The sequence below is a fragment of the Dendrobates tinctorius genome, unplaced genomic scaffold (assembly GCF_039654945.1).
Source record: "Dendrobates tinctorius isolate UK_male_01 unplaced genomic scaffold, ASM3965494v1 ptg000377l, whole genome shotgun sequence".
Lineage (NCBI taxonomy): Eukaryota > Metazoa > Chordata > Amphibia > Anura > Dendrobatidae > Dendrobates > Dendrobates tinctorius.
The window spans coordinates 5,470,104-5,542,192 of NW_027362043.1; the positions used below are offsets into that span (position 1 = coordinate 5,470,104).

Here is a 72,089-nt window from a genome sequence, read left to right on the forward strand (position 1 = left end):
AGGAGTGGTGCTGTGCAGTGTATATATACAGGACAGGAGGAGTGGTGCTGTGCAGTGTATATATACAGGACAGGAGGAGTGGTACTGTGCAGTGTATATATACAGGACAGGAGAAGTGGTACTGTGCAGTGTATACATACAGGACAGGAGAAGTGTTACTGTGCAGTGTATATATACAGGACAGGAGAAGTGGTACTGTGCAGTGTATATATACAGGACAGGAGAAGTGGTACTGTGCAGTGTATATATACAGGACAGGAGGAGTTGTACTGTGCAGTGTATATATACAGGACAGGAGGAGTGGTGCTGTGCAGTGTGTATATACAGGACAGGAGGAGTGGTACTGTGCAGTGTATATATACTAGAGGAGTGGTACTGTGCAGTGTATATACAGGACAGGAGAAGTGGTACTGTGCAGTGTATATATACAGGACAGGAGAAGTGGTACTGTGCAGTGTATGTATACAGGACAGGAGAAGTGGTACTGTGCAGTGTATATACAGGACAGGAGGAGTGGTACTGTGCAGTGTATATACAGGACAGGAGGAGTGGTACTGTGCAGTGTATATATACAGGACAGGAGGAGTGGTACTGTGCAGTGTATATATACAGGACAGGAGGAGTGGTACTGTGCAGTGTATATATACAGGACAGGAGGAGTGGTACTGTGCAGTGTATATATACAGGACAGGAGGAGTGGTACTGTGCAGTGTATATATACAGGACAGGAGGAGTGGTACTGTGCAGTGTATATATACAGGACAGGAGGAGTGGTACTGTGCAGTGTATATATACAGGACAGGAGAAGTGGTACTGTGCAGTGTATATATACAGGACAGAAGTTGTACCGAGCAGACATTACTGTATTATATATGGCTCTCTAGGCCGTATGTTACAAGCTCGTGTACACTGTGGGAAGTTACAGAACCGGTCCTCCCGCTCCTTTGTTCCTCCTCGGGGTCATTAATGAATGGCGGTGGCGTCTGTATAAACAGCAACATTTCTGACATACTGGACAGACGGAGCTTCAGGCGTCGTGTATATCAGAGAAGTGAGTGTAGGCAGGGAGCTCGATCTCGTTCTTGTTACTCGCCTGTTTGATTGATACCATCTAGAGAGGAATTCTCACTTTTTACATCGGCCAGTCTTAGATTGTGAAGTGCTCCTTTTCGCACAAATTTTGAAGAAAAAAATGACAATAAAATTTCAACGTTTTAGACGCCAGAAAATTGCCTAAAAAACCTTGAACTCATCTGTATGAAGGAACACTGCCACCTAGAGGCCAAATGAGTGTAAAGCATAGCATAGAAAACTAGTGCTGCAAAAATGAGAAGAGCCAATATGGTGAAAAATGGGTGGAGCTAAAGATAGGGTGCACAGATCGCAAGCGTCCATGTGCGATAGTAGGCGTTGACCGGATGGGGCAGGCAGGGAGCTGGCAGGGGGCAGGGCTTAGCGGCGCCGTGCGCTGCGTGGAATAAACGCTAGTGTGAAACTAGCCTAAGGTGATGAGATTCCTCCTAGATGTGAAAGCTCTCCCCCACATCCTTAATGTAATCGAATTAGGTCAGGAAGCCACACCCAGTTGTCACTCTGCAAAGCATTGATGTGGCTTGTGTATGGTTTGGGATTTTTTCTTGCTGTCAGTGAATCCCACCAAGGACAACATCTGCAAGGAGTTTGTATGTTCTCCCCGTGTTTGCGTGGGTTTCCTCCGGGTACTCCGGTTTCCTCCCACATTCCAAAGACATACTGATAGGGAATCTAGATTATGAGCCCCATCAGGGACAGTGATGAAAATGTGTGCAAACTGTAAAGCGCTGCGGAATATGTTAGCGCTATATAAAAATAAAGATTATTATTAATATAAAATTCCTATTTAAGGCCAGTGCTGAAAACTGTTTTGTAAGACCCAGGGTTCCAGACTGGATACAATTGTAGCAAACCCTCAGCTGTGAGAAATATTGCATTTAAATCCTGCAAGCAGTGGTCTTGGAAATGGTGAGGAAGTGACTCATAAAGTTGCAGTCTGTTACTCATCAGTTCAAGCACTTTTTTTTTTTCCTCCAGGGGAGAGAGGAATGCAGAAATTGGGCAGGGTGCTGGCTGGCGGCCTCTGGGTGTGGCTCTCTGCTCACAGAGTCTGTTTTTCCCTGAGTCTTTCCTCCTCAGCAGCACAGGGGTCTCTGCTCTGTGACGTGTTCCTCCTCAGCAGCACAGTGGTCTCTGCTCTGTGACGTGTTCCTCCACAGCAGCACCATCATTAGGGTCTCTGTTCACCATGGTGAGTATATGGCTTCACAGTGGGGGAAATGTTTTAGGAAGTTTCACACCTCCTGTCAGGGATATGGGGGTAACCTTTTCCTGGGTAGTCCTTGTGGCCGGTTTTGTGTTGTGTAGCTGCACCTTTAATACTCTGCAGCAAACTTTCTGAGTATTTGGGCAGGCAAATGGGATCTCTGTGAAATTACGGCGTTGTTCTGTGGTCTACAACCTGCTCTTTTGCAAAACTACAACTCCCAGCATGTTCCAGCAGCCTCCCAATATCATCTTTTATTTTTAATCTCAATATGATGTACATGGATTATGTGCACTGTTACGTCATCATATCGTGTGTGATGTCATTAGTCAGCTCTGTGATGTAATCACACAGCCTCATTCAGGGGTCCTTCCGTCTCCTCTGATCTCAGCTGCTGTTATCGGTCATGGCTTCCACTCTTATCTGTCTTTGTGTACAATGGCGGGGAGGGGTGTGACTTCTAACGGTCACTATGGAATAATAACGCTAGTAGCGCTGTGGGGTGGGGCCGCTGATAACCTCTGGGTCATGTCTTTATTACTGGAGATAATATTTATTAGGGTTAAGTTATAAATAGTTTACTTAAATTATGTACTTTTGCTTGGGATCGTACAAGGGAATGAAGTCTATTGTCCCCTGTTATCAGCTATGCTAGATGACGTAGTGCCCACTATGCAGAAGAATCCATGTGTTGCAATATTCTAATCTTTGGGTTACTGGCCCTGTAATGCCTGGGGGTGCAGTATCTCAGAGAAACGGCCTAAAAACATCTCCTTTTTTTGATTTTCAAAGAAATATTTACTGGTTGTCATAGGGACACTTCCTGTGACTAATCCTTAGTGATCGCTCAAAACCGACAGTGATCAAGTAATTTCTGCATCACCGTAAAGTTACTGATGGATCTGTAATTGTCCCAACACTGGGCCAAGTGCCGTAATAATTGTGGTTGTTCTTTTCTGGGGGTAATCGAGGGAGATGATCCTAGGCTGAGACCATCTCAATAATCATATGGGACTCTTCTTGAAATCAAGTAAGGGTTTGGTCATCAGGTTCATCACCTGGGTAGGGCAAATACTCTTATAGGACTATTCTTGTGAGCTTGTGGTCATCATTTTCATCACTGCAATCCTTATCAGCCACTGTGAGCCCAAGACTATTCTATCGGTAGTTATCTTGGTCGAAGCCTCAATGGAAATCTCACAGGTCTCCGGGAGTGAGATACTGGTCACTGGCCTGGGGACAAGTCTCTTAGTTGAAGGATGAGGAACTTCTGGGGCCATATCTCCAGGCTTCTGTAAGCTGTAGTGAGCTTTGTCCAGTACGTGGGGGCCTTCTACGTCAAATCCAGGCAGGGGACGGAGCACTCTGTTTTTTAGACGGAGACTTCGCCCCTCCATGAATCTACTCTCTTCACTGGATGAAAGCCTGAGGTGCAGAAGAGCCCCTGTTGGGTACAATACTTTTATGGGACTCTTAAGCGCTAGTGAGGTTATGGTCATCAGGGTTATCACTGTAACCCTATCACAGCAAGACTTCAGAGTTTTCTGAGCTGAAAGCTCTGAAGAGATCTTAGGGGGGCCTACTAGAGTGAAATTTTGGTCACTGGCCTCGGCAGGACCTTCTAGGTTGAAAGATTAGGGAAAGTCTAGGACCACATTTTCAGGGTGCTTTAGCAACAAATTGTCCAGTTTGTTCAGGCCTGATATGGTGAGCCAGGCAGAGGGTCAGAACACACTGGTATTTAAAAAAAAAAAAAAAAAAAAAACTTTGCTCCTTCATATCTGTCAAGTATGAGGTTGGGCGTGTGTCTGCATGTCCCATGTCCTGACATTCCTGTGATTCACAGATCGTCAGTATGGAAGACAATGGGATGTAGCCACCACCCCATGGAACATGTACAAGATCAGACGGAAACAGCTAGTTGTCTCTGTAGACTGACACCACCTAAAAATGAAATTTCCAGTTTCAGAAGGTCGAGCAGCAAAATGACCACTGCCGCCTCTTAACGTGCAAACCTTCACACTAAGGGCAGAGACAGAGATCTAGTGGGTGTGCAGTTGTCAAACGTTAGTCCTGGGTAGATGTGTCCAGGAGCTTGGGCTATTCATCTGCATGATAAAGGGTAAAAAAAACCAAACCTCTGAAATCTGAATCACAACTGTGGCTGCCGCATTAAAATATATGTATGTGTATCAGCCACACCAACTCCTCATAGCAACCAATCACTAAGCATCTTTCATTTCACCAGAGCTGTTTAAAAGAAGCTAAGCTGTGTTTGGTTGCTATGAGCAACAGTTTTCCTTGTAGACAGTTGTGGTAACTGAGGCCTATTATTCTTATCATTTCTCTGGTGTTATCGTCCTTCTGTAAAGCTGGAAATAACACAATTTATTACCGTGCCAACACAGACCACCCTCTGACAGACTGCAGGGGGAGCCCAGTATTACACAGGATAGGATTAGATACACGGCTCAGCAGATAGTATCACACAGGATAAGATTCAGGGGCGCCACCTCTAATGAGTTCAGGTGGCAGGCAGATGCTGTGCACAGGGGGTGGCATTATGTGCTCTGCTACCCGCAGCACCTACAATTAGCCTCTGCACGTTGGAGCTGCAGTAGCTTGTAATTGATGAGGTCACATGAGGGAAGGAGTCAGGACCCCCTGATCATGTGACCCCCTGACCCCTCCCCTACTGTGACCTCATCACAGGTCCTGTGGCACAGCTCTCAGTGTGTGCAGGACAGTGCTGTGCTAGTTGCCATGGTGCTGGATGAGTAAGTTTGTGTGGGGTCAGGGGGGGTTTACAGGATGGATGTAGCGGAGCCATGTGTGTACGAGGAGTACGGAGTGGAGTCGCATGAGCGAGGTGTGCGGAGCGGAGTCACACTTGTATGGGGCGTACAAAATGTAGCCCCATACATGGAGCTGAGACAGTGCTGTGCTGGATGAGTAAGTTTGTGTGGGGTCAGGGGGGGGTTTACAGGATGGATGTAGCGGAGCCATGTGTGTACGAGGAGTACGGAGTGGAGTCGCATGTGCGAGGTGTGCGGCGCGGAGTCACATGTGTATGGGGCGTACAAAATGTAGCCCTGTGTACACTAAGTGTACAGAGCTGAGCCGTGGGTGCATGGAGCGGAACAGAGCCGAGCACCCCCTGGTGTATAATCATATGCCCCGAGCACCCCCATAAACTGGGCCAGCCCCAGACAACAAGGTACAAACAAATCACTATTACTATCAGTCCAAGTGGACAATTATATACGTAAAGTTAATGATTTCCCTGTGCCAAGCAGTTCGGAAGATCAGAATACACTGAGGAGACCAGAGCAGCGGGGTATGGGGAGAATTATATGGGGCCCATTATGCTGTATGAAGTAATATATGGGGCCCATTATACTGTATGCAGTAATATATGGTGCCTATTATTCTGTATGCAGTAATATATGGGGCCCATTATGCTGTATGCAGTAATATATGGGGCCCATTATGCTGTATGCAGTAATATATGGGGCCCATTATGCTGTATGCAGTAATATATGGGGCCCATTATGCTGTATGCAGTAATATATGGGGCCCATAATACTGTATGAACTAATATATGGGGCCCATTATGCTGTATGCAGTAACATATGGGGCCCATTATACTGTATGCAGTAATATGTGGCCCATTATGCTGTATGCAGTAATATATGGGGCCCATTATGCTGTATGCAGATATATATGGGGCCCATAATACTGTATGAACTAATATATGGGGCCCATTATTCTGTATGCAGTAACATATGGGGCCCATTATGCTGTATGCAGTAACATATGGGGCCCATTATACTGTATGAAGTAATATATGGGGCCCATTATACTGTATGGAACATTATATGGGGCCCATAATACTGTATGCAGTAATATATGGGGCCCATAATACTGTATGGCGCATTATGTGCAGATAGGGGATGACTTTGTTGTGGATCTGACCGCTGGGACCCCCATGATCCTGGGAAATGTAGCTTTGAAGAGCACCATGTAAATGGAGCTGTGGTCGATCGTACGCACTAGGGTGACCGGATCTCATATGGGGGGAAAAAAATGTTGGAATCTTGTCCGTCTGGACCCCACAAAACGATTCCCCTTTCCAGATATTGAGATAGCCAAAATTTGAGCTCGATCAAACGACGTTAACCCGTGCCGCTCGTCGCTCAAAGTTTGAAAAAATCCAAATTGAGGTATTTTAAGATTTAGGTATTTTGCATAGTCTGTTAGACTATAAAGAATGTGACAACAACATTGCAGAAATAGCCCTGACCAAATTTTCGAACCATTTGTGGTATTTGAATGCAGAGTTGGTGGGATTATCGTTTTTTGATCCCACCATTACAGACAATGAAAAGTTGTTAATGGCTAATAAATTGCTCAGTAGCACAGATGAACCATCAGAGCACGCTAACCTACATGAGTTGATAATTTTACATAGTTATCTAATCTATTCTAGAGCTTTTGTTAAAGTAGTTTTTGAAACGTCAGAATATAATGCTCGGCATTTGCTTACAACTTGCAGGACATATTGCTTTTGTTCTTCATCTTTTGTCAGAAGGTCGTTAAAGTCGGTTACTTCCTACCTCTTAATTTTTCTTTCCTAACTTTTGGATTTACAACCCTAGCGTGCTCTGATGGTTCATCTGTGCTACTGAGCAATTTATTAGCCATTAACAACTTTTCATTGTCTGTAATGGTGGGATCAAAAAACCATAATCCACCAACTCTGCATTCAAATACCACAAATGGTTCGAAAATTTGGTCAGGGCTATTTCTGCAATGTTGTTGTCACATTCTTTATAGTCTAACAGACTATGCAAAATACCTAAATCTTAAAAAACCTCAATTTGGATTTTTTCAAACTTTGAGCGACGAGCGGCACGGGTTAACGTCGTTTGATCGAGCTCAAATTTTGGCGCTCTCAATATCTGGAAAGGGGAATCGTTTTGTGGGGTCCAGACGGACAAAATTCCGACATCGATTTTTTTGCGGTCACCCTAGTACGCACTGTGGTATCAATCACATGTGGCTCTTCAAATAACTCCTATAAGAGAGTGATGAGGGGACGACAAAGTATAGCAAAAATTCACTGATCGGGGTGATGAGTGTTATAGTTTGTGGGCTGGTGGGATTTGTGTGGCAGGGCTGCTTTTTTGTCCCAGTCCGGCCCTGTGCCTGACCTACCATTGCCATTAATGGCCCTTGTTGTGGATACTTCTGTGTTGTTCTTGTATGTGCGTGTGATGGCGCTGACATCCTTGTGTTTGGACACCTTTTTTTTCTATTTATCTAAATCAAAATGGCCACTATTGTACTCAGTTTTACAGGATAGATATGAGAATTTACTTTGTGTGTGGGGGGGGGGCGTCATTTTGCTGTTCGCCTCAGGCAGCAGAGAGGCTAGGTTCACCCCTGATAGGATTAGATACGCGGCTCAGCAGACAGTATCACATAGGATAGGATTAGATACACAGCTCAGCAGACAGTAAAACATGATAGGATTAGATACACGGCTCAGCAGTCAGTATCACACAGGATAGGATTAGATACACGGCGCAGCAGACAGTAAAACATGATAGGATTAGATACACTGCTCAGCAGTCAGTATCACACAGGATAGGATTAGATACACGGCTCAGCAGACAGTATCACTCAGGATAGGATTAGATACACAGCCGAGTGTCACACAGGATAGGATTAGATACACGGCTCAGCAGACAGTATCACACAGAATAGGATTAGATACACAGCTGAGTGTCACACAGGATAGGATTAGATACACAGCTCAGTAGTCAGTATCACACAGGAGAGGATTTGATACACGGCTCAGCAGTCAGTATCACACAGGATAGGATTAGATACACGGGTCAGCAGTCAGTATCACGCAGGATAGGATTAGATACACGGCTCAGCAGTCAGTATCACACAGGATAGGATTAGATACATGGCTCAGCAGTCAGTATCACACAGGATAGGATTAGATAGACGGCTCAGCAGTCAGTATCACACAGGATAGGATTAGATAGACGGCTCAGCAGACAGTATCACACAGGATAGGATTAGATAGACGGCTCAGCAGTCATTAGAAAAAAATTCCAGCATCCAGATCCGTAATTAGATTAAAAAAATTTTTTATTCCAAAATTTAAAAAAATCATAAGATTCTCCATCATGATAAGAGACGCATCAGGACGTGTTGTTGGACGCGTTTCGGACAAAAAACCAGTCCTTATTCTAAGACAACACATAATACATCTGAACACATGCTTTTAAAGGGAAACATAGGAAGTCAAGGAACAATCAAGACTAAACATAGGCAGCTGATTAATAGGAGGTAGTAAGTCAAAATCACACTTACAAAACACTCAAAATCTCACTCCTAATATTCATACCCGTTGGAACTCTGCTTTGTAACAATAACATCCATTTTGCCTCTCAGCGTAATAATAAATCATTTAAATTTCCACCTACCCTCTTTGTCTGCACCTTCTCTATGGCATTAACCCTAAAGTTGCTAAGATCTCCTTTATGTACAGTGCCTACAAGTAGTATTCAACCCCCTGCAGATTTAGCAGGTTTGATAAGATGCAAATAAGTTAGAGCCTTCAAACTTCACACAAGAGCAGGATTTATTAACAGATGCATAAATCTTACAAACCAAAAAGTTATGTTGCTCAGTTAAATTTTAATAAATTTTAAACATACAAGTGTGGGTCAATTATTATTCAACCCCTAGGTTTAATATTTTGTGGAATAACCCTTGTTTGCAATTACAGCTAATAATCGTCTTTTATAAGACCTGATCAGGCCGGCACAGGTCTCTGGAGTTATCTTGGCCCACTCCTCCATGCAGATCTTCTCCAAGTTATCTCGGTTCTTTGGGTGTCTCATGTGGACTTTAATCTTGAGCTCCTTCCACAAGTTTTCAATTGGGTTAAGGTCAGGAGACTGACTAGGCCACTCCAACACCTTGATTTTTTGCCTCTTGAACCAGGCCTTGGTTTTCTTGGCTGTGTACTTTGGGTCATTGTCTTGTTGGAAGATGAAATGACGACCCATCTTAAGATCCTTGATGGAGGAGCGGAGGTTCTTGGCCAAAATCTCCAGGTAGGCCGTGCTATCCATCTTCCCATGGATGCGGACCAGATGGCCAGACCCCTTGGCTGAGAAACAGCCCCACAGCATGATGCTGCCACCACCATGCTTGACTGTAGGGATGGTATTCTTGGGGTCGTATGCAGTGCCATCCAGTCTCCAAACGTCACGTGTGTGGTTGGCACCAAAGATCTCGATCTTGGTCTCATCAGACCAGAGAACCTTGAACCAGTCTGTCTCAGAGTCCTCCAAGTGATCATGAGCAAACTGTAGACGAGCCTTGACATGACGCTTTGAAAGTAAAGGTACCTTACGGGCTCGTCTGGAACGGAGACCATTGCGGTGGAGTACGTTACTTATGGTATTGACTGAAACCAATGTCCCCACTGCCATGAGATCTTCCCAGAGCTCCTTCCTTGTTGTCCTTGGGTTAGCCTTGACTCTTTGGACAAGCCTGGCCTCGGCACGGGAGGAAACTTTCAAAGGCTGTCCAGGCCGTGGAAGGCTAACAGTAGTTCCATAAGCCTTCCACTTCCGGATGATGCTCCCAACAGTGGAGACAGGTAGGCCCAACTCCTTGGAAAGGGTTTTGTACCCCTTGCCAGCCTTGTGACCCTCCACAATCTTGTCTCTGATGGCCTTGGAATGCTCCTTTGTCTTTCCCATGTTGACCATGTATGAGTGCTGTTCACAAGTTTGGGGAGGGTCTTAAATAGTCAGAAAAGGCTGGAAAAAGAGATAATTAATCCAAACATGTGAAGCTCATTGTTCTTTGTGCCTGAAATACTTCTTAATACTTTAGGGGAACCAAACAGAATTCTGGTGGTTTGAGGGGTTGAATAATAAATGACCCTCTGAATAAACTTTTCACAATTTAAAAAAAAATTAAACAAAGAAATAACATTCTTTTTTGCTGCAGTGCATTTCACACTTCCAGGCTGATCTACAGTCCAAATGTCACAATGCCAATTTAATTCCGAATGTGTAAACCTGCTAAATCTGCAGGGGGTTGAATACTACTTGTAGGCACTGTATATGCAAAAAATGTCGAGAAGCAGCAGACAAACTGCGTGTGGTAGTGTGACCTACGTCATAAACGTGCTCGGAAATACGACGTCTCAAGGTGCGTGAAGTATTTCCCACATACTGAATATTACAATCCACGCATGTTATGACATAGATCACACCAGTAGAACCACAGTTCAAAAAAGATTTTATTTTAAATTCCTTTCCATTAACAGAAGATACTACTTTTTCTGTGTTCCACATAAACCTACATAGCCCACAGTTTTTCTGAGCACATTTAAAAGATCCACAAGTGGGTAACCAATTAGTTATACTTGCTGAACTGTCTGAAAAATATTTATTAGCATGTCTATTGGCAGTAGTATGATCACTTGGAGATACCTTATTAGCAATAGTTTTATTCCTCCTTGAAACAAATCTAATCCCATCCTTCAGTATATTCTTTAATGTATCATCAACATACAAAATAGGGAGGAATTTTGTAATAATATGAACAATCCTGTAGTAGTCAGTACTAAAATCAGTTGAAAAAACAATAGGTGACCGACCCTCCACAGGATTTGGTGTTTTTCTGCTTTCCTTCTGCAAATAATCCTCTCTACTTTTTTCATCCGTTCTATGCTTAGCTTTCTGAATGTCTACCTTAGTATAACCCCTCTTTATAAAACGTTTACCAATGATCTCACATTGTTTATCGTATAGATTAGGCGTAGTACATGTTCTTTTTGCTCTTACAAACTCCCCTGTAGGTATATTGGCTATAACATGCCGTGGATGGCAGCTAGATGCGTGTAACAGTGAATTACCTGCCGTAGGTTTTCTAAAAATATCACAATCAATCTTTCTTTCTTCCAAATTTGCCGACAAAAGAATATCCAAAAACGAAATTGTCTTGGCATCAAATTGATATGTGAAACGTATATTGCATGGATTATTATTAATATAGAACATGAAATTCTCAATATTAAATACATCACCATCCCACACAATTATAACATCAATAAATCTCAAAAAAAGAAAAAGATCAGAAGAAAAAGGATTTTTTTCGGAAAAAATGTACTCCTCCTCCCACCAGGCCATAAAAATGTTAGCAAGAGACGGGGAAAACTTGGAACCCATGGAACAACCTTGCACCTGTAAATAAAGATCATCCAAAAAAGAAAAAAAATTGTTTTTTAACAAAAAATAAGTCACTTCAATCAAATACATCAGTAAATCTTCTGAAAAATTACTGTATTTCTGTAAATAAGTAGTAAGAGCCAAAATAGCCAAATCGTGTGGGATGGAAGTGTACAAACTTTGTACATCACAAGTGAGCCAACAAAAGGAACTTCGCCATTCCACCTGAGAAAAAATACTGAGAACATGCTTGGAATCCCGCACATAGCTAGGTGAAATAGTGGCTAGAGGTTTTAATCTAGCGTCCAACCATTCCGACAAGTTTTCATTAAGAGATCCTATGCCCGATATGATAGGACGGAACAAAGGTGGAAAAACCTCCTTATGAACTTTTGGAAGTGCATGTAACAAAGGAACTCTGGGATATAAAGGACAGAAAAATTCACATTGTTTCTGATTAATAATTCCCAAACTAAAACCCCTATGTAACAGTTCCTGTAATTCCATTCTGATGTTATCTGTAGGGTTATAATTAATTCCCTTGTATACCTCACTATTAAAGAAGAGATAAAACTGATTACCAGAATAATCATATTTATGACTGGCATGATTATAGAAGAAAACGTAATAACATTCACCCTTCTATTCTCAAACACAGAGATAATAGGGTAAGCTTTTCCTCAACGGACATGGATAATACGGATGTTAATACTGACACTTCTGATACTGAGAATTTACCATCTAACAGTTCCACGTATGCACGGGATGTGGGGCAGCGGATTTCACAAAGCAGTAGTTTTCCAAAAAACGGTTCAGGAAAAAGAAAAAACGTCAAAGGAGATCAGGGAGGAAACACTCCCATCATAAGAGAATTCAGGAGATCACCACGGAACAAGCATGCTTAGATACAACTGATAATTTTACAGTCCTGAACCTTTCTGCATCGATTTTATCGAATGATCAAATTAATATCCTTGAAAGGGGTCTTAATTTTGTGCCTACAGCGAAAATGGACTTATTCAACACTATGCTTGATGTTAATCACTTTATGAGAAGATTGACTCTTAGGAGACATTTTTTTGCAGAAGATGTGGAACGTGAAAAAACTTCCAATATCAATGATGAATATGTTGACAAAGTTCCTGAGGAATTTATGCCTACTTCTTTCCAGGAGCAAGTTACCCTAAAGAATTTGAGGGACTTGTCTGAATCTGGTTCTAAGTTAATGTATTTAACTGATGTTAGTTTTTCCTCTAGAGTCCCTAATCCTAGATATTATCCTGAGCAGTCAAAATTGCAAGTTATGGATGATTTTCAATTTCTTGTTGAGGATGAACTCATGAAAATCTATAATGCTAATCAGAATGGTCGTTCTAACATTTGTCGTACTGAGAAACAGGCACTTGATTTGTTATCTGCTAATGTCAATATCGTGGTAAGAAATTCTGACAAGGGGGGATCTGTGACCATATTAGATACTGGGCTGTATGAAAGAGAGGTGAGGGCTATGCTTTTTAATAGTGAGGTATACAAGGGAATTAATTATAACCCTACAGATAACATCAGAATGGAATTACAGGAATTGTTACATAGGGGTTTTAGTTTGGGAATTATCAATCAAAAACATTGTGAATTTTTCTGTCCTTTATATCCCAGAGTTCCTTTGTTACATGCACTTCCAAAAGTTCATAAGGAGGTTTTTCTACCTTTGTTTCGTCCTATCATATCGGGCATAGGATCTCTCAATGAAAACTTGTCGGAATGGTTGGACGCTAGATTAAAACCTCTAGCCACTATTTCACCTAGCTATGTGCAGGATTCCAAGCATGTTCTTAGTATTTTTTCTCAGGTGGAATGGCGAAGTTCCTTTTGTTGGCTCACTTGTGATGTACAAAGTTTGTACACTTCCATCCCACACGATTTGGCTATTTTGGCTCTTACTACTTATTTACAGAAATACAGTAATTTTTCAGAAGATTTACAGATGTATTTGATTAAAGTGACTTATTTTTTGTTAAACAATTTTTTTTTTCTTTTTTGGATGATCTTTATTTACAGGTGCAAGGTTGTTCCATGGGTTCCAAGTTTTCCCCGTCTCTTGCTAACATTTTTATGGCCTGGTGGGAGGAGGAGTACATTTTTTCCGAAAAAAAAATCCTTTTTCTTCTGATCTTTTTCTTTTTTTGAGATTCATTGATGATGTTATAATTGTGTGGGATGGTGATGTATTTAATATTGAGAATTTCATGTTCTATATTAATAATAATCCATGCAATATACGTTTCACATATCAATTTGATGCCAAGACAATTTCGTTTTTGGATATTCTTTTGTCGGCAAATTTGGAAGAAAGAAAGATCGATTGTGATATTTTTAGAAAACCTACGGCAGGTAATTCACTGTTACACGCATCTAGCTGCCATCCACGTCATGTTATAGCCAATATACCTACAGGGGAGTTTGTAAGAGCAAAAAGAACATGTACCACGCCAAATTTATACGATAAACAATGTGAGATCATTGGTAAATGTTTTATAAAGAGGGGTTATATTAAGGTAGACATTCAGAAAGCTAAGCATAGAACGGATGAAAAAAGTAGAGAGGATTATTTGCAGAAGGAAAGCAGAAAAACACCAAATTCTGTGGAGGGTCGGTCACCTATTGTTTTTTCAACTAATTTTAGTACTGACTACTACAGGATTGTTCATATTATTAAAAAATTCCTCCCTATTTTGTATGTTGATGATACATTAAAGAATATACTGAAGGATGGGATTAGATTTGTTTCAAGGAGAAATAAAACTATTGCTAATAAGGTATCTCCAAGTGATCATACTAGTGTCAATAGACATGCTAATAGATATTTTTCAGACAGTTCAGCAAGTATAACTAATTGGTTACCCACTTGTGGATCTTTTAAGTGTGCTCAGAAAAACTGTGGGCTATGTAGGTTTATGTGGAACACAGAAAAAATAGTATCTTCTGTTAATGGAAAGGAATTTAAAATAAAATCTTTTTTGAACTGTGGTTCCACTGGTGTGATCTATGTCATAACATGCGTGGATTGTAATATTCAGTATGTGGGAAATACTTCACGCACCTTGAGACGTCGTATTTCCGAGCACGTTTATGACGTAGGTCACACTACCACACGCAGTTTGTCTGCTGCTTCTCGACATTTTTTGCATATACATAAAGGAGATCTTAGCAACTTTAGGGTTAATGCCATAGAGAAGGTGCAGACAAAGAGGGTAGGTGGAAATTTAAATGATTTATTATTACGCCGAGAGGCAAAATGGATGTTATTGTTACAAAGCAGAGTTCCAACGGGTATGAATATTAGGAGTGAGATTTTGAGTGTTTTGTAAGTGTGATTGTGACTTACTACCTCCTATTAATCAGCTGGCTATGTTTAGTCTTGATTGTTCCTTGACTTCCTATGTTTCCCTTTATAAGCATGTGTTCAGATGTATTATGTGTTGTCTCAGAATAAGGACTGTTTTTTGTCCGAAACGCGTCCAACTACACGTCCTGATGCGTCTCTCATCATGATGGAGAATCTTATGATTTTTTTAAATTTTGGAATAAAGGAATAAAATTTTTTTAATCTAATTACGGATCTGGATGCTGGAATTTTTTTCTTATCACGCTTTGCTGCAGAGGGATCCTGTTTCCACATTCCGTGCACCGATCGGACTTATAGCTGTCTCCTTGGGGTGAGCTGAAAAAATTTTCTTTTTTTATCTCACGGCTCAGCAGGCAGTATCACACAAGATAGGATTAGATGCACAGCTCAGCAGACGGTATCACACAGGATAGGATTAGATGCACAGCTCAGCAGACGGTATCACACAGGATAGGATTAGATACACGGCTCAGCAGACGGTATCACACAGGATAGGATTAGATACACGGCTCAGCAGGCAGTAACACAGGATAGGATTAGATACACGGCTCAGCAGACAGTATCACACAGGATAGGATTAGATACAGAGCTCAGCAGTCAGTACCACACAGGAGAGGATTTGATACACGGCTCAGCAGTCAGTATCACACAGGAGAGGATTAGATACACGGCTCAGCAGTCAGTATCACACAGGAGAGTATTAGATACACAGCTCAGCAGTCAGTATCACACAGGAGAGGATTAGATGCTCAGCAGGCAGTATCACACAGGATAGGATTAGATACACGGCTCAGCAGTCAGTATCACACAGGAGAGGATTAGATACACGGCTCAGCAGTCAGTATCACACAGGATAGGATTAGATACGCGGCTCAGCAGTCAGTATCACACAGGATAGGATTAGATACGCGGCTCAGCAGTCAGTATCACACAGAACAGGATTAGATACGCGGCTCAGCAGTCAGTACCACACAGGAGAGGATTTGATACACGGCTCAGCAGTCAGTATCACACAGGAGAGGATTAGATACACGGCTCAGCAGTCAGTATCACACAGGAGAGGATTAGATACACGGCTCAGCAGTCAGTATCACACAGGAGAGGATTAGATGCTCAGCAGGCAGTAACACACAGGAGAGGATTAGATACACGGCTCAGCAGTCAGTATCACACAGGATAGGATTAGATACGCGGCTCAGCAGTCAGTATCACACAGGATAGGATTAGATACGCGGCTCAGCAGTCAGTATCACACAGAACAGGATTAGATACGCGGCTCAGCAGTCAGTATCACACAGGATAGGATTAGATACACGGCTCAGCAGTCAGTATCACACAGAACAGGATTAGATACACAGCCGATTATCACACAGGATAGGATTAGATAAACTGCTCAGCAGACAGTTAAGGTACTGTCACACTTAGCGATGTACCAGCGATCCCGACGAGCGATATGACGCGGTCAGTATCGCTGGTACATCGCTAAGTGGTCACTAGTGAGCTGCCACACAGGCAGATCTCACCAGTGACATCGCTGAGGTCGGGGGTCGCTACTTACCTGTCACACTAGGCGATCCTGACGTCATCCCGTCCGGCTCCACGTTCGTCGCTCGTCGTCACAGCAGGAAGCGCCGCAGGAAGCAGACGACTAGAAACAGTCCTGGATGTTCTCGCGCGATCAGCGATAACCAGCAGGGGAGCCGGTCGTAGGTAAGTATCACACACAGCGATATCGCTTAGTGTGACAGTACCTTAACACAGGATAGGGTTAGATACACTGCTCAGCAGTCAGTATCACACAGGATAGGGTTAGATACACGGCTCAGCAGACAGTATCACACAGGATAGGATTAGATACATGGCTCAGCGGTCAGTATCACACAGGATTAGATACATGGCTCAGCAGTCAGTATCACACAGGACAGGATTAGAGGCTCAGCAGTCAGTATCACACAAGATAGGATTAGATACACGCCTCAGCAGACAGTATCACACAGGATAGGATTAGATACACGGCTCAGCAGACAGTATCACACAGGGTAGGATCAGATACACGGCTCAGCAGTCAGTATCACACAGGATAGGATTAGATGCACAGCTCAGCAGACGGTATCACACAGGATAGGATTAGATACACAGCTCAGCAGTCAGTATCACACAGGATAGGATAAGATACACGGCTCAGCAGTCAGTATCACACAGGATAGGATTAGATGCACAGCTCAGCAGACGGTATCACACAGGATAGGATTAGATACACGGCTCAGCAGACAGTATCACAGGATAGGATTAGATACACAGCTCAGCAGACAGTATCACACAGGATACGGTTAGATACACACCTCAGCAGACAGTAACACAGGTTAGGATTAGATACACGGCTCAGCAGACTGTATCACACAGGATAGGATTAGATACATGGCTCAGCAGACAGTATCACACAGGAGAGGATTAGATGCTCAGCAGTCAATATCAAACATGATAGGATTAGATACACGGTTCAGCAGACAGTATCACACAGGATACGGTTAGATACACACCTCAGCAGACAGTAACACAGGATAGGATTAGATACACGGCTCAGCAGACAGTAACACAGGATAGGATTAGATACACGGCTCAGCAGACTGTATCACACAGGATAGGATTAGATACATGGTTCAGCAGACTGTATCACACAGAACAGGATTAGATACACAGCCGATTATCTCACAGGATAGGATTAGATGCACAGCTCAGCAGACAGTAACACAGGATTAGTTACACAGCCGAGTATCACACAGGATAGGATTAGATACATGGCTCAGCAGACGGTTTCACACAGGATAGGATTAGATACACGGCTCAGCAGACGGTATCACACAGGATAGGATTAGATACACGGCTCAGCAGACGGTATCACACAGGATAGGATTAGATACACGGCTCAGCAGATGGTATCACAGGATAGGATTAGATACACTGCCCAGTTTCACACAGGATAGGATTAGATACACAGCTCAGCAGACTGTATCACACAGGATAGGATTAGGTAAACAGCTAAACAGGATCTGCCAAAGGAGAGGACATTTTCATTCCAAGAATTCAAATCATTCCATCTGGTTTGCCTTTTTGTTTTAAACGCCTCCAGTTTCCATTTTGAATGGCATTTGCAATGTCCATTAACAATGCTCAGGGACAGTCCTTGAAAGTAGTAGGGATCGATTTGCAATCTCCATGCTTTTCTCATGGTTAACTTTCAGTGGCCTGTTCAAGAGTTGGAACTGCTAAAAATCTGTTCATTTTTGCACCGAAAAGAAAAACCAAAAATGTTTATCTAAAGGCTCTTGAATGAGTTGAAAATAAAATACTGTCAATACTTAGGTAATCATTTAGTTATTTTGTGTTGCAAATCTGTGTTGAATATATGATGTGAAATGTTTTTATGTGCAATATAATCATTATAATTTGTTATATCTAACCACAGTTAGTTACTATGCCCGGGCAACGCCGGTCTCTTCAGCTAGTAACAAAAAAACTTCTGTTCCAGGGTGGAGTGATATCCGTATAATATAACTGACATGTGAGAAAATGGCACTTCCTTCAATGTGCCTGAACATGTGGACTGTCAGTTGGTCAGTTATTCTGCTGAGATACAGCCCTTGGATGCAGTCCAAGTTCAAATAGGGAGCGTCCTCCCGTTCTTGGAAGATCCTCCACACCCTCGTGGCTGTGCAATGCGGTGGTGAGCCTCGGCCGATGGCGCCGCCGTGTAGAAGCATAGCGAACAGGGGGTGTAGTTAGCGGTGGCGTCACATGTCCATACCTTGAGAAAGAGCGATGGGTCCCTCGCAACACGTCGGAATTGGCCAGTGTGTGTCCGTTATTACAGGCAGGTGACGTCACCGCTAATCACCCCCCCCATCGCTACGCTACTACACGGCGGAACCAACGGCCGAGGCTCACCGCTACATTGCACAGCCACGAGCATATGAAGGATCTTTCAAGAACAGGAGGATGCTCCCTATTTGAACTTGCACTGCATCCAAGGGCTGTATCCTCACAGAATAAACTGACCAACTGACAGCCTGCATCTTCAGGCACATTGAAGGAAGTGCCATTTTCTCACGTGTCCGTTATAAGATACAGAGATCACTCCATCCTGTAACAGCAGTTTTTATTTATTAGCGCGGTAGCCACAGTTGTGATTCACTTTCTAGGTCGTTTTGAAGGCAAGGCTGTACACATTACCTGCCAGGGTGCCAGCAGCTTTTATCAGTTTATTTCAGGCTCGCGCCAGTGTGTTATTATCTTTATTGGTAGCTCTGAAATCTGTTAACTCTTAGGCACAGAACAGGCAGAATCCTCCAACCGAAATGGAGCGCTCCATGGAGAAGATCATCACCATCTTCCAGAGATATGCTGGCAAGGAGGGGAGCGCAGCCTCCATGAGCTATAAAGAGTTCGAGAACTTCATGAACAGCGAGCTGCCCTCCTTCACCAAAGTAAGTTACCCATGAGTCCCATCCATTTCATTTAAGCAGCGGATGTACGTCTCAACACTGCTCCTCATGGGTGGACCTATACCCTGTGTGGTGTGACTGGTGGTTAATGGAAGGTATGTGTCACAGGGATGGTAGCTCCCTGTGATGTAGCCTGGAGTGTTTTCTTAAGTGTACGTAAATGTTTAAGTAGTTGTTGTTCACATTTGGGTCCAGGCTACGGGTAGCTATGAGAGTTGGGAGGGTCTGGCTACCCATGTACCACACACTGTGGTGAGGGGGCTCACTGTACCCCGTTTTGGCTGAAGAGATGTGTGTGGTTGTGAATCTGCAGGACCTGTGATGAGATCATGTGACTAGCCATGTGATAGCTGTAACCTCTCCCAGTTACCTATCTAAGGCAGGTGTGTTGCACATGTGAGGAGTGTGATGGAGTCTGTCAGCCCAGACAGAGCTCCATTGTTCCAGGCTCGGACGTCGCATAGCCTGGGGAAGCTGTGTCGGCGAGTCCGAGCCAAAAGGAGCGGACGGTCTTGAAAACCGTGTGATACTGACCGTGGTCAGAGCGAAATGTGTACAGGATGCCTCTGTGGTAAGAGGGATCTGGGAACCTTCATGGTTAACAGGTAATGGTCTTGAAATCTTGAAAACCATGTGATACTGACCGGGGTCAGAAAGAGACTGTGTGTGAATGGACATTTATCGGATGCCTCTGAGGACAAGAGGAATCCGAGAACCTGTGTGGCGATCCAACAGGTAACGGTCTTGACAACCGTGTGTTATACTGACCAGGGATCAGTGAGAGGTATGTTTCAGGAAAAGACTGTATTTTGTTCCATGTTTACGGATACCTCTGAGAACAAGAGGGACCCGGGAACCTGTGTGGCCGACACCAGCAGGTAACGGACATGTGTCCGTATTATACTGACCGGGGTCAGTGAGAGACTGTGTTCATGTGTTAAAGCTGGATGTGAAATGGCTGATGGAACTGTCTTAGTAATAAACTGGCTTCATTTTAACCCTGAGCGCACCAGTGTTTACCTCAAAGACCTGCAAAGTGAGTAATCCCCTTCCACTCACTTGGTGAAACCTCACACCTGGTAGAACGTCTATGCCTGTGCAGAATCAGGAAGTATCTGCACCAAATACTAAGCATGGTGCTGTTCCTACAGGTATGCAGCTGCTATTCTTTAGTACTAGAGCCTCGATCATTCCCCTGATCTAGAATCATCTTGTCCCCATTAGTTCCTGTAGTTTGTGTATCTGAGACTGGAAGCAGTGGCCATTATCGGCCATATCAGAATGACTGATCCAATTATTTAGTTACCACCTCTAGCATTACACATCAAGACACTCCATTAAAAGTGCACATAACAGACCACAAGAACAAGAAGGAAGCAAGAGTGAGCTGTTCTTCATGTAATTTTCTGTTCCATGAGGGCCAGAAGGACCCAAACATCTTGCAGAAGATGATGAAATCAGTAGATGGCTCTGCTGACGGAAAAAAGGACCAAGAATTGGATTTCCAGGAGTTCCTCAACCTCATCGGGGGGATGATGGTGGCTTGTAACGATGCCTTGGCCAAGTGCCCTCCAGAAAAGAAGGTACAAAGCGCAATGTTAGTGTCAGACTTTTATATATCTGTTGCTCAATAACATCTGTATATTTGTTTAAGGGCTCATACTCGCATGCGAGAAACTCGGACAAGTCTCGCACATCAATACCCTGCACTGCCGCCGGAACTCGGATTGGTGCATTCAGCTGCATGTATTTCTATGCAGCTTAACGCTCCGATCCGAGTGCCGATGGCAGTGCCGTGCATTGATGTGCGAGACTCATCTGTTTCTCGCATGTTAGTATGAGCCCTTAGGGCCAAAATTGCATTCAGTAGTAAATGTTTCTCAGACCTGATGAGTCTGGTGTACATACTGATAAAATCCAAAACTGTCAGGATTGTTATATAATCCTTATTGAATGATAAAACTTATATCCGTCCACCCAAACTGATGACAGCTCTTCAGTGTCCCTGCTCATTGCTGCTGAATCCTTCCCCACCTAGTCTGATTGACAGCTCTTCAGTGTCCCTCCTTATTGCTGGTGCTGAATCCTCCCCTACCTAGTCTGACAGCTCTTCATTGTCCCTCCTAAACAGTTGAATCTCTGCCTATGTACCCTGATTTACAGTCCTTAAGTGACCCTCCTCTTGCTGAATTTCTGCTCAATGGCTCCTCCCCGTTGACCTCTCCCTCCTTCAGTGTCACTCTGTCCCACCTAACCTGATTGACAGGTAGATTTTGTCCCTCCTCTCCTACTGAAATCCCACCAATCTAGTCTGAATGGCTGCTCCCTGCTGCTGAATCTATACACCTAGCCTCATCGTAAATCCCCCAGTTTCAGAAGGTCTAAAATCTATGTAATAATATAATCCAACTTAATGTCTTCTCTTCTTCCCAGAATCCAGTTTCTGCCACCAAACCATCAGAGATGGAGTCCACCATGGAAACCATCATCCGCATTTTCCAACACTACGCCGGCAAGAAAGGAGACGCAAATCAGATGAATTACACAGAGTTTGAGTCTTTCATGAACACTGAGCTGAAATCCTTCATACAGGTAAGGCCCCTTCACATGTCCATTTTTCATGTCTGTATGCGGTCTGTTTTTTTAAGGACAGCAAATATGGACACGCACACGCTTTGTGTTCAATGGAGGTGCACACGTCAGATTTTTCACACAGACCTTGTTTGTGTGAAAACCCCGCAAAAGTGTCTTGTTTTTTTACCAGCACCATGGAAGAAATGCGTGCAGCACGTGCACACTGGTGACACACAAAAAGTTCACGGTTTTCCCAGGTGCCGGATGCTGAAGACCGCTCTGATCATTGTTGCCTGGTCTCTCTAAGCTCAGCGCGACCAAGCGAAAATTATGGGAGTTGTATTCAGCAGCTGTGTAACTCCTGTGTAAAATAAAGAATTAAATAATTAAAAAAAAAAAAGGCTCCCATGCAATTTGATGAACCAGCAGAGTAAAATCTGGCTGATGTTAATAATCTGGGACATGGGACAATACCCTATAAGGATATTAATAAGAGCTCACAGCTGTTTGTTTAGCCTTTCCTGGTGAATTTATGGGGACCCCAGAAAAAAATTACGTAGGGTCCCCTATAAACCAGCAAATGCTAAACAAACCGCTGTGGGTTGATATTTGTAGTCTAGGAAGGGGCCAGGTATATTGCCCCCTGCCCCCCCCCCATGCTACCAACATCAGCCGCCCCAGCAATGGTGCATCCATAACGTGCACCAAATCTGTTGCTTAGCCTCGCTCTTTCCATTTTCCCTGGTGTGGTGGCAAGTGGGGTAATATTTGTAGGGTTGATGTCAGCTTTGTATTGTCAGGTGACATCAAGCCCAGTAGTTAGTAGTGGAGAGGTGTCTATAAGATGCCCCATTATTCACTTCATAATCATATAGTAAAAAATTTTCAACCAGAATAAAGTCCATTAATTGAAATAAACACACCCCACCCTCATTTCCCAATTATTACTGTAAAAATAAATAATAAAAAACGTATTCCTCACCTGTTTGACTTGAATCCTTTTGTCCCACAAAGAAGTGTTTCTGCTGCATCTGGATTACATGGCTGAGCAGTAGCATGATGTGACTGCTCATCCATGAATCCAGGACGAATTGAGCTGAGCTTGTGGCGCAGCTTCTGTGCTGAGCAGTAACGTCATAGATGTTACTGCCGGTCACTGGCAGCTGTTCCCACACTTAGTCTAGTGTGAGCCAGCCAATGAACTGCTGTAACCTTCATGACGTCATTGCTAGCACTGAGAATTTTCTCATGGCACTAACGGTGATCTCATTGAGCTGCATGTGGGAACTGCAGCTTCAGTGACCTGCAGAAACCTCAGTGACATTGCCGCAGGTCAACGAAGCTGCCCTCTAATGCTCAGTGTCTCCTGGTTGCCAGGCTGAACGATCTCATCATGTCACTGTTCAGCAAGGTCTCCAGATAAAGCAGAGATGGATTACGTCAGGGGACAAATAGGACAAGTGAGAAATTTGGTATCTGTGTTCTTTTTTGTCTTTTTTTTACACTAATGGGTAAGAGGATGGGGACTGTTTATTTCAAATAAAAGGACTTTATTCTGGCTGTCTTTTTACAATCTTAACTATGGGGTTAGTAGTAGGGGCATCTTAGACTTCAACTGTATTGTGTGAGGGTTGATGTCAGCTGTTATATGGCCACTTGCATCATGCCCAAGAATTGGTAATGGAGAGGCGTCTATTAGATGTCCCATTGCTAACCCCATAGTCATATTGTAAAAACACTCAGCCAGAATAAAATCCTTTTATTTGAAATAAACACTCCCACCCTCTGTTACCTACAGTGGGGAAAAAAGTATTTAGTCAGTCAGCAATAGTGCAAGTTCCACCACTTAAAAAGATGAGAGGCGTCTGTAATTTACATCATAGGTAGACCTCAACTATGGGAGACAAACTGAGAGAAAAAAAAATCCAGAAAATCACATTGTCTGTTTTTTTTTTTCATTTTATTTGCATATTATGGTGGAAAATAAGTATTTGGTCAGAAACAAGCAAACAAGATTTCTGGCTCTCACAGACCTGTAACTTCTTCTTTAAGAGTCTCCTCTTTCCTCCACTCATTACCTGTAGTAATGGCACCTGTTTAAACTTGTTATCAGTATAAAAAGACACCTGTGCACACCCTCAAACAGTCTGACTCCAAACTCCACTATGGTGAAGACCAAAGAGCTGTCAAAGGACACCAGAAACAAAATTGTAGCCCTGCACCAGGCTGGGAAGACTGAATCTGCAATAGCCAACCAGCTTGGAGTGAAGAAATCAACTGTGGGAGCAATAATTAGAAAATGGAAGACATACAAGACCACTGATAATCTCCCTCGATCTGGTGCTCCACGCAAAATCCCACCCCGTGGGGTCAGAATGATCACAAGAACGGTGAACAAAAATCCCAGAACCACGCGGGGGGACCTAGTGAATGAACTGCAGAGAGCTGGGACCAATGTAACAAGGCCTACCATAAGTAACACACTACGCCACCATGGACTCAGATCCTGCAGTGCCAGACGTGTCCCACTGCTTAAGCCTGTACATGTCCGGGCCCGTCTGAAGTTTGCTAGAGAGCATTTGGATGATCCAGAGGAGTTTTGGGAGAATGTCCTATGGTCTGATGAAACCAAACTGGAACTGTTTGGTAGAAACACAACTTGTCGTGTTTGGAGGAAAAAGAATACTGAGTTGCATCCATCAAACACCATACCTACTGTAAAGCATGGTGGTGGAAACATCATGCTTTGGGGCTGTTTCTCTGCAAAGGGGCCAGGACGACTGATCCGGGTACATGAAAGAATGAATGGGGCCATGTATCGTGAGATTTTGAATGCAAACCTCCTTCCATCAGCAAGGGCATTGCAGATGAAACGTGGCTGGGTCTTTCAACATGACAATGATCCAAAGCACACCGCCAGGGCAACAAAGGAGTGGCTTCGTAAGAAGCAGTTCAAGGTCCTGGAGTGGCCTAGCCAGTCTCCAGATCTCAACCCTATAGAAAACCTTTGGAGGGAGTTGAAAGTCCGTGTTGCCAAGCGAAAAGCCAAAAACATCACTGCTCTAGAGGAGATCTGCATGGAGGAATGGGCCAACATACCAACAACAGTGTGTGGCAACCTTGTGAAGACTTACAGAAAACGTTTGACCTCTGTCATTGCCAACAAAGGATATATCACAAAGTATTGAGCTGAAATTTTGTTTCTGACCAAATACTTATTTTCCACCATAATATGCAAATCAAATGAAAAAAAAACAGACAATGTGATTTTCTGGATTTTTTTTTTCTCAGTTTGTCTCCCATAGTTGAGGTCTACCTATGATGTAAATTACAGACGCCTCTCATCTTTTTAAGTGGTGGAACTTGCACTATTGCTGACTGACTAAATACTTTTTTTCCCCACTGTATTTATTAGTGTAAATAATCCCACTTGCCCCCGTACCAGGGCAGATGGGAAGAGCAACGCTAAACGCCAGAACTGGCACATTGAGGTGGGGGGGAGGGCAATGTCCATGGTCCCTTCCCCTGGCTAATAAAATCAGCCCACAGCTGTCTGTTTGTCCTTTGCTGGTTAGAATTTATAGGGGGACCCTACGTCATTATTTTTTTTTCTGTGGTACCCATAAACTAAAAAGTAAAGGCTAAACAAACGGCTATAAGCTGTTAATAGTATTGGAACCTTTTGGGATATTAGCCCCTTTCCCAGAATAGTAACATCAGCCTCCAGCGGTCAGCTTTCCCTCTGTTGGTTATGACAATTATGTGAGAGCTCACACCTTATTAAAAAAAAAAAAAAAAAAAAGGTACGGAAAAAAAACGCACAAGGCACGGACTATACAACACTGACATCTATCTTACTCCTTATCATTATCTCTATCTTTGAACATCTTTAATACATAACACTCTTTAATTTCTATGCTGCATTTCATTCTATACAAGATACACGGACGGTACACGGATGATACATACGGCACACAGACCACGGATCTCACCAGTACTGCTTTTTCCAGTGCCAAAATCACCAAGATGTGTGAAGGGGTCCTAAGTGTAAGAGAAGTTCCACCAGCACAGAGCATGTCAAGAGGGGCTGGGGCTAATCTTGAAGGGTTAGTGCAGTTGGGGCAGTGTCATTGTGAGGTCAAGGTGAATCCAGTCTTTTCCCCTGCACATTGGTAGGCCTTTTCTCTGTGACTTCCATTGTCTTTTTCTTCCCGTTATGCCCACAGAACCAGAAGGACCCGGACATCGTCCGTAAGTTGATGAAGTCGGTGGATGGAGCAGTGGACTGTAAGCAGGACGGCGAGATAAATTTCCAGGAGTTCATGAACCTGATCGGAGGGATGATGGTGGCTTGTCATCAAGCTCTGTTGAGACATATGAATCGGGTGTGAGACGTCTGGGGCTCCCCAACCATTGTCTGGTTTTTGTCAATTTTCTTGTAATAAAATGATAAAATCGTCACCACAAGTCTTGTCAGGTCCAGAGGCGTCTGTGGGTAAATGCCACTACATCAACAACATTTTCCCAGTACAGTCTTGCCAAACCAAGGGCAAAATGAGCAGGAATTAGGGAAACCGAGCCCAAAAGTTGTCACTCCTGGGAGGTCCCTGTTACCTATTGAAATGCTAGCAAACAATTCTGGTTTGTAACATAGGGTACTGTTACTGTAAAAACTGGATGCTGTCTCCTACCTTCTCCTTTATGGCACCTCAGACTATGGTAGTATCTGTCTCCATAAGAAGCTACTGTGCATGTAACATGACTCTACTATATCCACAGGCCACTTATCATCAGGCCTACTGGGTAATCAAAGGGGTTGTGTCCCTCCCCACTGGCTTACCACTGGCTGATCATCCTTCACGTGGGCTACCAGATCATTTCTGACATCTTCGCCTACACAAAACAATCTGTAGGTTCTCAGTACAACGTTCTCTTGCCCAGTCTACTGTTGGTCAAGGTTTGCCCATTTCTTATCGTTCACCTGGATCCAATACCAAAGTTGCAACTCTGAACTACATCCAACTGCTCCATTGGATGGGTAATAACTTACAAATGTCGGAATACTCCTTTTTAGATATGGATATTAGATATTTGCATATTCTAATGGTGAGTTCACTTATTCCTTGGCTGGTTTAAATGATTTAATGAAACAATTCACGTTACTCATGGTATTGTATAAGCAAGGATCATCCACTGACATCAAATTGATATTTTTGTATTATAACCTTGCTCTTTGTCTCATATTAAATAACAAAACATTTTGGGTGCTGAATGATCGCTGTTCTGAGCACTGCCTACAATGAAGTATGGTGGGTGCTCAGCTGAAAGGTGATTCTGTCAGTGGTCTCCTGGCAGTTTTAAAATTGCTACAACAAATTGTTGGTGGAAGCTACTTAATGTTCCAGAGCCCTGGGTTTCCCTGCCCTTCACTCTTTAATGCCTATAGAGGGATCTGGACTTGCATATGGGTCCCTGGGCTTGGGCTCCCAAGTCAGCTGCTGTTCGGATGGAAGGATAGTCAGGTAGCCGATTCAAAAGCAGCAGGAGGGCCTCAAAAGTACAAGAGCGTTAGGAGAAATGTGCATAAACAAGCTGAGGTCAAGACATGAAAGCATAAATAGTGTAAAGATAAAAAAAACCTCATGTACTAAATATATAATGTATGGTGGTAAAGGCTACAATGTACCAACCCATCAGCAAAGGGCAGGGACATTTTACAATAATGAGTTTAAGCTTGACTCCAAATAAAATTTACAAACAGAAAATAAACTTTGTTAAAATAGGAGAAATACAAAGTAAACCGAAATAACACAATAGGAGAGTCTGAAGGAAGAACGTGGGATTGGTACGACAAGATTCAAGCTAAGGGATGGTACCTTATCTGCCATGTGCTTCAACACCGGCAACTCTTACGGAGACTGAGTGAGGAGAATCTCTGTACCACAGCAGGTACAGTTTGTCCAAGAGGGAATCTGTTATATCCTAAGAAAAGTAACAGACTTACTTCATGAAAGTTTGTTTTTCTTGATGTTCTTTTTGGGATCGCAAAAAATGCTATAAAATGGATGTATTTTTTTATATGCATTTTTTGTTGCCATTTTTTGGTCACACATTTAATATTTGTATGTAGATTACATGCCTATACCTTCTTACTAGTTACACGCTGTGACAGGGTCACTGGCACGGTATATGAGGGGTGATATGTGTCACTGCGCACCGGTGGTTCATGTTGTTCCACAATAAACCAGCTGGTGACTCACCACAAGAAGTGTTCCCGTGTCTACCTTTGGAAGCAGCTGAGTGAGTAAATCCCATAGCTCCCAACCGTCCCGATTCTCACGGGAAAGTCCCGTGTTTGACACCACCCACCCGCATTCCGCCCAGGACGCTATTTTTCCCGCACTACAATGAGCTGCCACCCCCCCATGCACTGACCCCATCCTTGCTGTCCCAGAGATCCACCACAGCATTCAGTGACGTCCTAGGATGTTCTGTGGCTGTGCGCACAGGACCTGTGATGAGGTCACAGGAGGGGAGGAGTCAGGGTCACATGATCCGTGTCACTGTCTGCCCTCTGCAGGACTACTGTGCTGGTTGTCATGGTGCTGCAGGATGAGGTGAAGTTTCTGTGTGGGGTCAGGAGGGGGTTTACAGGGTGGATGTAGCAGAACTGTGTGTGTTTGAGGTGTATGAAGCAGAGCCGGGTGTGTACGAGGTGTACGGAGCGGAGACGTGTGTGTATGGGGTGTGTGGAGCGGAGCCGTGTGTGTACGGGATGTTTGGAGCAGAGCCAAGTGTGTGCGAGGCATACAAAGCGGGCTTTTCCCGCGGACACAGGAGTACACGGCGGAGCCCCGAGGAGCACTTTAAAACTCGCACATGACGTTCCACCGGAAGTGATGTGCTGGAAGCTGACCGGAAATGAGGTAATTTCATGAGGAGATTGTGACGGAACCATGGAGGCACTTCAGGGAATGCTTCAGATCCATCACCGTGTCCTCCTCTGACAGCGCAGACAGCAAGATCGCCTTGGACTCGGGGATGCCGGCCATGTGAGTGGATCATGATATGTCCTGCACCAGGAGGCTCTGGTGGGCATTACAATGGGGCCGGGCTGCTATAGTATCTTTATAGAATATTTCTTTCTTTCTCTCTGTTTGTTTCTCTCTCTGTTCTTTCTCTCTGTTCTTTCTCTCTCTGTTCTTTCTTTCTCTCTTTCTTTCCCCTCTTTATTTCTTTTTTTCTTTTTCTTTCATTTTCTTTCTTTCTTTAGCTTTGTTTTCTTTTTCTTTCTTTACTTCTTTCTCTGTTTTCTCTCCTTTCTTTCTCTCTATTCTTTTTCTTTCCCCTCTTTCTTTCTTTCTTTTCCCGCTTTCTCTCTCTTTTCTTTTTTTTTTCTTTCTCTTTCCGTTCTTTCTTTCTCTCTGTTCTTTTTCTTTTTTTCTCTCTATTCTTTCCCTTTCTTTCTGTCTGTTCTTTTTCTTTTTCTCTCTATTCTTTGTCTCCTTTCTTTCTCTGTTCTTTCTTTCCTTCTGTCTCTCTACTCTTTCTCTTTCTTTCCCCTTTCTTCTTCTTTCCCCTTTCTTTCTTTTTCTTTCCCCTCTTTCTTTCTTTCTTTCTTTCTTTTTCTTTCCCCTCTTTCTTTCTCTCTATTCTTTCTTTCTCTGTTCTTTTCTTTCTCTCTGTTCTTTTTTTTCTTTCTCTGTTCTTTCTTTTTTTTCTCTCCCTCTCTGTTCTTTCTTTTTTTTTCTCTCCCTCTCTGTTCTTTCTTTATTTTTTTTTTCTATTATCTTTCTTTCCCCTCTTTCTCTATTCTTTCTTTCCCCTCTTTCTTTCCCCTCCTGTTCTATCTGTTCTCTCTGTTTTCTTTCTCCCCTTTTTTTCGCTCTGTTCATTCTTTCCCCTCTTTCTTTTGCTCTCTGTTCTCGCTCTGTTCTCTCTTTCCCCTTTCTTTCGCTCTGTTCTCTCTTTCCCCTTTCTTTCGCTCTGTTCTCTCTTTCCCCTTTCTTTCGCTCTGTTCTCTCTGTTCTTTCCCCTCTTTCTTTCGCTCTGTTCTCTCTGTTCTTTCCCCTCTTTCTTTCGCTCTCTGTTCTCTCTGTTCTTTCCCCTCTTTCTTTCGCTCTCTGTTCTCTCTGTTCTTTCCCCTCTTTCTTTCGCTCTCTGTTCTCTCTGTTCTTTCCCCTCTTTCTTTCGCTCTCTGTTCTCTCTGTTCTTTCCCCTCTTTCTTTCGCTCTGTTCTCTCTGTTCTTTCCCCTCTTTCTTTCGCTCTCTGTTCTCTCTGTTCTTTCCCCTCTTTCTTTCGCTCTCTGTTCTCTCTGTTCTTTCCCCTCTTTCTTTCGCTCTCTGTTCTCTCTGTTCTTTCCCCTCTTTCTTTCGCTCTCTGTTCTCTCTGTTCTTTCCCCTCTTTCTTTCGCTCTCTGTTCTCTGTTCTTTCTTTCCCCTCTTTCTTTCGCTCTCTGTTCTCTGTTCTTTCTTTCCCCTCTTTCTTTCGCTCTCTGTTCTCTGTTCTTTCTTTCCCCTCTTTCTTTCGCTCTCTGTTCTCTGTTCTTTCTTTCCCCACTTTCTTTTGCTCTCTGTTCTGTTCTTTCCCCTCTTTCTTTCGCTCTGTTCTCTCTCTGTTCTCTCTTTCCCCTCTTTCTTTCTCTCTCTGTTCTTTCTTTCCCCACTTTCTTTCGCTCTGTTCTCTGTTCTTTCTTTCCCCTCTTTCTTTCGCTCTGTTCTTTCCCCTCTTTCTTTCGCTCTGTTCTTTCTTTCCCCTCTTTTTTTCGCTCTCTGTTCTCTCTGTTCTTTCTTTCCCCTCTTTCTTTCGCTCTGTTCTCTTTCCCCTCTTTCTTTCGCTCTCTGTTCTCTTTCCCCTTTCTTTCGTTCTGTTGTCTCTGTTCTTTCTTTCCCCTCTTTCTTTCGCTCTGTTCTCGCTCTTTCCCCTCTTTCTTTTGCTCTCGGTTCTCTCTGTCCTTTTGTTCCCCTCTTTCTTTTGCTCTCTGTTCTGTTCTTTCTTTCTCCTCTTTCTTTCGCTCTCTGTTCTCTCTGTTCGCTCTGTTTTTTCGCTCTGCTCTCTGTCCTTTCTTTCCCCTTTCTTTCGCTCTTTGTTCTGTTTTTTCTTTCCCCTCTTTCCTTCGCTCTCTGTTCTCTCTGTCCTTTCGTTCCCCTCTTTCTTTTGCTCTGTTCTCTCTGTCCTTTCGTTCCCCTCTTTCTTTTGCTCTGTTCTATGTTCTTTCTTTCCCCTCTTTATTTTGCTCTCTGTTCTCTCTCTGTTCTTTCTTTCCCCTCTTTCTTTCGCTCTGTTCTCTCTGTTCTTTCGCTCTGTTCTCGCTCTTTCCCCTCTTTCTTTTGCTCTCTGTTCTGTCCTTTCGTTCCCCTCTTTCTTTTGCTCTCTGTTCTATGTTCTTTCTTTCTCTCTCTGTTCGCTCTGTTCTTTCTTTCCCCTCTTTCTTTCGCTCTGCTCTCTGTCCTTTCTTTCCCCTTTCTTTCGCTCTCTGTTCTGTTTTTTCTTTCCCCTCTTTCCTTCGCTCTCTGTTCTCTGTCCTTTCGTTCCCCTCTTTACTTCACTCTCTGTTCTCTCTGTCCTTTCGTTCCCCTCTTTCTTTCGCTCTGTTCTCTTTCCCCTCTCTCTTTCGCTCTGTTCTCTGTTCTTTCTTTTGCTCTCTTGTCTCTCTGTTCTTTCCCCTCTTTCTTTTGCTCTCTGTTTTCTTTCTTTCTTTTCCTGAGGACCTGTCAGTTTGCCTACAGTACCAGACAGTGTGCCTATAATGCAAGCCACTGTGCCCTTAGTACTAGTCAGTATGATCAGCAGTGCTAAATGGGTGTGGTTGGGCGTGACTAGTTGTGAAATGGGTGTGGTCGGGGCATGGCCTAAAATTTGCCGCAGCGCACTGCATGCTTTGTAGCCTTTGTCCCTCTTTCCCTTCTTCAAAAGTTGGGAGGTATGGTAACCCTTTATTTCCCTGCATGGAGCATTTCCCCTGTAAATAAACCTGTTAAGCCCTTGCTCTGCCTCCTGTCCATCACTGCATCTTGCATTCCTGCTTGAACCTTACACAAGTATCTGAAGAGACACTGACCTGAGTGGGCAGACCCGGAGTGATAGTTGGACTATTTTCTGATTATTTTCACTTTGAGCTATCTTCTTGTGTTTGTTTGTGCAGGTTTTTGAAGTTAAATAAATCTGACTGGAAATTTTTATGAAAACTAATTCCTGTGCCTACCCCAGCTGCAGCTGTGTGAGTGGAACCTCTACAATATGTAGGTTTATTCATGGAAAAATAAAGTTGGAAGCAAGAGCAAGAAACAAAATTACAAAACCAGGAAATGCCCATTTCAGCTAAAGGTTAAGGAGCTTTTCGATATAAGCTGAACCAAACTCTTCTCCAGTAGGCAAAGATTACAATTTACGGATTCTTGCCCCTCATCAGTGCAAAACATGAGTTGGTTTGCGTGTGTAATTGTGACAGGAGTCTGTGGGGTATAGTTTTTATTTGACGAGACTGCAAATTCAGTATACAGAGAATTATCTCCTACTTTGCACTAATGAGAAGGTGTCTACAAATCTTTTCCTATTGGAGAAGTTTTTGGGTTGGTTTGCTATCCTATGGCTTTTTAGAACAACAATATTGACTAAGAGCAATGCTGTCTGCTATAGGTGGCACTATAGTCACTTTAAAGAACATAGTTGCATACTATTTTAGAGGGAGCATTTCCTGGACCTCAAGTCTCCTGCTGGTCTCCTCAAAGAGAAATGTTACCCCTCAAATCCATGTGAAAAGCCTCCCAACCAGTCACTCGGCTACTTTGCATTGATGAGGAGCAAGTACCCCCAAACAGTTATCTGCAAATAGTGTTCATTTGCAATTGGGACATATTGTAAGGAGATGTTTAAGTAAAGCCACCACCCCTCTTTTACAGAAAACTTCCTATGTTTTACCTTTTGGACACCAGAGGGTGACATTTAGAATTAGCATACAATGCGCCCACAAAAATAAAGGCGTCTCTATCTGTAGTGCATCTACCAAGGTCAATCTTGCAGAATGTAGGAAGCTCATAGTGAGAGCAGTGTACTAAGCAAAATATGGCGCCATTGAGGCTAATGTTATTGCCTTTAGGGTGTCACTGTTAATGATGTCATGGGGGTTGTTGAGGACATGGTGGTGGCACAACTGTGTTTGTAATGACAAAATTGGGTAATTATATCATATCAGAGACATTTCCTCACACATCCTGCTTAAGTTCTCAGAAGGGGCAAGGATATCACAGTTGGGAGTGTGTCCCTTTAAGACTCCATTGCAAGTGACCTTTATGTGACTCTGTGAAGTCCAAGATATGATGACATCATTAGAGATGACATCTTCAGGTTGATGTCAAGGAAATGTAAGTTGTATGTAATCAGGAATGATGACATGACTATCTGATGGCATCACAACAGGCATTTATTTTGAACTGTGTGTCCCCATAAAAGGCCCGTGAATCATTTGAGAGGTCATCATAGATAATGACCTCATAGGTGGGGAGTGATAATGTCACTAGTGTGCTGGCCTTATAAATTATGCTTCAAACTCAGGGCCACGGTACTCATGACCCTCATAGAGGCTTTGTGTGTCTTTGAGGCTCAAGACCTTGACATAGCTGTAGTGTAGGCAGTGTCGGACAGGGTTGGCATAGGCCCACCTGTAATATTGATTTTTGGGGCTCACTGTTCAGTTACATGCAAATATAACCTGACCGTAGTACACAAATTTACTTTTACTTTTGTGCAATAAAAATTTGGCTAGCTTATTTACTGAATGGTTAGAATATACCCTTTTCTGCAAATTGTGAATCAAGTGTAACAGAACTACTCATTAGCACTCCCTCACAGGGGCCTACCAGAGGATTCTCCTCTTCTCCTATGGGTCAGTCCGAGCCTGGCTGTAGAACATTTGTGTCCAGCTGAAAAAGATGAACGCCATGTCCTCAAATGACTCTAACCTGGATGAAACTTACAATAAATACTAACTAAAATGTAGCATTTCATGATCTGTATACTGATTTTAATTATCTGTTTTCTCTACTACTGGAGGACAGGCTACTACTCTACCATACCTCTTTAATGGTGTCATCTGTGTATTCCCATAGCACAGGTAATATACAACCCCCACACAGTCCTTTTATTATTGCTTTATTCCTTTGCCATATAATCAGACAGTAATTTAATAAGCAGCTTCATATAATGAACATATTAAATACTGATGTCTATAGGGTAATCACAGACTGAAGAACTTTCCATTCCACTCTGTCCTAGGGAAGGCCACAACTTGTAGCCTACCTAGACCATCTCTCTTTTATCTCCTGCCTTTAGCAACATAAGTGACTACACAAGAAAACAGTGGAAAGACAAAAGCTCATCTGCATAAAAATATCAGAATCCTGAAAGAGTATGTGAGTAGTTGAGTAGCTCCTCCATGCATCAGGTTATGGTGGATACCTTTGCTCATGGGTTCTTCTTTTGTAAGGAGAAGCTTTGCTGGTATTGATAGAACATACTTTTCTGGGATTGCTGTGGCACCTGAGGGATTTGGTCAGAGTCAGGATTAGGGTCTTCTTGAGTTTGAGTGAATGGTGGTGGCTGTGAAGCGGCTAAACCAAAGCCTTGTGCAGGAGGTAGGTACACAGGTTTTTGGTAAAACTTTTTTGGTTCTTCAGTTTGACTCAGTTGATCTACTATGGTATGGGACATTGTTTCTTGCTTTTTTCCTTGGTAGTCGGATTGTGAACTGGTGGTGTCTTCATTCTTCTTGTATTGATGGGATTGCGATCCAGTAGTGTCTAGTTGGTCTTTACCTTCTTCGAAACTTATGGATTGTGAGCTCCTTGTGTCTTGTTGCTGAGATTTATCACTATTTTGGGTACTTGAGCTGGTGGTGTCTTTGTGACATGTTTGTGTTTTGTCCTGCGCATAGTTTATGGATTGTGAGTTTGAGGCACCTTGTATTTGGTCTTTACCGGATTCATATCCATGGGGTTGTGATACTGTGGTTTTTGGTTCAGTTATTTGCTCTTCTTGACTATGAGCTCCAAACTGTGTTTGGGTTTGTTGTTCGGTTCGATCATGCCATTGACCTTGTTGATGTGTATCTGTTTTATCTTGTGGAGTTGTTTGATCTTTACTCATGTTGTAGCTTTGAGTTTCAGTAGTGTTTTGTTGAGCTTGCTCTTTTCCTTGACTGTAACTTGTAGGCTGTGTCTCGGTCATGTCTTGTTTAGAGGTTGTATATTTGCCTTCGCCATAATCTTTGGATTGTGTACTGCTTGTATCTTGAGGAGACTTTTGGTAATTGCTCTGGTTGTTATCATAGGATCTTGATCCTGTGGTGTTTGGTTGAGATGTTTGGTCTTTGCCATATTGGTTTCCTGTTGATGTGTGAGATGTTTCTTCAATTTTAATTGTTGGCTCTTTAGAGGAATCAAGGGTTTCTAGTGTGTCAGCTTTTTTGAGGTCAGTTTGTGTAGAGATTTGAGTTGTTTCAACTTTGAAGTTCTGATCCCCGCAACTGACACCTTTGTGGTCATGGTAGATGGATGAGGTCTTCTCAGATTTTGGGAACAGTGGTTTTTGGTAGAATTTTGCTGGTTCATCTGGTACTTTTGGTGTAGTGTCAGAGGTTGTTTCTCCATCCTTCTTTGGTTGGTCTTGCTGTTGACAGGTGTCTTCCTTTTCATAGACAACCTTGTAGTATGCTTTCAACACTTTACACAACAGGTCACAGAACTCATTGAAGTCCACCTCACCGTCATTGTCCTCATCAAGAATTTGTATCAAGCTGGAGATTGTGTTTGGATCTTTCGGGTTCTGGAATGGAATTACAGGTAATTTATAAGTCATGTGCAGATTTGTCAACTGTGCCAAATTTGGCAAAGCTGTTTTTTGTAAATAATTCTGGCAAATTCATGGTGCACAAAGGGTATAGATCACGCAAACTCTTATTATCAATGGGCAGTTCCCGGTGGGATTAATTGGACGTGGGGCAATTCTAGACCCTTCAATATTTAGCAACAAGAATATTACTAACTGTGCATATGTTCTCATATGTTTCTCCTTACACTTTGTATATATTTTTGTATTTTTCCTGCTCTAATTTACTCAAAAGCTTTATGTCTATTTTTGGAGAGAGTTACCTTCGTCAGCCAAAATTCATACTGCACAATGAGATATAAGGATATCATAGTCTTATAAGTAGCTACATTACTAGAAAAAGATACAGGAGGTAAAAGGGCTAGTAGAAAAATTACAAGTTTACATGTATTATCCAATTCTTTTACCAGACAAAGTGAGAGACCATCAGGAGATTGGAAGTTTAAAGCCCTGACTTACTGTTTTCTTTATATTATGTGATACGTCCCTGAGGACTGCCCTTGTGCAACATCTCTTAGATTAGTAACTCCAGTGATTCCTACCTTGATGACGTCTGAAAATTCATTCTGGATGAGAAGATTGAGTTCATCTTTATTCAGCTTAATGTGGCTACAATCCTTCTGAGAATAATTCTGGAAAATCCCGATAATATCCTGGATCGCTGCGATGAGTTTCGTCATGATTACAGATCGTTAATTGGTCCTATATGGGGAAAATGAGACCTGTTATACTCACATTATTATGTGTTCTCAAAACTAATAAACAGAAGGACCTCAAAAATTGAATAAAAGGGTAGTGAAACATCAATACTGTTATTTTGAAAGAAGCTTCCAATAGCAGAGGTTTCATGAGAACTTGCATTATGGCCCCTTCCAGCTACACAACGAGTAAGAGATGCAAAAAGGAGCTGCAAATCCCCCCGGACATTACAGTATTATCCATTTTTAATTCACAGCCATTAAAGGGAATTTTTGGGGATATAAAATGAGGCTAAATAATCTATACAGGACATTACATGGATCGGATCGATACAGAAGATCTGTCCACTGGGACTCCTAATCACATCCTATCCACAAATGCACAAAACACCTTCCTCCTGACCACCTCTGATGTCAGTGCTTTATCAATAGCACCATAAGATGCATCACTTTGGTAACTTGAGAAAGTAGAACAAATTTGGCCAAATTTATAAAAAAAAAAAATAAAAAAAAAAAGTGATTTTAAAAGTTATTAAATTTGATCAATTTTACATTTTTCACGCCCCTTAAAACTGGTAAAATTCATGTAAACTGCTCCATATATAGTCCCTCACCGTATAACCAATGGAAGAGTCCTCGAGAAGGTATACTAAATTTTAGGCAAACTGTGCATAAAAGATGTATTTTATCACATTTCTTTTATGTATAGCCCCCCACCAAGTCGGGCAGTAGACTGTGTATAGTCCTCTACCTCCCCATAACAAGATGTACTATAATATACAAGTCTGTGTCCCCATGTAGTGGATATTACCGACACTTACCTTCACCAGATACTGTAAGCGCACAGAGAAGAGCTGGAATGACGCGTGTTGGTCATCATTTATAGGAATATGATGCCCTAGTTATTTTAGGAAGGAGGCTGCAGTCCCAGCCCAAACCAGTCAGTCCTGCACCATCAATTACTTTGGTTCTGCCTAGAATGAGACACTTAGGAACACCCTACTTGTTACAACATGCACACCCTGACAGTGCGAATGTTGTCAGATAGAAGGTCTCTCTTTCCAGCCATTGTCCATCCGCCACTGGTATAAGGGGCTACGACTTCCTCCATGTCCCATAATCCAGGGGGCTGCATCACAGGAGCACCTGACCCTCAATTAAAACCCTTGTAGTTGATGACCCTGGATGTTATCTATATGAATCAGAGGGGAGGCTCAAGAGCCCAAGCCCTGGTATGTGTCACTGCTTTAATTAACCTGTTCATCAAGTTTGCAGAATAATTGGCCATAATGATGCTCCTTTGACCTCCTGTCTTATTTAGATCTTCTCAGATATTATTAGCCTCTGTCATTATGAGTAGTCTCAGCCCTTAATGTGAGTTTATGTGCCCACTATCAGGAATTGCTGTGCGTGTTTATGCAGCGTTCAACCCGCAGCAGCCAGATGTTACAGCATATTGAATTGGATTTCTAGAAATCCCATGTCCACTATGTGTGTATGTGCATCTGCGGATCACCTGCTGACACTGACATGAGGTGCACCTTTCAGGACTGCAGCATGTCAATTTTTCTTGTGGAGACTCTAATGTCTGAAAGTAAAATACACTGCGTCCAAAGCACTGCTACGTCCGGATTGTGTGAATATAACCTGAAAGCTTTTCTGCAGATCTCATGGATAATCAATCACTTGGAGATCAATAAGGTATCAGTCTGACTTCAAATGGTTGACACTGACGTCTCCAGGATTAGAGGGACCATTCAAACCTGACTGATGTTTTGTCACCATAGATGGGAACATGGGGCAGGTGACATTCACCAAGTGTGTCTCATCTATGGCCAATGTAGGAGCATGCTGACCATTTGTACATAAGATGTCCATCCATTCGACAGACCACAAACTGTAAATGGAGGGACATGGAATCCAGAATGGGCTATATGTTGGCAGAGCTTTTGATGACTGTGACTAGCTTCTTCCAGAAAACCACCTAATACTGCAATCAAAAATTGTCTTCTGCTGGGTGGTGGGATTACTACGGATGATAAATCAGTTTTAATAACTCTTTCATTGGAGAACACCTCCATTGTCATCATATCCAATGGGATCATTGCTTTACTGGTGATCATCTCAAGAGAAAGTCAACCTATGAGAATGGGAAAATGTGAGCATGGTCTTCTCAAATAGGTGGTATTTTTAGCAAGGTTTTACTAGCCAGGAATGTTCACTATCATTTTTTTGACTCGAACCTGAGCTTTCATAATGGAAAAACCAAAGGTGGATACTATATCACAAAACTATCTGCACATGGGGGAAGCAGAGACCACTGTATATTAATTCTACAAAAGAAACAACTGATGGCTCTTCCACTAGATTTGTAACCATGTCTCCCGATTGCCCTACCATAGAAATATTACAGCATGAAGCCTTCTAATCATGAGATGGTGACAATTTCTTCTAGCTGGTCGGAGGGCCGTTAGACTCACCTTGTAGTTTTTCAAAAGAATCCCTGATTAAATGTTGGACAAATCAGACATGCAAGGAACTCTATCTTGAGGATTGTGAGCCCCATAGCTAAGTGTTTAAGAACAAAACCACTATTTCGTCCTCTCATTTGTGTCAGGTGGAAAACTGGGGCACCCTGCAGAGCTGCACAACTGCCTGTGCCGAACTGAACTCCATTTCTCAAGTGCTGCCTTATATTAGCATCAACTTAGTCCAACTTAATCCTTCAGCAGCTTTGTCAGATCTTCCAGAGACCTGGCAAGGCAGTGGGATTACTCTGGATGACACCTTTTATGATGAATCAGTTTTAATAACTCATTAATTGGAGAACACCTCTTCAGCACATCTGTGTCATCAGATCCCACCTGTTCATCGTTTTACTGGATTAAGATTGAGTCACAAAACTGAACATGGTGAATCCGTGTATGTGTGCAGAGACATACATTGGAATCCATATGCAGATGTCGCTGGGTTCCAGGGACAGTTTGACAAGGTACCATGTAAAATCGATAAAATACACTAGTCATCTACTTCCTTGGGCAGTAAGGTCATGCTGGATAATGTGATAGCTTTCCTTACTGCCTGTCACTGTCTGACTATTTCATAGTGAATATGGAAGGGCCTGGTATTCCTTAAGCATATCTACAGACAACCAGGGCTAGGTATACATTTACTTTCCCAGGACATAAAGGTTAGTAATATGCTGTCTCCTCCAGACAGACGGGGTGTACCCTCACAGATTAAGACAACCAGTGCTTGGCATAGTCTCATTCCTCCAGACAACCAAGGATTGGTATACTGTCACTCCTCCTGACAAGCAGGGATAAGTATACACTCACTCCTCATAACAACCAGGGCTAGTTGCCCTTTCACTCCTCCTGTCAATCAGGGCAAGATATAACCTCACTCTTCAAGTCAACCAGGGACAGATATTCATTGACTCCTATAGGCAATCGGAGCTTTCGCTCTGTTACGCACATGGTTGTGGAACCACTGTACCACAGTCCGGGGAGAGCCTGGAGGGGTCTAACTAAGAGAGCACCTGACTTCGCTTCAACTTCTGATGGTGGGGTTAGGCTCCAGGTGAATGCCAGGTGCTACTCCAGGATGGACCCACGGAACCATGGCAGCTAACCCCCAAGGAGAACAGGGATGCAGGACTGGCCAGGAACATGTGATGGCAAAAGCTGGACTGATATAGGAACACAGGATGGCCACAGGTACGGGATCACAGATGCAGGTTCACAGATGGTTCAGACTTGGCAGGTGAGTATAACGGCACAGGTTCAGGTTAGATGGACCAGGATCAGGACTTGACACAGGCAGGATGGATTCAGATAAAGGTTCAGTGTTCAACAGGATGGACTGGAACAGGAGAAGACAGGGTGGACGGGACAAATGGGATCAGAGGTTATGGGGACCTAACAACTAGATAGCAGGATACACTAAAGTTGCTAAGTCACCTCATGTTAGCAATGTGCGCTGGCCCTTTAAGAGGCCAGGAGCGCGCGCGCACACTATGCACACTTACAGGAATCCTGTGTGCCATGCACAAGTCCTGAGAGGGAGCAGACACTGAGAGAGCATAGCCAAGTGAGAGCACATGCCGACATCCCTGCAAGGGAGAGAACACGAGCAGTGGCGCCGCCGCTGCCGCAACAGTACCACCTTTATGCCCCCTCTTCTTCAAGCCTGCTAAGAATTTCTTAAGAAGAAATGACGAATGAATATTTTCCTAATGTTACCACGCCCTCTCTTGAGGTCCAAATCCCTTCCAATTGACTAAGAGAAAAGTTTTTCCTCTCACCTTCTTCAAATCTAGAATAGTCTTAACTTCAAAGACATCGACAGTGCTCATGGGAGCAGGCGTGACAGCAGGATTCTTGAAGTAGTGACTCAAGATGACTGGTTTCAGAAGAAATTCATGGAAGAAATTGGGTATCCGTAAGAAGCCCCGCAGCTTTAACTTGTAGGATGCAGCATTAATTTGCTTGAAGACTTCAAAGGGACTGATGAAGCGAGGAGCCAACATGTAGGACGGAATTTAAAGATAGATGTACTTAACCCCTTCACCCCCAAGGGTGGTTTGCACGTTCATGACCGGGCCAATTTTTACAATTCTGACCACTGTGCCTTTATGAGGTCATAACTCTCGAACGCTTCCATGGATCCCGGTGATTCTGACATTGTTTTCTCGTGACATATTGTACTTCATGTTAGTGGTAAAATTTCATTCAAATAACTTGCGTTTATTTGTGAGAAAAACGGAAATTTGGCGAAAATTTTGAAAACTTCGCAATTTTCCAACTTTGAATTTTTATGCCCTTAAATCACAGCGATACGGCACACAAAAAACTTGATAACTAACATTTCCCACATGTTTACTTTACATCAGCACAATTTTGGAACCAAAATTTTTTTTTGTTAGGAAGTTATAAGGGTTAAAAGTTGACCAGCGATTTCTCATTTTTACACCACCATTTTATTTTTAGGACCACATCACATTTGAAGCCACTTTGAGGGGTCTATATGATAGAAAATACACAAAAGTGACACCATTCTAAAAACTGCACCCCTTAAGGTGCTCAAAACCACATTCAAGAAGTTTATTAACCCTTTAGGTGCGTCACAGGAATTTTTTTGAATATTTAAAAAAAAATGAACATCTAACTTTTTTTCATAAAAAAAATACTTCAGGTTCAATTTTTTTTATTTTACCAAGGGTAACAGGAGAAATTGAACTGCAAAAGTTATTGTGCAATTTGTCCTGAGTACGCAGATACCTGATATGTGGGGGGGAACGACTGTTTCGGCGCATGGCAGAGCTCAGAATGGAAGGAGCGCCGTTTGACTTTTTCAATGCAAAATTGGCTGGAATTCAGATTGGACGCCATGTCACGTTTGGAGAGTCCCTGATGTACCTAAACAGTGGAAACCCCCTACAAGTGACCCCATTTTGGAAACTAGACCCCCCAAGGAACTTATCTAGATATGTGGTGAGAACTTTGAACCCACAAGGGCTTTACAGAAGTTTATAACGTACAGCGGTACAATTAAAAAATCATATTTTTTCCACAAAAATGATCTTTTCACCCCAATTTTTATTTTCCCAAGGGTAACAGGACCCTAAAAGTTATTGTGCAATTTGTCCTGAGTACGCTGATACCCCACATGTGGGGGTAAACCACTATTTGGGCGCATGGCAGAGCTCGGAAGGGAAGCAGCGCCATTTGACGTTTTTGGCTGGAATTGAGATCGGACACCATGTCGCGTTTGGAAAACCCCTGATGTACCAAAACAGTGGAAACCCCCCACAAATGACACCATTTTGGAAACTAGACACCCTAAGGAACTTATCTAGATGTGTGGTGAGAACTTTGAACCCCCATGGGCTTCACAGAAGTTTATAACATAAAGCCATACAATTAAAAAATCATATTTTTTCCACAAAAATGATCTTTTCACCCTCAATTCTTATTTTTCCAAGGGTAACAGGACCCTAAAAGTTATTGTGCAATTTGTCCTGAGTACGCTGATACCCCACATGTGGGGGTAAACCACTATTTGGGCACATGGCAGAGCTCGGAAGGGAAGCAGCGCCATTTGACGTTTTTGGCTGGAATTGAGATCGGACACCATGTCGCGTTTGGAAAACCCCTGATGTACCAAAACAGTGGAAACCCCCCACAAATGACACCATTTTGGAAACTAGACACCCTAAGGAACTTATCTAGATGTGTGGTGAGAACTTTGAACCCCCATGGGCTTCACAGAAGTTTATAACATAAAGCCATACAATTAAAAAATCATATTTTTTCCACAAAAATGATCTTTTCACCCTCAATTCTTATTTTTCCAAGGGTAACAGGACCCTAAAAGTTATTGTGCAATTTGTCCTGAGTACGCTGATACCCCACATGTGGGGGTAAACCACTATTTGGGGGCATGGCAGAGCTCGGAAGGGAAGCAGCGCCATTTGACGTTTTTGGCTGGAATTGAGATCGGACACCATGTCGCGTTTGGAAAACTCCTGATGTACCAAAACAGTGGAACCCCCCACAAATGACACCATTTTGGAAACTAGACCCCCTAAGGAACTTATCTAGATGTGTGGTGAGCACTTTGACCCCCCCAGTGCTTCACAGAAGTTTACAACGCCCGGGCGTGAAAATAAAAAATTCATATTTTTTCCACAAACATGATCTTTTAGTCACCATTTTTTTATTTTCCCAAGGGTACCAGGAGAAATTGGACCCCAAAAGTTGTTGTCCAATTTGTCCTGAGTATGCTGATACCCCATATGTGGGAGAAAACTACTGTATGGGCACACGTCGGGGCTCGGAAGGGAAGTAGTGACGTTTTGGAATGCAGACTTTGATGGAATGGTCTGCGGGTGTCATGTTGCCTTTGGAGAGCCCCTAATGTACCTAAACAGTGGAAACCCCCCACAAATGACACCATTTTGTAAACTAGACCCCCCAAGGAACTTATCTAGATGTGTGGTGAGCACTTTGACCCCCCCAGTGCTTCACAGAAGTTTACAACGCCCGGGCGTGAAAATAAAAAATTCGTATTTTTTCCACAAACATGATCTTTTAGTCACCATTTTTTTATTTTCCCAAGGGTACCAGGAGAAATTGGACCCCAAAAGTTGTTGTCCAATTTGTCCTGAGTATGCTGATACCCCATATGTGGGAGAAAACTACTGTATGGGCACACGTCGGGGCTCGGAAGGGAAGTAGTGACGTTTTGGAATGCAGACTTTGATGGAATGGTCTGCGGGTGTCATATTGCCTTTGGAGAGCCCCTAATGTACCTAAACAGTGGAAACCCCCCACAAATGACACCATTTTGTAAACTAGACCCCCCTAGGAACTTATCTAGATGTGTGGTGAGCACTTTGACCCCCCCAGTGCTTCACAGAAGTTTACAACGCCCGGGCGTGAAAATAAAAAATTCGTATTTTTTCCACAAACATGATCTTTTAGTCACCATTTTTTTATTTTCCCAAGGGTACCAGGATAAATTGGACCCCAAAAGTTGTTTTCCAATTTGTCCTGAGTACGCTGCTACCCCATATGTGGGAGAAAACTACTGTATGGGCACACGTCAGGGCTCGGAAGGGAAGTAGTGACGTTTTGGAATGCAGACTTTGATGGAATGGTCTGCGGGTGTCATGTTGCCTTTGGAGAGCCCCTAATGTACCTAAACAGTGGAAACCCCCCACAAATGACACCATTTTGTAAACTAGACCCCCCCAAGGAACTTATCTAGATGTGTGGTGAGCACTTTGACCCCCCCAGTGCTTCACAGAAGTTTACAACGCCCGGGCGTGAAAATAAAAAATTCGTATTTTTTCCACAAACATGATCTTTTAGTCACCATTTTTTTTATTTTCCCAAGGGTACCAGGAGAAATTGGACCCCAAAAGTTGTTGTCCAATTTGTCCTGAGTACGCTGACACCCCATATGTGGGAGAAAACTACTGTATGGACACACGTCGGGGCTCGGAAGGGAAGCAGTGACGTTTTGGAATGCAGACTTTGATGGAATGGTCTGCGGGTGTCATGTGCGTTTGGAGAGCCCCTGATGTACCTAAACTATTGAAACTCCCCACAAGTGACCCCATTTTGGACACTAGACCCCCCACGGAACTTATCTAGCTGTGTGGTGAGCACTTTGAACCCCCAAGTGCTTCACAGAAGTTTATAACACTCGGACGTGAAAATAAAAAAATCATTTTTTTCCACAAAAATGATATTTTTGCCCCCAATTTTTTATTTTCCTAAGGGTAACAGGAGAAATTGGACCCCAAAAATTGTTTTGCAATTTGTCCTGAGTAGGCTGATACCCTACATGAGGGGGTAAAACACTGTTTGGACGCATAGCAGAGCTTGGAAGGGAAGGAGCACCATTTGACTTTTTCAACTCAGAATTGGCTGGAATTGAGATCAGACGCCATGTTGCATTTGGAGAGCCCCTGATGTGCCCAAACAGTGGAAACCCCCAATTCTAACTCCAACCCGAACCCCAACACGCCCCTAACCCTAGCCCTAACCCTAGCCCTAACCCTAGCCCTAGCCCTAGCCCTAACCCTAACCCTAGCCCTAACCCTAACCCTAACCCAACCCTACCCCAACACACCCCTAGCCCTAACCCTAGCCCTAATGGAAAAATGGAAATAAATACATTTTTTTAATTTTATTATTTTTCCCTAACTAAGGGGGTGATAACGGGGGGTTTGATTTACTATTTATGGCGGTTTTTATGTTTGGCGGCTGTCGCACGCTAAAAGACGCTTTTTATTGTAAAAATAGTTTTTGCATCACCACATATTGAGAGCTATAATTTTTCCGTATTTTGACCCACCGAGTCATGTGAGGTCTTATTTTTTGCGGGACGAGTTGACGTTTTTATTGGTACCATTTTCGGGCACGTGAAATTTTTTGATCGCTTTTTATTCCGATTTTTGGGACGCAGAATGAACAAAAACCAGCGTTTCATGAATTTCTTTTGGGGGGGGTGCGTTTACACCGTTCCGCGTGCGGTAAAATTGATAAAGCGGTTTTATTCTTCGGGTCAGTACGGTTACAGCGATACCTCATTTAGGTCGTTTTTTTATGTTTTTGTCGGTTTTATGCAATGAAAACTATTTTATATAAAAAATAATTATTTTTGCATCGCTTTATTCTGCGAGTTATAACTTTTTTATTTTTTCGCTGATGATGCTGTGTGGCGGCTTGTTTTTTGCGGGACAAGATGACGTTTTCAGCGGTACCATGGATATTTATATGCGTCTTTTTGATCGCGCGTTATTGCACTTTTTGTTTGGCGGTATGATAATAAATCATTATTTTTTGCTTCGTTTTTTATTTTTATTTTTTAAGGGGTTCACTAAAGGGGTTAACTAATGGGACAGTTTTATAGGGCAGGTCGTTACGGACGCGGCGATACCTAATATGTGTACATTTATTGTTTTTTTTTATTATTATTTTAAAAAAATGAATTTATTGGGGAATATTTTTTTTTTTTTTTACTAATTTATTTGGCGATTTTTTTTAATTTATTTTTACACTTTTTTTTTAATTTTTTTTTACTTTATTACATAGTCCCAGGTGGGACATCACTGTCCTGTGACAGATCGCTGATCTGTCACATCACAGATCACTGTGACAGATCAGCAATCTGTCACAGGCAGTGCACAAGGCTTCCTCATGCCTGCGCTTTGCAGGCACTGAGGAAGCCAGCTTCCCCAGGCCCCCGAAGGCCCCCGTCGCCATCTTGGATTCGGGGGCCTGGAGGATAGGAGTCCCCCGCAGCAGCGCTGCACATTGCGCTGCCGTGGGGGGCTCAGGGAAGCACGGAGGGAGCCCCCTCCCTGCCGATGCTTCCCTTTAACTCCCGGTACACCGCGATCGCGTTTGATCGCGGTGTGCAAGGGGTTAACGTGTCGGGGGCGGTCCGTGACCGCCCCTGACACATTGTGCCGGGTGTCAGCTGTGATAATCAGCTGACACCCGGCCGCGATCAGCGGCGCTCACCACGTGGGCGCCGCTGATCGCGGTAGACGTACTATCCCGTCCCCGGTCATACGGGCCCGGGTACCGTGGACGGGATAGTACGTCTCATGTCAGGAAGGGGTTAAAGGACAAACACACTCTATCTCCATGATGATACCTTACCTCTTGTCCGCATGCTTCTTCATATGCAAAGATGATCTTTCCAGAGTGACTTTAGTGTCCTCCCATATCTTCAAGAAGTCCTTAGTAAGATGATTTGCTGCTGGTATACCAGAGGCGGACGATTCCAGAAGGGCAATTCCTGGCTGTTGCCCAAAAACATTGAAGAATGCAGAACTTGCAGAAGACTCACTTATGTGATAGTTATAGAAGAAATTTACTCATAGTAAGAGTTTGACCCAATCATCATGATTTGCGTTAATGAAATGCCTCTGGAAGTTGGGCAGTATCTGCTTGAATCTCGCTACCTGTCTGTTGGATTGAGGATGGTATGCAGATGAGAAATTCAGGACAATGCTCAGAAGTCTACACAAAGCCCACCAGTATCTCTGTGTGAACTGGACACCTCAGTAGGAAATGATGTGGCGAGGGAATCCATCAAGTTCTGGAGCGGACGGAGCAGACGAAAGGCCAGGCAGTGGTGTGAAATGTGCCATCTTCGAGAAGCGATCCACCACTACCCAAATGACAGAACAGACAGAGGACACAGGAAGATCTGTAACGAGAGCCATTGCAATATGCTTCCAGGGAGCCGAGGGAACAGGGTGTGATAAGAGTCGCCCAGACGCAAGTTGTCTAGGAGTCTTGTTACAGGCAAAGGAAGGGCAAGCAGAAACAAACTTTCCTTAAGCATGGTAGGCTACCAGTAGTGATGAGATAAGAGCTGCAAAGTCAAAGCGGCATGTCCAGCCTCCTTGGATGAATGCCCTGATTGCAGAATTTGCCTCTTATTTGATTCTGACCCTAAAGTCTTTCCCTGAATAATTTGGGGTAGGTTTACAGGAGTCATATTGACCATCTTGGATGGCTCGATGATGAATTGAGGTTCTTCTTGATCGGTGGGCAGCAAGGAGCAGGAAAGTGCGTCAGCCTTGATGTCCTTGTCAGCAGGCCAAAAATGCAGTATGAAATCAAAACAGGCAAACAAAACAAGAAGCTGGAGAAGAGGATTTATAAATGAAACCCCTAGTCAAATTTTCCTTGACATACTTGGACATGGATAGAGTCTCCGCTTGGGACACAGGATAAATATGGCCTTGTGGATGTGAGGATCCTGGAAGAAGATCTATGGGACAGTCATTTTTTGCCAAAGACGTCCACATGTGACCAGTAGTCAGATGGTAATCCTGATAGAGAAGATGGTGCCACCAATGGCCGGACTGGTCGATCAGGTACTAGTAGTGATGGGCGAGCACTAAAATGTTCGGGTGTTCGTTGCTCGGGTTGAGCATATTGAAATGCTTGGGTGCTCAACCCGACCAAAGAGCCCAATGTACTGTACGTCCATGGGAAACTTGAGCATTTTTGCTGCAGCCTCCCCGGGGTTTTTTTCTAGGGACTAAAACAGTGGAAATCGATGGGAACAGTGCTCAAATGACATGGGAACATCATGGGGAAGAGCCCTGGAAGCATTTTTGACCACTGTGAACAATGTTGTCAGTCTGACGTCACTTTAAAGGCAACAATAAAACATACAAAAACGAAACCAAAATGCATTTTCCTGGGAAATATGTTAAGGAACATTATTTCCAGGATTATGAATGATTTGTATATAAGGCAAAATAAAAAACCCCCCCAAAAAATGCTCCTCCACCACTTGGGCTACTTTCACGCGTAACGTTTTTGATGCGTTTTTCAACTTTAGCATTGCTTTCAACCAAGACAAATACATTCACTGGGAAATGTCATTTTAACATTTTACAACCTTATCTGGCCATGTGATGTGTGACACATCATCTGACACATCCTGTTTCATTTATGAAGGAGGGACTCTGAAAGTCATAAAACCTATTTTTATAGGGCCATCAGGCGGCCTTTACTAATCTTAAAGGTCCAGCATTCTCTCCTCACTATTATTAGAGAGCCATCAGCCGGCTATGCTTTGTTGCTCCCTTTATTAAACAGTGGGTTTCCTATACTGTTATAGCCAATGCATTGAATGCAAGGCCTGCCCCAAATTTGGACACCCCCAATAACCCTTTGACGAGACGTACAGGAGGGCCACCTGAGAGCAATGTTCCCATTATTAGGAAGTTGGTACTCCCATACAATTTGCCTATGCCTTGCATGCAAGGCCTACCCTGCTTCAAATTTAGACGCACCCCAATACCCCTTTGAAGCCACGTACAGGATGGCCACTTGAAAGCAATGTTCCCATTATTAGGGTATAAGTTGGTACTCCCATACTGTTTGCCTATGCATTGAATGCAAGGCCTGCCCTGGCTCAAAGTTACATGCACCCCAATAACCCATTTGAACCGACATCCTGGATGTCCACATGAAACCTAAGTTCCCATTATTATTAATTTGGTACTACCATAGTGTTTGCCTATGCATTGAATGCAAGGCCTGCTCCAAATTTGAACGCACCTCAATAACCCTTTGAACAGACATCCTGGATGACCACATAAAACAAAAGTTCCCATTATTATTTATTTGGTACTACCATACTGTTTGCCTATGCATTGAATACAAGACCTGCCCTGGCCCAAAGTTACCTGCACCCCAATAACCCATTTGAACAGATGTCCTGGATGGCCACATAAAACCAAAGGTCCCATTATTATTAATTTGGTACTACCATAGTGTTTGCCTATGCATTGAATGCAAGGCCTGCTCCAAATTTGGACGCACCCCAATAACCCTTTGAACAAACGTCCTGGATGACCACATGAAACAAAAGTTCCCATTAGACCACACTTGGAGTATTGTGTGCAATTTTGGACGCCGCTCAAGAAAGACATTACTGAACTTGAAAGGGTTCAAAGGCGGGCTACTAAAATGATAAATGGAGTTGGTTCACTACAATACCCAGAAAGGTTATCAAAATTTGGTCTATTTACTCTAGAAAAGAGAAGACTTAGGGGAGACCTAATATATATGTACAAGTATATCAGAGGGCAATACAGAGATCTCTCCAATGAACTGTTTGTACCAAGGACTATGACAAGAACAAGGGGGCATTCTCTTCGTTTGGAGGAAAGACAATTTCTGCACCAGCATAGAAGAGGGTTCTTCACATTAAGAGCAGTGAGGCTCTGGAATTCTCTTCCTGAGGAAGTGGTGATGGCCAACTCACTGAATGAATTTAAGATAGGAATGGATGCTTTTCTTGTGAGTAACAGTATAGAAGGTTACGAATAACATAATATTGTAGGTAGATGGTTGACCCAGCTTAGGGGAAGGAATTTTTTTCCCTAAGGAGAAAATTGGCTTCTACTCTGTGGGTTTCTTGCCTTCCCCAGGATCAACAATGGAGAACATCTACACTAAAAATAGGCTGAACTAGATGGACATAAGGTCTTCCTTCAGCCTTCAAAACTATGTTACTATGTTATTATTATTAATTTGGTACTACCATACTGTTTGCCTATGCATAGAATACAAGGCTTGCCCTGGCCCAAAGTTACATACACCCCAATAATCCATTTGAAAAGACGTTCTTTATGTCCAAATGAAACCAAAGTTTCCATTATTTTTAATTTGGTACTACCATACTGTTGGCCTATGCATTGAATGCAATTGAATGCAAGGCCTGCCCTGGCCCAAAGTTACATGCATCCCAATAATCCATTTGAAGAGACGTCCTGGATATCCAAATGAAATCAAAGTTTCCATTATTATTTATTTGGTACTACCATACTGTTGGCCTATGCATTGAATGTAAGGCCTCCTCCAAATTTGGATGCACCCCAATAACCCTTTGACCAGATGTCCTGGATGGCGACATGAAACCAAAGTTCCCATTATTATTTATTTTGTACTCCCATACTGTTTGCCTATGCAGTGAATTGCAGTGATGAGCCTGAAGAACCTGCATTGGAGAATGTGAGTGTTGAGGCTGAAGACCCGGCAGTGGACAATTTCAGTGTTGAGGATGAAGAACCTGCATTGGTGGATTGCAGTGGTGAACCTGAAGAACCTGCTGTGGACAATTGCAGTGTGGATGCTGAAAACCCGGCAATGGACAATTGCAGTGTTGAAGATGAAGACCCGACAGTGGAGCATTGCAGTGTTGAGTCCGAAGAACCTGCATTGTAGCATTGCAGTGTTAATGAAGACCACCTGGCAGTGGAGTATTTCAGTGTTGAGCCTGAAGAACCAGCAGTGGAGAACTGCAGTGTTGAGGCTGAAGAACCTGCATTGGTGAATTGCAGTGGTGAACCTGAAGGAAGCAGCAGTGGACAATTGCAGTGATGATGCTGAATACCAGGCAGTGGAGCATTGCAGTGTTGAGCCCAAAGAACTTGCATAGTAGCATTGCAGTGTTGAGGAAGAACAACCAGCAGTGGGGCATTTCAGTGTTGAGCCTGAAGTACCTACAGTGGAGAATTGCAGTGTTGATGCTGAAGAACCTGCATTGGTGAATTGAAGTGGGGAGCCTGAAGAACCTGCACTGGACAATTGCAGTGTTGAGGCTGAAGACCCGGCAGTGTACAACTGCAGTGTTGAGGATGAAGACCCAACACTGGAGCATTGCAATGTTAAGACTGAAAAACTGGCAGTGGAGACTTGCATTGTTGAAGCTGACTAACCAACCAAGTTTAGATTATTAGAAGTGGGTCTCCCATACTGTTTGCCTATGCAGTGAATGCAAGGCCTGCCACAAATATGGACACACCACAATACCCCTTTGAAGAGACGTGGAGGAGGGCCTCCTTAAAATCTGTTCCCATTACAAAGCTGACAATGAATTGAGGCTTGCAAGAGACGTCAAAAGCAATAATAAAGGATTTTGGGGATATGTCAAAAGTAAAAGAAAAGTCAAAGATGCTATAGGATTTTTGCAGGATGAAATTGATGAACTGGTAAGACAGGATGTTGATAAGGCTGAACTTTTAAATTCCTATTTTGCATCTGTTTTCTCTCAGAAAGGAAATGTAACATCAACTGTTCTTCACTGTCCTATTAAGGGAATAGAAGAATCCAAGATATCTATAAACAGAAAGATAGTGAGGAAACACTTAGCTAACCTAAATGAATTCAAGTCTCCAGGTCCAGATGAATTACACCCCAGAGTACTGAAGGAGATAGCAGAAGAAATTTTTTAACCCCTCTCCCATAATCTTTGAAAATTCTTGGAGAACAGGAGACGTCCCAGAAGACTGGAGAAGAGCAAATGTTGTTCCTATCTACAAAAAGGGAAAGAAGGTGGACCCAGGCAACTATAGGCTGGTGAGTCTGACTTCTATACCAGGAAAGATCTTTGAACAAATTATTAAACAACATGTATGTAAGTACCTGGATAAGAATGAAGTGATTAAACAGAGTCAGCATGGGTTTGTAACTAATATGTCATGTCAGACTAACTTAATTTCCTTCTATGACAGAATCACTGATTGGGTGGATCAGGGAAATGCTGTAGATATAGTATATCTTGACTTCAGCAAAGCATTTGACAAAGTATCTCATATAATCCTTATTGAAAAAATGGCTAAGTATGGAAGGGAAAAGGCAACTGTTAGGTAGATTCATAACTGGCTTAGTGATTGGACCCAAAGAGTGGTCGTAAATGGCTGCACATCCAGTTGGAAGAATGTCTCAAGTGGGGTACCACAGGGCTCTGTCCTGGGCCCTGTATTGTTCAACATCTTTATCAACGATTTAGATGAAGGCATTGAGGGTAAACTGATTAAATTTGCTGATGACACAAAGCTAGGAGGGATAGCTAATACTAGAGATGAGAGAGAGGATTCAAAAAGATATAAATAAACTGGAGCAGTGGGCAGCAACTAACAGAATGTTTTTTTTAACAGGGAAAAATGCAAAGTACTACATCTGGGCAATAAAAATGAAAAAAGCATATATAGAATGGGAGGAATAGGGCTAAGCAACAGCACATGTGAAAAAGACTTCGGTATACTATTAGATCACAGACAGAATATGAGTCAACAGTGTGATGCAGCAGCAAAAAAGGCAAATGCAATTCTAGGATGTATTAACAGAAGCATACAGTCTAGATCACGTGAAGTCATTATTGCCCTCTACTCCTCTTTGGTCAGACCTCATCTGGAATACTGTGTCCAGTTTTGGGCGCCATATTTTAAAAGTGACATCAACAAACTGGAGCAAGTTCAGAAAAGAGCAACCAGAATGGTGACCGGTCTGCAAACCCTGTCTTTTGAGGAAAGGTTGCAGGATTTGGGAATGTTTAGCTTGCAAAAGAGAAGACTGAGAGGAGACTTAATAGCTGTCTAAAAATATCTCAAGGGCTGTCATATTGTAGAAGGATCATCTTTATTCTCATTTGCACAAGGAAAGACTAGAAGCAATGGGATGAAACTGAATGGGAGGAGAGACAGATTAGATATTATAAAAAACTTTTTGACAGTGTGATCAATGAGTGGAACAGGCTGCCACGAGAGGTGGTGAGTTCTCCTTCAATAGAAGTCTTCAAGCAGAGGCTGGACAGACATCTGTCTGGGATGATTTATCGAATCCTGCTTTGAGCAGGGGGTTGGACCAGATGGCCCAGGAGGTCTCTTCCAACTCTACAATTCTATGATTCAATGATTCTATTCTATGACCTTTACTCATCCACTGTCGTCTCAACTATGTTGCTGCAGATACCATTCAATTCACTTCTTCTCTGCTCTGCAAAATTCTCCCACATCTACTATGGATGGCTAGGGATTCACTTCACACACCGTGTGGCAGCTATACAGCTCAGGAACAGAGACGTCTGAACTGCACCAGGGATCCACCCTCGACTAACTATAATCAGGAAATCTCTCTCACTAGTTCCCAGCTACCACTCCTATGATTAACCCTGAAGTGAACGACAACTGTGCTCTATAATGAATGTGCTCTATTATAAAGTGTACTCAGTGCCCCCATCTAGTGTCCTTTCTAATAACTGCACTATCCCTAACTTACATATAATAATATGGCAATGAAACACATATATACATCTTACACATAATGCACAGAAGCATAAATATGAGACATTCAAATATGGCAATCATGTACAAGCAAAACAGTATCAACATTTACAGGGCTAGGCCCTGACACTCTTACATACCCCCTTCCTAGAACCATTGCTGTCCCCGGCAATGTAAAAGCACTATTAGCATTTTACTAGCAAAGATAAATATACTGTACATTTTTTTTACATATCAAACTCTCTTTACTCTACAAAGATTCTTCACACAAGAAAACAATAAAGTGCAATTTTTTCTTTTAACCCCTTTCTGACATTGGACATACTATCCCGTCCATGGGACCTGGGCCCGTATGACCATGGATAGAACATCATCATGATCAGCTGTGCTCACGGGGGAGCGCAGCTGATCGCGGCCGGGTGTCAGCTGATTATCACAGCTGACACCCGGCACTATGTGCCAGGAACTGTCACGGACCACCCCCAGCACATTAACCCCTGGCACACTGCGATCAAACATAATCGCAGTTTACCAGGGGCATAGGGAAGAATCGCACAGGGAGGGGGCTCCCTACATGCTTCCCTGAGACCCTCGGAGCAACGCAATGTGCTCGCCTTGTTCCGAGGGCCTCCTCCTTGCAGGCCCCTGGATCCAATATGGATGCGGGGGTCTTCGGGGTCCTGCAAGAAGGTGGCTTTCTCAGCGCCTGCTGAGAGCAGGCGCTGAGAAAGCCTCCTGCAGTGCCTGTCAGATTGCTGATCTGACACAGTGCACTGCAAAGTGTCAGATAAGCGATCTGACACTATACAGTGATGTCACCACCTGGGACAATAAAATAAAGTGGGAAAAAAAAAAAAGTGGAAAAATATTTTTTTTAAAATTCCTAAATAAATAAAAAAATTCCCTAAAAAATTATATTTTTTTGTAAATAAAAAACAATAAAAGTACACATATTTAGTATCGCCGTGTCCGTAATGACCCGTCCTATAAAACTGTCCCACTAAACCCCTTTAGTGAACCCCTTAAAAAAAAACAAGGCAAAAAACAATGCTTTATCATCATACCGCCAAACAAAAAGTGCCGATGAAAACGCCATCTTGTCCCGCAGAAAATGAGCCGCCATACAGCATCATCAGCTAAAAAATAGAAAAGTTATAGCTCGCAGAATAAAGCGATGCAAAAATAATTATTTTTGATATAAAATTGTTTTTATTGTATTAAAGCACCAAAACATAAAAAAGATATAAATAAGGTATTGCTGTAATCATACTGACCCGGAGAATAAAATCGCTTTATCAATTTTACCCCACACGGAATGGTGTAAACGCCACCCCCAAAAGAAATTCATGAAATGCTGGGTTTTGTTCATTCTGCCTCCCAAAAATCGCAATAAAAAGCGATCAAAAAATGTCATGTGCCCGAAAATGGTACCAGTAAAAACTGCAACTCGTCCTGCAAAAAATAAGACCTCACATGACTCTGTGGGTCAAAATATGGAAAAATTATAGCTCTCAAAATGTGGTGGTGCAAAAACTATTTTTACAATAAAAAGCGTCTTTTAGCATGTGACAGCTGCCAAACATAAAAACCCTCTATAAATAGTAAATCAAACCCCCCTTTATCACCCCCTTAGTTAGGGAAAAATAATAAAATTAAATGTATTTATATCCATTTTCCCATTAGGGCTAGGGTTAGGGCTTGGGGTGTGTTAGGGTTAAGGCTAGGGTTAGGGTTGGGATTAGGGTTAGGGGTGTGTTAGGGTTAGGGCTAGGGTTAGGGGTGTATTGGGGTTAGGGTTATGGCTAGTGTTAGGGCTGTGAGTGTGTTAGGGTTAGGGCTAGGGTTAGGGTTGGGATTAGGGTTAGGGGTGTGTTAGGGTTAGGGCTAGGGTTAGGGCTAGGGGTGTGTGAGGGTTGGGTTGGAGTTAGAATTGGGGGGTTTCCACTGTTTAGGCACATGAGGGGCTCTCCAAACGCGACATGGCATCTGATCTCAATTCCATCCAATTCTGCGTTGAAAAAGTCAAATGGTGCTCCTTCACTTCCAAGCTCTGCCATGCACCCAAACAGTGGTTTACTCCACATATGGGGTATCAGCCTACTCAGGACAAATTGCATAACAACTTTTGGTGTCCAATTTCTCCTGTTATCCTTAGGAAAATAAAAAATTGAGGGCAAAATTATCATTTTTGTGGAAAAAAGTATGATTTTTTTAATTTTTATGGCTCTACGTTATAAATGTCTGTGTAGCACTTGGGGGTTCAAAGTGCTCACCACACATTTAGATAAGTTTCTTGGGGATCTAGTTTCCAAAATGGGGTCACTTGTGGGGGGCTTCCACAGTTCAGGCACATCAGGGGCTTTCCAAATGTGACATGACACCCGCAGACCAAACCATCAAAGTCTGCATTCCAAAATGTCACTACTCTTCTGAGGCCCGATGTATACCCATACAGTAGCTTTCTCCCACATAAGGGGTATTGGAGTACTCAGGACAAATTAGACAACAACTTTTGGGGTCCAATTTCTCCTATTATTTTTTGGAAAATAAAAAAATTGGGGACTAAAAGATCATGTTTGTGGAAAAAATATGATTTTTTTATTTTGATGCCCGGCTGAAGCACTTGGGGGTTCAAAGTGCTCACCACACATCTCGATAAGTTCCTTGGGGTCTAGTTTCCAAAATGGGATCACTTGTGGGGGGTTTCCACTGTTTAGGCACATCAGGGGCTCTCCAAACGCGACATGGCGCCCAATCTCAATTCCAGCCAATTTTGAGTTGAAAAACCCAAACGTCACTCCTTCCCTTCCGAGCTCTGCCATGCGCCCAAACAGTGGTTTCATAATTTTACGGCTGTACGTTATAAACTTATGTGAAGCACTTTGGGGTTCAAAGTTCTCATCACACATCTAGATAAGTTCCTTTGGGGGTCTAGTTTCCAAAATAGTGTCATTTGTGGGGGATTCCACTGTTTAGGCACATCAGGGGCTCTCCAAATGCGATATGGCGTCAAGCCAATTCTGTGTTGAAAAAGTCAAACGGGGCTCATTCCCTTCCAAGCTCTGCCATGTGCCCAAACAGTGGTTTACCCTCACATATGGGGTATCAGCGTACTCAGGACAAATTGCACAATAACTTTTGGGGTCCTGTTACCCTTGGGAAAATAAAAATTGGGGGTGAAAAGATCATTTTTTGGAAAAAATTATGTTTTTTTAATTGTATGGCTGTACGTTATAAACGTCTGTGAAGTCCTTGGGGGGTCAAAGTTCTCACCACACATCTAGATAAGTTTCTTGGGGGGTATAGTTTCCAAAATGGGGTCACTTGTGGGGGGATTCCATTGTTTAGGCACATCAGGGGCTCTCCAAACGCGACATGGTGCCCGATCTCAATTCCAGCAAATTCTGCGTTGAAAAAGTCAAATGGCGCTCCTTCCCTTCCGAGCTCTGCCAAAACAGTGGTTCCCCTCCACATATCAGGTATCAGCATACTCAGGACAAATTGCACAATATCCCTTGGTAAAATAAAAAAAATTGGACCTGAATAAATTTTTTTGTGAAAAAAAAGTTACGGTAAATGTTCATTTTTTTAAACATTCAAAAAATTCCTTTGAAGCACCTGAAGGGTTAACAAACTTCTAGAATGTGGTTTTTAGCACCTTGAGGGGTGCAGTTTTTAGAATGGTGTCACTTTTGGGTATTTCCTTTCATATAGACCCCTTAAAGTGACTTCAAATGTGATGTGGTCCCTAAAAAAAATGGTGTTGTAAAAATGAGAAATTGCTGGTCAACTTTTAACCCTTATAACTTCCTAACAAAAAAATTTTGGTTCCAAACTTATGCTGATGTAAAGTAAACATGTGGGAAATGTTACTTATTACGTTTTTTGGGTGCCATATCTCTTTGAATTAAGGGCATAAAAATTCAAAGTTGGAAAATTGCAAAATTTTCAAAATTTTCACCAAATTTCCATTTTTTTCACAATTTAAACGCAAGTTATATGAATTAAATTTTACCACTAACATGAAGTACAATATGTCATGAAAAAACATTGTCAGAATCACTGGGATCCATGGAAGCGTTCCAGAGTTATTACCTCATAGAAGGACAGTGGTCAGAATTGTAAAAATTGGCCCGGTCATTAACATGCAAACCACCCTTGGTAAAAAAAAAACTATTTCCACATATGCCATAAAAAATTTTTTCTTTAAAAAAACAAAAAAACAAAAGGTGCCCTCCCCCTTCCTACGAGGGAAGCACAGCGTATGTCCATGCTTCGTGTCGAAAAAACGTCTGAGTCTCCTTTTCCAGGTGTAGTTCTGCTACAGGAGCGCAACAGGTGCAATAGAAAAACAAGAAAACAATCTTCAACAAGGGTCCCGTAGACCATCATGAATTCTCCAGAAGAGCGTTGCAGGGTTCCCTATCCTGGGGAAAGCGGAACAGTCCCTGAGAGGTGCAACGTGCACTAGAAGGGAAAAGGGCCTAAGAGAGTTCGGCGGCTGTATCTTCGCTTGAGGCCAAGGCCGTGGCACGGGCCGAAGAGGACTCTGCAGCCGCAGAGTCTCCAAACTGAGAAGAATTAGGGGCAGAGGCGTCCTCAGTTGCCTCTGTACGTGGATCCATATTTTCTTTGGAGGATTCGCTTTCCTCCGGGCACAGAATAACTACCACGGCGTAGTAACCTCGAGGGCAGTACTCTTTAAAGAAGGAGACCCAATCTCCCACTTGCAGGGCTCTCCCATGTTTGATGGAGGCGGCATTTATGTACACCTTGTTGCTGGTGTCAGCCTCCTCAATGGGGCCACTCTCAACATTGGTATATACGAGCTGGCCGTATGTGTGACGAGCAGGCATTGCAGCTTCTCCCTTCTGGTGGAGACCCCCATATTTCCTGCTCTTAGCCTTCTTTCGCAATAATGTCCGATATCCAGACAGATGGGTAAACGGATGACAGGGGCCCGGTGGTGCTGGGGATGCCTGGCGGGAGTGCAAGTGACGCGGACCTTGGGCCTGGTTTCGTTACAGGGTGACAGCGCAGGGGCTACGTGGTCCACCACCGTCTGAGGTTGAGATGCACTCACCTCCATAGGTTTGGCTGCTCCGCTCAGGCTGGCTCTCAGCTCCTCCAGGTACTGGCGCATGCAGGAGGCCGGGGTCTCCACCGGCTCATCGGTCTCCTCCTGCCAGGCGGGCTCCACTGTCTCGCCGTCACCTCCGGAACTGTCTTCTGGGATGCACTGGGGTCCTTCCTCCTGCCCTCCAGAAGGAACAGCTTCTGGGCTCACTGGTTCCTTGGGGTGAATAAGCGGTGCTTCATCCCTCCGGGTCTCCAGCACGGCCTGTGCTTTGGGTGGATGCATCTCCTGTCTGTCGGCCGGCTCCGGTTCAGCAGGCCCAGCTGTCATGGGTTCCATGTCCTGCTGCGGGTCTCCGTCTCAAGTGTTTGTTCTTCTCTGATGTGCGGGTAAGATGTATGGCCTCCTCTTCACGTCGCCACCGCCACTCCATTCGCCAAATGCCTCTGCAGCCACACCGATACATCGTGTCTGAAGGCCCGTGTCTTACTGACGCCAGACAGCTGCACTTAGCACTTTCTGCATGGCCACTCCTGTTCCAGGGCGGGGCTCTCTCCGGCCTCTCCACCCATTTTTCGGCATTAGGTGGAAAAGGGCGAATGTCTGTCTGCACATACCACTCCTTCCAGAGGTAGGCCCGACATTGTTGACAGCTCACGTTTGGCGCCATCCAGATGCTGTCACGCCCACAAAGCGCACCTTGTTGACAGGGACAGTCCTTTTGGGTGCCACAGCTCTCCATCTTGGTGGTCGCCATCTTGGGGGCCATAGGATCACTCTCCAGTTCCTCCTTAGTCAAATCTGGTACTTTAGTCACATCCAATTTGTAATATTTTTCGTCACATTTCAATCTGTACATTACAGATCACTGCATTCAGTTTCGCTCTTCCCATATACTTCATCACCGCTATGGTCTCACCGCCATATGGGGCAGCGAGATCCTGCCGATTACCCCACATGTAAAACCATCGTACTTACTGTGCTGGCAGCTGCTTCGTTTCTGGTGTGTCCACATTCTTCCTGAAGTTAAAAGGATTGGAGGCAGAGCCCAGGATAACTATTTATTTTCCTCAGGACACAGTACATCCTATACACCATTAACACACTTGACACGGTACCAGCAATACATCTTCTCAGCTTTCCCTAGCTTCTTCAGCTACACCAGAGTGGACCACAAAGTCACTACGGACGAGGAGCCTGGTAAAAACAGCACTTCGACCTCTCTCCCTGGAACCGACTTCAGTCCAGGCACGGAAATACTCGTCTACTAGGTCGTCCACACCCTTTTGGTTATCCTGCCCGAGCACTCGCTGGTGGTCCACTCAACTACTTCATCAGCACCCAGACTTGGCTGACCTTTACTCAGTGACTCATCCACTGACGTCTCTACTATGTTGCTGCAGGTACCATTCACTTTACTTCTCTGCTCTGTACAATTCTCCCACATTTACTATGGATATCTAGGGATTCACTTCACACACCGTGTGGCAGCTATACAGCTCAGGAACAGAGATGTCTAAACTGTACCAGGGGTCCACCCCCGACTGACTATAATCAGGTAGAGTTGAGCGACTTTTGGTTTTTTAGGGTCGCGTTTCGTTTCGTGAAACCCGACTTTTCCAAAAGTCGGGTCGAGCAAGATCGTCCGATTATAGGGAAAAGTCGGGGTCGTCGCGAAACACGAAACCCAATGTAAGTCAATGGGGAATAAAAGTCGGCAGTGAGAGGAGGACAGGAAACACACCTACAGTGCCCATTTGAATGCCAAAAGCATCCATTCTTCTTACTTAAGCTTGTCAACCTTAATTAACTTCATAATACAAGTTACGCACTGAAAAATGGGGGTTATTTGGCTAAAGTTGTGGGGGGGGGAGGGCTGGCTGCAGGTTTTCATGTGCCCTGGGCGAAAGAGCGCCCCTTTAACACATACCACAACTCATCATGCTCCGATACGGCAGATAAATAGCGGTATAGTACAATGAAAAATACCTCACTTTTTACATCTCATGACGAGGCCCATCTATTTCTCCATACAGAATCATTGGTCCCATATAATGTTTGAAACAGTATATGATGAGCTCCACATAATGCTACAGTATATGTTGGTCCCCATGGATGAAGCTCCACTGTCTTATGGGCCCAAATAATGCTCCAAACATAATGGGCCCCATTTCTAATGCTCTAGTGTATAATGGGCCCTGTAAATGCTGCTCCAGTGTCTGATGTCCACCTTTGGAATGTTCCAGTGTATGGTGGGCCCCATCTATCATTCTCCAGAGTATAGTGCTCCCCAAAAATTGCTGTCCCAACATTGAAAACAATCAAATAAGTCTCCTCGCTAGGGAATCCCTGTACTTGTCTGGACAGGTGCTGTAGCTTGCTTAACAGCTCGCCAGCCGTTCTCACGCCCAGTATGGATTGCACGTGATTGCACAAAGGTTAGAAAGGGTACCGTATCCCTGGATAACATGTATGGATAGCGTACACATTCAAAATATATGTCTCAGGAGGCAGGCTCAGACGGTGTCAGGCCCAGTATGGATTGCACGTGATTGCACAAAGGTTAGAAAGGGTACCGTATCCCTGGATAACATGTATGGATAGCGTACACATTCAAAATATATGTCTCAGGAGGCAGGCTCAGACGGTGTCAGGCACAGTATGGATTGCACGTGATTGCACAAAGGTTAGAAAGGGTACCGTATCCCCGGATAACATGTATGGATAGCGTACACATTCAAAATATATGTCTCAGGAGGCAGGCTCAGACGGTGTTAGGCCCAGTATGGATTGCACGTGATTGCACAAAGGTTAGAAAGGGTAACGTATCCCCGGATAACATGTATGGATAGCGTACACATTCAAAATATATGTCTCAGGAGGCAGGCTCAGATGGTGTTAGGCCCAGTATGGATTGCACGTGATTGCACAAAGGTTAGAAAGGGTACCGTATCCCTGGATAACATGTATGGATAGCGTACACATTCAAAATATATGTCTCAGGAGGCAGGCTCAGACGGTGTCAGGCACAGTATGGATTGCACGTGATTGCACAAAGGTTAGAAAGGGTACCGTATCCCCGGATAACATGTATGGATAGCGTACACATTCAAAATATATGTCTCAGGAGGCAGGCTCAGACGGTGTTAGGCCCAGTATGGATTGCACGTGATTGCACAAAGGTTAGAAAGGGTACCGTATCCCCGGATAACATGTATGGATAGCGTACACATTCAAAATATATGTCTCAGGAGGCAGGCTCAGACGGTGTTAGGCCCAGTATGGATTGCACGTGATTGCACAAAGGTTAGAAAGGGTACCGTATCCCCGGATAACATGTATGGATAGCGTACACATTCAAAATATATGTCTCAGGAGGCAGGCTCAGACGGTGTTAGGCCCAGTATGGATTGCACGTGATTGCACAAAGGTTAGAAAGGGTACCGTATCCCCGGATAACATGTATGGATAGCGTACACATTCAAAATATATGTCTCAGGAGGCAGGCTCAGACGGTGTTAGGCCCAGTATGGATTGCACGTGATTGCACAAAGGTTAGAAAGGGTACCGTAAGCCCGGATAACATGTATGGATAGCGTACACATTCAAAATATATGTCTCAGGAGGCAGGCTCAGACGGTGTTAGGCCCAGTATGGATTGCACGTGATTGCACAAAGGTTAGAAAGGGTACCGTATCCCCGGATAACATGTATGGATAGCGTACACATTCAAAATATATGTCTCAGGAGGCAGGCTCAGACGGTGTCAGGCCCAGTATGGATTGCACGTGATTGCACAAAGGTTAGAAAGGGTACCGTATCCCTGGATAACATGTATGGATAGCGTACACATTCAAAATATATGTCTCAGGAGGCAGGCTCAGACGGTGTCAGGCCCAGTATGGATTGCACGTGATTGCACAAAGGTTAGAAAGGGTACCGTATCCCCGGATAACATGTATGGATAGCGTACACATTCAAAATATATGTCTCAGGAGGCAGGCTCAGACGGTGTCAGGCACAGTATGGATTTGACGGCCCAGATTACACAGCGGAGGAGCAGGGAGAGGTAAAGATTGCAAATGCAGGGGCCCTGCCCAAGCAAGGGGGGCCCACTCGTGGGCGTCGGTACTGGCACTGGGCCCCTCATAGTACAGCGGTGTGTCTGACGGCGGGTGTGCACCACCACCGTCAGAGACACTTGATTGCACTATGAGGGACCCTGTGCCAGTGCCCGCGCCCAAGAGTCGGCCTACCCACCTGTCCAGGGCAACGGCACTCGCACGGTGTCGTGCAGTAGGTGGTGACCCTGGCCATGGGGGGGAAGGCAGCACAGTTAGGGAGTTTTAGAAAGTGGCATATGTTGATGTTGGACATTCAGCTGATGCAAAAGGCGAAATAGGTGAAGTACCAGGAAGAGGTGGACCAAAGCAAGCCATTTTTCTGTCACCCTATGTGTCATCAGGGGAAGGTGGGACAAAATCCTTGGAAACCCATGCGTGGTTCATTTTAATGAAGGTTAGATCATCCACATTTTGGGTTGACAGACGGGTCCTTTTTTCTGTCAGGATTGATCCAGCTGCACTGAAGACTCTTTCCGATAGCACACTTGCAGCTGGGCAAGCGAGCTCCTGTAAGGCATATTGGGCCAATTCAGGCCAGGTGTCCAGTTTAGCGGCCCAATAGTCAAAGGGGAATGACCTGTGTGGGAGAACATCGATATGGGAGGAAAAGTAGTTTGTAACCATAGTTGACAACTGCTGTCTCCTGTCACTTTCCATCGATGCAGTATTACCTGTTGTGTGAGCGGTATTTGAAAAATCAGTCCACAACATTGTCATGAAACCCCTGTCTCCAACGCCACTTCTGCTGTGTGCACCACGAACACCTCTGCCAAGCTGCCCCCGGCCCGTACGGCTCGTGTGAGAACCATCACCGCTGCTGTGTGCTGGGAATGCCTCAAGCAACCGATTTACCAGAGTTGCTTGTATATTAGCCAATATTAGGTCAAGGTTCTCCTGTGGCATGATGTTTTGTAATTTGCCTTTATAGCGTGGATCCAGGATGCTGGCCAACCAGTAGTCGTCATCGTTCATCATTTTGGCAATGCGGGGGTCCCTTTTTAGGATCCGCAAGGCATAATCTGACATGTGGGCCAATGTTCCCGGTGTCAATGATGCACTGCGAGTGCTGGGTGGAGGAGCACTTTCTGGCAAATCCACATCCCTCCAGTCACGCACAAACCCTGTACCAGACCTTGCCATGCCAACATTTTCACTTGCCCCACGAGATGCATCCTCCTCCCCTAAGTAATCATCCCCATCATCCTCCTCCTCCTCCTCTTCTTCCTCCACCTCGTCCAGGAGAGGTCCCTGAGCAGACAATGGCTGAATGTCATCAAGGATTCCCTCCTCCTCTTCCTCCTCATCAACATTGGCTGCAGACGCCTGCTCCTTAAGGTGCGTCAAAGTTTGCATGAGCAGACGCATAAGTGGGATGCTCATGCTTAGGATGGCGTCGTCTGCGCTTACCAGCAGTGTGCATTCCTCAAAACACTGAAGGACTTTACAAAGGTCTTTCAGCTTCGACCACTGCATGCCTGTCAACTCCATGTCTGCTCTCAAAGTGCCTGGCCGTGTATCCTCCCACAAATGCATTATGGCCTGCCTCTGCTCGCACAGCCGCTCCACCATGTGCAGGGTGGAGTTCCACCTTGTTGCAATGTCGATAATGAGGCGGTGGTTGGGAAGGTGGAGCAATCGCTGCAGCTTCTGCATACGAACGGAGTGTACAGGCGACCGGCGGATGTGCGCGCACAGTCTTCGCACCTTCTGGAGCAGGGCTGTTAACTCCGGATAATTTTTGAGGAAGCACTGCACCACCAGGTTCAAGGTGTGAGCCAAGCAAGGTATGAGGCTGAGTTTTGAAAGGGCTATGGCTGCCACAAAATTACGGCCGTTATCACTAACTACCTTGCCTGCCTCAAGATGTACACTGCCCAGCCATGACTCAGTTTGTCGCTTCAAGTACTCGGCCAGCACCTCGGCGGTGTGTCTGTCGCCCAAACACATCATCTGCAACACAGCCTGCTAACGCTTTCCACTAGCTGCTCGATAGGGGGACACATCGTGTGCAACAGTGGCAGCTGCAGATGGAGTGCTCGTACGACTGCGCTCTGTGGATGAGCTTTCGCTTCTGGAGGAGGAGCAGGAGAAGGAGGAGGGTCGAACGCCTACAGCCAACTGGTTCCTATACCGTGGGCTAGGCAGCACTGTCCCACCACCGCTGTCCCCTGTGGACCCTGCATCCACCACATTAACCCAGTACGCAGTGATGGACACGTAACGGCCCTGGCCATGCCGACTGGACCATGCATCAGTTGTGAGGTGCACCTTTCCGCTCACTGACTGCTTGAGTGCATGGACAATGCGGTCTTTCACATGATGGTGGAGGGCTGGGATGGCTTTGCGAGAGAAGAAGTGGCGACTGGGTAGGTCATAGCGTGGTACTGCATAGGCCATGAGTTCGCGGAAAGCTGTGCTTTCCACCAACCGAAAGGGCATCATCTCAAACGAGATTAGTTTGGCAATGTGGGCGTTCAAACCCAGTGTACGCGGATGAGAGACTGAGTACTTTCTTGACCTACTCATAGTGTCTGGGAGGGTGAGCTGGACTTGAGAGCTGCATATGGTGGAAGTAGCGGTGGACAGGGCGGACTGAGAGAGGGTTGATGATGGTGATGGAGTTGGTGTTCTTTCTGATGGCCTAGAATCAGTCTTTCGTTGATATAACAGTGGGATTCCCTGACTGCTGTGGTCTTGCAACGACACCTCAACATTTGCTGCTGTGCTAACCGGTGGGCTTACAGTGGAGGAAACAATGTAGCGTTGCTGACTACCTTCGTTGTGATCAGTTGCACATGTGGCACTTGAGGTTTGGTGTTGTGTCCACGCTTGCAAGTGCATGCTGGTTAAATGTCTAAGCATGCAACTGGTATTCAAATTTTTCAGATTTTTCCCTCGGCTAAAGGTCTTTGCGCACTTCTTACAGATAACCTTGGCCTGATCATGAGGATTTTGTTCAAAAAAGTGCCACACTGCACTCTTCCTACTTTGGCAGACATTTTGTGGCCTAGCACGCTGTGATCTTTTGACCCTCTGGACAAGCTGTCCAGCAACTCTTTTGATGTTTGGAACCTGTCTTTGGAGTGCTCCGGGCCTGCCAGATAACAGCTGTTGCGATGTCGATGTCTGCTGTGGATGCTCCTCATCTGAGCTATTGGAAGCAGCACCCTCTTCCCCCAATGGATGCCAATCTGGGTCAACAACTGGGTCATCCATCACCTCCTCTTCTATGTCATGTGCACCTTTCTCTGTGTCACCATGTATGGTGGTATAGTGTGCGGGAAGGGGCACCTGAGTCTCATCAGGGTCAAAATCTGGCTCTGTACACTGCGAGGACAATGTAGTGCTCTGAGTGAATGTACCAGCAGAATCATCCATCAGCGGCTGTGCATCAGTGCACTCCATGTCAGATTCATCTTGGCCTGGGTAATTCACCATTTCACTTGATAATCCAGGCATGGTATGTGAAAACAGCTCCATGGAGTAATCAGTAGTATGGCCTGCGTCATCCTTCAATCTTGGTTGGGGTGAAGGACACAAGGAAAGGTGTGGTTCATGAACATGAGCCTCCAATGACGACTCAGTGCTTTTACTTTTTACAACTGAAGAAGAGGAGGCGATAGAGCTGGAGGCTGAGTCAGCAATGTAAAACAAAACTTTTTCCTGATGCTCTGCCTTTAAAAGCGGTTTGCCAACTCCTAGAAAACTAAGCGTTCGAGGCCTTATGTAGCCAGACGATGACGCAGGGTCAGCACCTCCTGCATTCGGTCCTATTTTGCTCTTGCCACTACCATCAGATCCACCACCAACACCATCATTACCAGCTGCCAACCCCCGCCCAATTCCATGGCCTCTTCCACCAGCCTTCCTCATTTTTGGTAGAAATGTAGACAAAATCCAACAAACTATATAGTAATGTAAAACAAGGTATAAGGTGTCTATAGGACAGGGGAGATTTAGAATTTCTGCACACACTTGTGGACAGTGGACACTTTTGGATTGTGTGAGGCCCACTGATATCTGAGCACTATGTGACAGGCTCGATGGCACAGCTGCCTGTGACCAAAGTGACGAGAGGATAATGGAGATTTTGAATCTCTGCGCACACTTTTGGACACTGGACACTTGTGGATTGTGTGAGGCCCACTGATATCTGAGCGCAATGTGACAGGCTCGATGGCACAGCTGCCTGTGACCAAAGTGACGAGAGGATAATGGAGATTTTGAATCTCTGCGCACACTTTTGGACACTGGACACTTGTGGATTGTGTGAGGCCCACTGATATCTGAGCGCTATGTGACAGGCTCGATGGCACAGCTGCCTGTGACCAAAGTGATGAGAGGATAATGGAGATTTTGAATCTCTGCGCACACTTTTGGACACTTGTGGATTGTGTGAGGCCCACTGATATCTGAGCGCTATGTGACAGGCTCGATGGCACAGCTGCCTGTGACAAAAGTGACGAGAGGTTAATGGAGATTTTGAATCTCTGCGCACACTTTTGGACACTGGACACTTGTGGATTGTGTGAGGCCCACTGATATCTGAGCGCTATGTGACAGGCTCGATGGCACAGCTGTGACCAAAGTGACGAGAGGATAATGGAGATTTTGAATCTCTGCGCACACTTTTGGACACTGGACACTTGTGGATTGTGTGAGGCCCACTGATATCTGAGCGCTATGTGACACGCTCGATGGCACAGCTGCCTGTGACCAAAGTGACGAGAGGATAATGGAGATTTTGAATCTCTGCGCACACTTTTGGACACTGGACACTTGTGGATTGTGTGAGGCCCACTGATATCTGAGCGCTATGTGACACGCTCGATGGCACAGCTGCCTGTGACCAAAGTGACGAGAGGATAATGGAGATTTTGAATCTCTGCGCACACTTTTGGACACTGGACACTTGTGGATTGTGTGAGGCCCACTGATATCTGAGCGCTATGTGACACGCTCGATGGCACAGCTGCCTGTGACCAAAGTGACGAGAGGATAATGGAGATTTTGAATCTCTGCGCACACTTTTGGACACTGGACACTTGTGGATTGTGTGAGGCCCACTGATATCTGAGCGCTATGTGACACGCTCGATGGCACAGCTGCCTGTGACCAAAGTGACGAGAGGATAATGGAGATTTTGAATCTCTGCGTACACTTTTGGACACTGGACACTTGTGGATTGTGTGAGGCCCACGGATATCTGAGCGCTATGTGACACGCTCGATGGCACAGCTGCCTGTGACCAAAGTGACGAGAGGATAATGGAGATTTTGAATCTCTGTGCACACTTTTGGACACTGGACACTTGTGGATTGTGTGAGGCCCACTGATATCTGAGCGCTATGTGACACGCTCGATGGCACAGCTGCCTGTGACCAAAGTGACGAGAGGATAATGGAGATTTTGAATCTCTGCGCACACTTTTGGACACTGGACACTTGTGGATTGTGTGAGGCCCACTGATATCTTAGCGCTATGTGACAGGCTCGATGGCACAGCTGTGACCAAAGTGACGAGAGGATAATGGAGATTTTGAATCTCTGCGCACACTTTTGGACACTGGACACTTGTGGATTGTGTGAGGCCCACTGATATCTGAGCGCTATGTGACAGGCTCGATGGCACAGCTGCCTGTGACAAAAGTGACGAGAGGATAATGGAGCTTTTGAATCTCTGCGCACACTTTTGGACACTGGACACTTGTGGATTGTGTGAGGCCCACTGATATCTGAGCGCTATGTGACACGCTCGATGGCACAGCTGCCTGTGACCAAAGTGACGAGAGGATAATGGAGATTTTGAATCTCTGCACACACTTTTGGACACTGGACACTTGTGGATTGTGTGAGGCCCACTGATATCTGAGCGCTATGTGACACGCTCGATGGCACAGCTGCCTGTGACCAAAGTGACGAGAGGATAATGGAGATTTTGAATCTCTGCACACACTTTTGGACACTGGACACTTGTGGATTGTGTGAGGCCCACTGATATCTGAGCGCTATGTGACAGGCTCGATGGCACAGCTGTGACCAAAGTGACGAGAGGATAATGGAGATTTTGAATCTCTGCGCACACTTTTGGACACTGGACACTTGTGGATTGTGTGAGGCCCACTGATATCTGAGCGCTATGTGACAGGCTCGATGGCACAGCTGTGACCAAAGTGACGAGAGGATAATGGAGATTTTGAATCTCTGCGCACACTTTTGGACACTGGACACTTGTGGATTGTGTGAGGCCCACTGATATCTGAGCGCTATGTGACAGGCTCGATGGCACAGCTGCCTGTGACAAAAGTGACGAGAGGATAATGGAGATTTTGAATCTCTGCGCACACTTTTGGACACTGGACACTTGTGGATTGTGTGAGGCCCACTGATATCTGAGCGCTATGTGACAGGCTCGATGGCACAGCTGTGACCAAAGTGACGAGAGAATAATGGAGATTTTGAATCTCTGCGCACACTTTTGGACACTGGACACTTGTGGATTGTGTGAGGCCCACTGATATCTGAGCGCTATGTGACACGCTCGATGGCACAGCTGCCTGTGACCAAAGTGACGAGAGGATAATGGAGATTTTGAATCTCTGCGCACACTTTTGGACACTGGACACTTGTGGATTGTGTGAGGCCCACTGATATCTGAGCGCTATGTGACACGCTCGATGGCACAGCTGCCTGTGACCAAAGTGACGAGAGGATAATGGAGATTTTGAATCTCTGCGCACACTTTTGGACACTGGACACTTGTGGATTGTGTGAGGCCCACTGATATCTGAGCGCTATGTGACATGCTCGATGGCACAGCTGCCTGTGACCAAAGTGACGAGAGGATAATGGAGATTTCGAATCTCTGCGCACACTTTTGGACACTGGACACTTGTGGATTGTGTGAGGCCCACTGATATCTGAGCGCTATGTGACAGGCTCGATGGCACAGCTGTGACAAAAGTGACTAGAGGATAAGGGAGATTGGATTGCTTTTAAAAAAGCAGTTTGCGGAGCAGTGGGTAAACAGCAATGCCAGCGTGTCAGGAAGCCTTAAAAGGCAGCCCAACAACCAACACCACTGATACACCACAATATAGCCTCCCCTTGCACTGCACACACAGTGACTTGTGTGTTGTGCAGGCCAAATCGCTAGCAGCAGAAGCAGTTTTTTTGTCTTCTTCCCTGCCTAACGCTCTCCCTACAGAATCAGCAGCAACCTCTCCCTATGCTAAGATCGGCAGAAGTAAGATGGCGGTCGGCGTGCACGCCCTTTTATACCCCCTGTGACGCCCACCAAAGCAAGCCAATCACTTGCATGCCCATCTGAAAGATGGTGGTGACCCGTGCCTAGGTCATCACGTTGCCCACAGTGTCCGTGGATCCTGATTGGCTGAAAAAGAGCGCAAAACAAACTTTTGAAACGCGACTTTGGCGCGTAAGTCGCCGACCTCGTGGCCGACCTCATCCTAGGGTCGGGTTTCGTTTCATGAAACCCGACTTTGCCAAAAGTCGGCGACTTTTGAATTTTTTCGACCCGTTTCGCTCAACTCTATAATCAGGAAATCTCTCTCACTAGTTCCTGGTTACCACTCCTACGATTAACCCTGAAGTGAACTACAACTGTGCTCTATAATGAATGTGTTCTGTCCCCGCATGAATTGAATTAAGATGTGGCTGATGAATAGGGGCTGGGAGAGGTCCTACCTTCGTTTCCTCAATGCAGAGCAGACAGGACCAATACTGTTCAGCGTCCGGAGAGATGATGCATACCAGGGATTGTGCAGTCAAGACTTGTTTATTTGGATATCCGGAACATATAGCATGTGATAGGTAATACAGTACTTCTCCAGAAATGCAAGTGTAACAACCAAGTGGTACAGCAAAGTGGTTGAAAAACTGATGCCTTTCACTGCTCGGAACAAGCATGTCTTTCCAGGAGAAAGTGAAACTAACAATGGCTGCTTGGAGGAAGAGGAGACCTGACCCCTGAACAGGAAGGCATGCTATGTGAATTAATTAACTGCAGGCTGCTATATAGAAAAAAGACCAACAGATGGTAGCAGAGCATATGCAGGACTAGATTATACACAGTGTTCTGAATGAGTGACCGGAGGAGGAAAAAACAAAAGTGCAAGCTAAGTCCAGAAAACCGGAGAGGTTGGTAGCTAGCGGATTGCAGACCCCTGATCCTATTCACAACAACTAACAGTAGCCGTGGAGCGTTCCTACAGTGGTCCTAGACGCCTCTTCACAGCCAGAGAACTAAATAAGCCTAAAGAAAGAAAGGGGAAATCTAAGCTGCCCCAGAGCAGACCCCAAAGCAATAGACAGCCCCCAATGTGTATTGTCGGTGAAAACAGATGAAAACACAAACACAGACAGAAAGACAGGCAGAGCAAACGATGGGACCCAACTAACTAGATAGGAAAGGACAGAAAAGATGCTGGCTGCAATCCGCAAAAACCCTACCAAAAATGTCCCAACACGCCTGATAGGAAAAACGGCCCTGAAGTCACTAGACTTCAAAATCCCTATATCAGCACTCCGATATATTCTGAAGACAGCGCAAAAGAGATTTAACCGATCAGGAACAAAAATGGAAATTCAGCAGAGCCCCAGCTGGGGCTGGCAGAACACAAAACTAAGCAAATCAGACAAAATCTCATGGAACAATAACAGAGCAAAATGTAGCTTTAGAAGACAGGAACTGAACTGGAGGCCAGAGCTCAGAGCAGAGAAATCACCAGAAACCCTACAGGGCGTCGGCTGCCTTACATCCACTCAGAGATTCCGGATGTCCAATCGCAATCCACCTGTTCAGGTGACAGGTTTCTCCCATCCAAATCAGTTTCACCACCTCCTCTCACCAGCAGAGGGAGTTCATCAGACATCAAAGGTGAACAAGAAAATGAGCTCACAACACAGAATGGACATAATACAATCTATGGAAACCATAGAAGCATAACTTACATGGAACAGCACACTCCCAGTCTGAAATTCCATAATAGATTTCACTATATTAATGTCTTTGAAATAGATTTCAACAACCTAGAAAACAAACACCGATATGCATGGAATGCTATAATAACAACAAACAAGATAGACGAATGTCTTTAAGTCAGTTCCTGAGA

At 44.2% G+C, this 72,089-nt stretch overlaps 2 protein-coding genes across 3 annotated transcripts; one reads left to right on the forward strand and one right to left on the reverse strand.

The window, feature by feature from the left end:
- Positions 1-2,019: 2,019 nt before the first annotated feature.
- LOC141075877 (uncharacterized) lies at positions 2,020-26,514 on the forward strand. Of its 2 annotated transcripts, none has more exons than XM_073563049.1 (5): positions 2,020-2,284; positions 19,303-19,461; positions 20,904-21,062; positions 21,913-22,071; positions 26,280-26,514. In XM_073563049.1, exons 1-5 carry the CDS (start codon positions 2,282-2,284, stop codon positions 26,442-26,444), a joined length of 645 nt encoding a protein of 214 aa, XP_073419150.1. In that variant the 5' UTR covers positions 2,020-2,281; the 3' UTR covers positions 26,445-26,514. The 2 variants fall into 2 exon arrangements, with proteins under 2 accessions (XP_073419150.1, XP_073419149.1); XM_073563048.1 differs by having other exon boundaries at positions 2,022-2,284; positions 20,898-21,062.
- Positions 26,515-34,187: 7,673 nt separating this feature from the next.
- Positions 34,188-37,605, reverse strand: LOC141075876 (uncharacterized). Its single transcript, XM_073563046.1, has 3 exons — positions 37,458-37,605; positions 36,481-36,640; positions 34,188-35,875 (listed from the first exon to the last, which is right to left on the reverse strand). Exons 2-3 carry the CDS (start codon positions 36,616-36,618, stop codon positions 34,517-34,519), a joined length of 1,497 nt encoding a protein of 498 aa, XP_073419147.1. The 5' UTR covers positions 36,619-36,640; positions 37,458-37,605; the 3' UTR covers positions 34,188-34,516.
- Between the last annotated feature and the right edge of the window lie 34,484 nt (positions 37,606-72,089).

What these genes read in the sequence shown, in the direction of transcription:
- LOC141075877 (XM_073563048.1), top strand. An exon ending in AGCTGCCCTCCTTCACCAAA is followed by an intron (nt 19,462 to 20,897) that starts GTAAGTTACCCA and finishes CTGTTCCATGAG; the next exon opens with GGCCAGAAGGACCCAAACAT. An exon ending in AGCTGAAATCCTTCATACAG is followed by an intron (nt 22,072 to 26,279) that starts GTAAGGCCCCTT and finishes TTATGCCCACAG; the next exon opens with AACCAGAAGGACCCGGACAT.
- LOC141075876 (XM_073563046.1), bottom strand. Translation starts at nt 36,618, where the DNA reads ATGACGAAACTCATCGCAGCGATCCAGGATATTATCGGGATTTTCCAG. An exon ending in AATTTTCAGACGTCATCAAG is followed by an intron (nt 35,876 to 36,480) that starts GTAGGAATCACT and finishes ATTCCATTCCAG; the next exon opens with AACCCGAAAGATCCAAACAC.